This window comes from Hippocampus zosterae, chromosome 12 (assembly GCF_025434085.1).
Source record: "Hippocampus zosterae strain Florida chromosome 12, ASM2543408v3, whole genome shotgun sequence".
Classification (NCBI taxonomy): domain Eukaryota; kingdom Metazoa; phylum Chordata; class Actinopteri; order Syngnathiformes; family Syngnathidae; genus Hippocampus; species Hippocampus zosterae.
In genome coordinates, this window is record NC_067462.1 from 22,808,082 (window position 1) to 22,880,170 (window position 72,089).

Genomic DNA, 72,089 nt, shown 5'->3' on the forward strand with positions numbered 1-72,089 from the left:
GTTTTTTTACTTTGAATGTATCTTCATAGGAAAAAGTTGTGTAGTCAAATTAATGCTCATTTAGGCTTCAGGACGTCAACCTGAACTAAATACATGTTGAAATGTGTGCATAAGTCCTTTGGTTTAGGCGTGACACTCATTTTCAGTTTTTATTGCTTTAAATGCACTTTCAGTCCGAGTTGAGCCCGTTTTTTTACTTTGAATGTATCTCCATAGGAATAAGTTGTGTATGCAAATTAATGGTGATTTATGCTTCAGGAGGTCAACCTGAACTAAATACATGTTGAAATGTGTGCATAAGTCCTTTGGTTTAGGCGTGACACTCATTTTCAGTTTTTATTGCTTTAAATGCACTTTCAGTCCGAGTTGAGTCAGTTTTTTACTTTGAATGTATCTTCATAGGAATAAGTTGTGTAGTCAAATTAATGCTCATTTAGGCTTCAGAATGTCAACCTGAACTAAATACATGTTGAAATGTGTGCATAAGTCCTTTGGTTTAGGCGTGACACTCATTTTGAGTTTTTATTGCTTTAAATGCACTTTCAGGCCTAGTTGAGCACGTTTTGTGACTTTGAATGTACCTTCATAGGAATGAGTTGTGTAGTCAAATTAATGCTCATTTAGGCTTCAGGAGGTCAACCTGAACTAAATACATGTTGAAATGTGTGCATAAGTCCTTTGGTTTAGGCGTGACACTCATTTTCTGTTTTTATTGCTTTAAATGCACTTTCAGGCCTAGTTGAGCACGTTTTGTGACTTTGAATGTACCTTCATAGGAATGAGTTGTGTAGTCAAATTAATGGTGATTTAGGCTTCAGGAGGTCAACCTGAACTAAATACATGTTGGAATGTGTGCATAAGTCCTTTGGTTTAGGCGTGACACTCATTTTCAGTTTTTATTGCTTTAAATGCACTTTCAGTCCGAGTTGAGCCCGTTTTTTTACTTTGAATGTATCTTCATAGGAATAAGTTGTGTAGTCAAATTAATGGTGATTTAGGCTTCAGGAGGTCAACCTGAACTAAATACATGTTGAAATGTGTGCATAAGTCCTTTGGTTTAGGCGTGACACTCATTTTGAGTTTTTATTGCTTTAAATGCACTTTCAGGCCTAGTTGAGCACGTTTTGTGACTTTGAATGTTCCTTCATAGGAATGAGTTGTGTAGTCAAATTAATGCTCATTTAGGCTTCAGGAAGTCAACCTGAACTAAATACATGTTGAAATGTGTGCATAAGTCCTTTGGTTTAGGCGTGACACTCATTTTCAGTTTTTATTGCTTTAAATGTACTTTCAGTCCGAGTTGAGCCAGTTTTTTTACTTTGAATGTTCCTTCATAGGAATGAGTTGTGTAGTCAAATTAATGCTCATTTAGGCTTCAGGAGGTCAACCTGAACTAAATACATGTTGAAATGTGTGCATAAGTCCTTTGGTTTAGGCGTGACACTCATTTTCAGTTTTTATTGCTTTAAATGTACTTTCAGTCCGAGTTGAGCCCGTTTTTTTAACTTTGAATGTTCCTTCATAGGAATGAGTTGTGTAGTCAAATTAATGCTCATTTAGGCTTCAGGAGGTCAACCTGAACTAAATACATGTTGAAATGTGTGCATAAGGCCTTTGGTTTAGGCGTGACACTCATTTTGAGTTTTTATTGCTTTAAATGCATTTTCAGGCCGAGTAGAGCACGTTTTTTTACTTTGAATGTATCTTCATAGGAAAAGGTTGTGTAGTCAAATTAATGCTCATTTAGGCTTCAGGACGTCAACCTGAACTAAATACATGTTGAAATGTGTGCATAAGTCCTTTGGTTTAGGCGTGACACTCATTTTCAGTTTTTATTGCTTTAAATGCACTTTCAGTCCGAGTTGAGCCCGTTTTTTTACTTTGAATGTATCTTCATAGGAATAAGTTGTGTAGTCAAATTAATGGTGATTTAGGCTTCAGGAGGTCAACCTGAACTAAATACATGTTGAAATGTGTGCATAAGTCCTTTGGTTTAGGCGTGACACTCATTTTCGGTTTTTATTGCTTTAAATGCACTTTCAGTCCGAGTTGAGCCCGTTTTTTTACTTTGAATGTATCTTCATAGGAATAAGTTGTGTAGTCAAATTAATGGTGATTTAGGCTTCAGGAGGTCAACCTGAACTACAGTAAATACATGTTGAAATGTGTGCATAAGGCCTTTGGTTTAGGCGTGACACTCATTTTGAGTTTTTATTGCTTTAAATGCATTTTCAGGCCGAGTAGAGCACGTTTTTTTACTTTGAATGTATCTTCATAGGAAAAAGTTGTGTAGTCAAATTAATGCTCATTTAGGCTTCAGGACGTCAACCTGAACTAAATACATGTTGAAATGTGTGCATAAGTCCTTTGGTTTAGGCGTGACACTCATTTTCAGTTTTTATTGCTTTAAATGCACTTTCAGTCCGAGTTGAGCCCGTTTTTTTACTTTGAATGTATCTCCATAGGAATAAGTTGTATATGCAAATTAATGGTGATTTATGCTTCAGGAGGTCAACCTGAACTAAATACATGTTGAAATGTGTGCATAAGTCCTTTGGTTTAGGCGTGACACTCATTTTCAGTTTTTATTGCTTTAAATGCACTTTCAGTCCGAGTTGAGTCAGTTTTTTACTTTGAATGTATCTTCATAGGAATAAGTTGTGTAGTCAAATTAATGCTCATTTAGGCTTCAGAATGTCAACCTGAACTAAATACATGTTGAAATGTGTGCATAAGTCCTTTGGTTTAGGCGTGACACTCATTTTGAGTTTTTATTGCTTTAAATGCACTTTCAGGCCTAGTTGAGCACGTTTTGTGACTTTGAATGTACCTTCATAGGAATGAGTTGTGTAGTCAAATTAATGCTCATTTAGGCTTCAGGAGGTCAACCTGAACTAAATACATGTTGAAATGTGTGCATAAGTCCTTTGGTTTAGGCGTGACACTCATTTTCAGTTTTTATTGCTTTAAATGCACTATCAGTCCGAGTTGAGCCCGTTTTTTTACTTTGAATGTACCTTCATAGGAATGAGTTGTGTAGTCAAATTAATGGTGATTTAGGCTTCAGGAGGTCAACCTGAACTAAATACATGTTGGAATGTGTGCATAAGTCCTTTGGTTTAGGCGTGACACTCATTTTCAGTTTTTATTGCTTTAAATGCACTTTCAGTCCGAGTTGAGCCCGTTTTTTTACTTTGAATGTATCTTCATAGGAATAAGTTGTGTAGTCAAATTAATGGTGATTTAGGCTTCAGGAGGTCAACCTGAACTAAATACATGTTGAAATGTGTGCATAAGTCCTTTGGTTTAGGCGTGACACTCATTTTGAGTTTTTATTGCTTTAAATGCACTTTCAGGCCTAGTTGAGCACGTTTTGTGACTTTGAATGTTCCTTCATAGGAATGAGTTGTGTAGTCAAATTAATGCTCATTTAGGCTTCAGGAGGTCAACCTGAACTAAATACATGTTGAAATGTGTGCATAAGTCCTTTGGTTTAGGCGTGACACTCATTTTCAGTTTTTATTGCTTTAAATGCACTTTCAGTCCGAGTGGAGCCCGTTTTTTTACTTTGAATGTATCTTCATAGGAATAAGTTGTGTAGTCAAATTAATGCTCATTTAGGCTTCAGAATGTCAACCTGAACTAAATACATGTTGAAATGTGTGCATAAGTCCTTTGGTTTAGGCGTGACACTCATTTTGAGTTTTTATTGCTTTAAATGCACTTTCAGGCCTAGTTGAGCACGTTTTGTGACTTTGAATGTACCTTCATAGGAATGAGTTGTGTAGTCAAATTAATGCTCATTTAGGCTTCAGGAGGTCAACCTGAACTAAATACATGTTGAAATGTGTGCATAAGTCCTTTGGTTTAGGCGTGACACTCATTTTCAGTTTTTATTGCTTTAAATGCACTTTCAGTCCGAGTTGAGCCCGTTTTTTTACTTTGAATGTACCTTCATAGGAATGAGTTGTGTAGTCAAATTAATGGTGATTTAGGCTTCAGGAGGTCAACCTGAACTAAATACATGTTGGAATGTGTGCATAAGTCCTTTGGTTTAGGCGTGACACTCATTTTCAGTTTTTATTGCTTTAAATGCACTTTCAGTCCGAGTTGAGCCCGTTTTTTTACTTTGAATGTATCTCCATAGGAATAAGTTGTGTATGCAAATTAATGGTGATTTATGCTTCAGGAGGTCAACCTGAACTAAATACATGTTGAAATGTGTGCATAAGTCCTTTGGTTTAGGCGTGACACTCATTTTCAGTTTTTATTGCTTTAAATGCACTTTCAGTCCGAGTTGAGTCAGTTTTTTACTTTGAATGTATCTTCATAGGAATAAGTTGTGTAGTCAAATTAATGCTCATTTAGGCTTCAGAATGTCAACCTGAACTAAATACATGTTGAAATGTGTGCATAAGTCCTTTGGTTTAGGCGTGACACTCATTTTGAGTTTTTATTGCTTTAAATGCACTTTCAGGCCTAGTTGAGCACGTTTTGTGACTTTGAATGTACCTTCATAGGAATGAGTTGTGTAGTCAAATTAATGCTCATTTAGGCTTCAGGAGGTCAACCTGAACTAAATACATGTTGAAATGTGTGCATAAGTCCTTTGGTTTAGGCGTGACACTCATTTTCTGTTTTTATTGCTTTAAATGCACTATCAGTCCGAGTTGAGCCCGTTTTTTTACTTTGAATGTACCTTCATAGGAATGAGTTGTGTAGTCAAATTAATGGTGATTTAGGCTTCAGGAGGTCAACCTGAACTAAATACATGTTGGAATGTGTGCATAAGTCCTTTGGTTTAGGCGTGACACTCATTTTCAGTTTTTATTGCTTTAAATGCACTTTCAGTCCGAGTTGAGCCCGTTTTTTTACTTTGAATGTATCTTCATAGGAATAAGTTGTGTAGTCAAATTAATGGTGATTTAGGCTTCAGGAGGTCAACCTGAACTAAATACATGTTGAAATGTGTGCATAAGTCCTTTGGTTTAGGCGTGACACTCATTTTGAGTTTTTATTGCTTTAAATGCACTTTCAGGCCTAGTTGAGCACGTTTTGTGACTTTGAATGTTCCTTCATAGGAATGAGTTGTGTAGTCAAATTAATGCTCATTTAGGCTTCAGGAAGTCAACCTGAACTAAATACATGTTGAAATGTGTGCATAAGTCCTTTGGTTTAGGCGTGACACTCATTTTCAGTTTTTATTGCTTTAAATGTACTTTCAGTCCGAGTTGAGCCAGTTTTTTTACTTTGAATGTTCCTTCATAGGAATGAGTTGTGTAGTCAAATTAATGCTCATTTAGGCTTCAGGAGGTCAACCTGAACTAAATACATGTTGAAATGTGTGCATAAGTCCTTTGGTTTAGGCGTGACACTCATTTTCAGTTTTTATTGCTTTAAATGTACTTTCAGTCCGAGTTGAGCCCGTTTTTTTAACTTTGAATGTTCCTTCATAGGAATGAGTTGTGTAGTCAAATTAATGCTCATTTAGGCTTCAGGAGGTCAACCTGAACTAAATACATGTTGAAATGTGTGCATAAGGCCTTTGGTTTAGGCGTGACACTCATTTTGAGTTTTTATTGCTTTAAATGCATTTTCAGGCCGAGTAGAGCACGTTTTTTTACTTTGAATGTATCTTCATAGGAAAAGGTTGTGTAGTCAAATTAATGCTCATTTAGGCTTCAGGACGTCAACCTGAACTAAATACATGTTGAAATGTGTGCATAAGTCCTTTGGTTTAGGCGTGACACTCATTTTCAGTTTTTATTGCTTTAAATGCACTTTCAGTCCGAGTTGAGCCCGTTTTTTTACTTTGAATGTATCTTCATAGGAATAAGTTGTGTAGTCAAATTAATGGTGATTTAGGCTTCAGGAGGTCAACCTGAACTAAATACATGTTGAAATGTGTGCATAAGTCCTTTGGTTTAGGCGTGACACTCATTTTCGGTTTTTATTGCTTTAAATGCACTTTCAGTCCGAGTTGAGCCCGTTTTTTTACTTTGAATGTATCTTCATAGGAATAAGTTGTGTAGTCAAATTAATGGTGATTTAGGCTTCAGGAGGTCAACCTGAACTAAATACATGTTGAAATGTGTGCATAAGTCCTTTGTTTTAGGCGTGACACTCATTTTCAGTTTTTATTGCTTTAAATGCACTTTCAGTCCGAGTTGAGCCCGTTTTTTTACTTTGAATGTATCTTCATAGGAATAAGTTGTGTAGTCAAATTAATGGTGATTTAGGCTTCAGGAGGTCAACCTGAACTAAATACATGTTGAAATGTGTGCATAAGGCCTTTGGTTTAGGCGTGACACTCATTTTGAGTTTTTATTGCTTTAAATGCACTTTCAGGCCTAGTTGAGCACGTTTTGTGACTTTGAATGTACCTTCATAGGAATGAGTTGTGTAGTCAAATTAATGCTCATTTAGGCTTCAGGAGGTCAACCTGAACTAAATACATGTTGAAATGTGTGCATAAGTCCTTTGGTTTAGGCGTGACACTCATTTTCAGTTTTTATTGCTTTAAATGCACTTTCAGTCCGAGTTGAGCCCGTTTTTTTACTTTGAATGTATCTTCATAGGAATAAGTTGTGTAGTCAAATTAATGCTCATTTAGGCTTCAGAATGTCAACCTGAACTAAATACATGTTGAAATGTGTGCATAAGTCCTTTGGTTTAGGCGTGACACTCATTTTGAGTTTTTATTGCTTTAAATGCACTTTCAGGCCTAGTTGAGCACGTTTTGTGACTTTGAATGTACCTTCATAGGAATGAGTTGTGTAGTCAAATTAATGCTCATTTAGGCTTCAGGAGGTCAACCTGAACTAAATACATGTTGAAATGTGTGCATAAGTCCTTTGGTTTAGGCGTGACACTCATTTTCAGTTTTTATTGCTTTAAATGCACTTTCAGTCCGAGTGGAGCCCGTTTTTTTACTTTGAATGTATCTTCATAGGAATAAGTTGTGTAGTCAAATTAATGCTCATTTTGGCTTCAGAATGTCAACCTGAACTAAATACATGTTGAAATGTGTGCATAAGTCCTTTGGTTTAGGCGTGACACTCATTTTGAGTTTTTATTGCTTTAAATGCACTTTCAGGCCTAGTTGAGCACGTTTTGTGACTTTGAATGTACCTTCATAGGAATGAGTTGTGTAGTCAAATTAATGCTCATTTAGGCTTCAGGAGGTCAACCTGAACTAAATACATGTTGAAATGTGTGCATAAGTCCTTTGGTTTAGGCGTGACACTCATTTTCAGTTTTTATTGCTTTAAATGCACTTTCAGTCCGAGTTGAGCCCGTTTTTTTACTTTGAATGTACCTTCATAGGAATGAGTTGTGTAGTCAAATTAATGCTCATTTTGGCTTCAGAATGTCAACCTGAACTAAATACATGTTGAAATGTGTGCATAAGTCCTTTGGTTTAGGCGTGACACTCATTTTGAGTTTTTATTGCTTTAAATGCACTTTCAGGCCTAGTTGAGCACGTTTTGTGACTTTGAATGTACCTTCATAGGAATGAGTTGTGTAGTCAAATTAATGCTCATTTAGGCTTCAGGAGGTCAACCTGAACTAAATACATGTTGAAATGTGTGCATAAGTCCTTTGGTTTAGGCGTGACACTCATTTTCAGTTTTTATTGCTTTAAATGCACTTTCAGTCCGAGTTGAGCCCGTTTTTTTACTTTGAATGTACCTTCATAGGAATGAGTTGTGTAGTCAAATTAATGGTGATTTAGGCTTCAGGAGGTCAACCTGAACTAAATACATGTTGGAATGTGTGCATAAGTCCTTTGGTTTAGGCGTGACACTCATTTTCAGTTTTTATTGCTTTAAATGCACTTTCAGTCCGAGTTGAGCCCGTTTTTTTACTTTGAATGTATCTTCATAGGAATAAGTTGTGTAGTCAAATTAATGGTGATTTAGGGTTCAGGAGGTCAACCTGAACTAAATACATGTTGAAATGTGTGCATAAGTCCTTTGGTTTAGGCGTGACACTCATTTTGAGTTTTTATTGCTTTAAATGCACTTTCAGGACTAGTTGAGCACGTTTTGTGACTTTGAATGTACCTTCATAGGAATGAGTTGTGTAGTCAAATTAATGCTCATTTAGGCTTCAGGAGGTCAACCTGAACTAAATACATGTTGAAATGTGTGCATAAGAACTTTGGTTTAGGCGTGACACTCATTTTCAGTTTTTATTGCTTTAAATGTACTTTCAGTCCGAGTTGAGCCAGTTTTTTTACTTTGAATGTTCCTTCATAGGAATGAGTTGTGTAGTCAAATTAATGCTCATTTAGGCTTCAGGAGGTCAACCTGAACTAAATACATGTTGAAATGTGTGCATAAGTCCTTTGGTTTAGGCGTGACACTCATTTTCAGTTTTTATTGCTTTAAATGCACTTTCAGTCCGAGTTGAGCCCGTTTTTTTACTTTGAATGTATCTTCATAGGAATAAGTTGTGTAGTCAAATTAATGGTGATTTAGGCTTCAGGAGGTCAACCTGAACTAAATACATGTTGAAATGTGTGCATAAGGCCTTTGGTTTAGGCGTGACACTCATTTTGAGTTTTTATTGCTTTAAATGCATTTTCAGGCCGAGTAGAGCACGTTTTTTTACTTTGAATGTATCTTCATAGGAAAAAGTTGTGTAGTCAAATTAATGCTCATTTAGGCTTCAGGACGTCAACCTGAACTAAATACATGTTGAAATGTGTGCATAAGTCCTTTGGTTTAGGCGTGACACTCATTTTGAGTTTTTATTGCTTTAAATGCACTTTCAGGCCTAGTTGAGCACGTTTTGTGACTTTGAATGTACCTTCATAGGAATGAGTTGTGTAGTCAAATTAATGCTCATTTAGGCTTCAGGAGGTCAACCTGAACTAAATACATGTTGAAATGTGTGCATAAGTCCTTTGGTTTAGGCGTGACACTCATTTTCAGTTTTTATTGCTTTAAATGCACTTTCAGTCCGAGTTGAGCCCGTTTTTTTACTTTGAATGTACCTTCATAGGAATGAGTTGTGTAGTCAAATTAATGGTGATTTAGGCTTCAGGAGGTCAACCTGAACTAAATACATGTTGGAATGTGTGCATAAGTCCTTTGGTTTAGGCGTGACACTCATTTTCAGTTTTTATTGCTTTAAATGCACTTTCAGTCCGAGTTGAGCCCGTTTTTTTACTTTGAATGTATCTTCATAGGAATAAGTTGTGTAGTCAAATTAATGGTGATTTAGGCTTCAGGAGGTCAACCTGAACTAAATACATGTTGAAATGTGTGCATAAGTCCTTTGGTTTAGGCGTGACACTCATTTTGAGTTTTTATTGCTTTAAATGCACTTTCAGGCCTAGTTGAGCACGTTTTGTGACTTTGAATGTACCTTCATAGGAATGAGTTGTGTAGTCAAATTAATGCTCATTTAGGCTTCAGGAGGTCAACCTGAACTAAATACATGTTGAAATGTGTGCATAAGTCCTTTGGTTTAGGCGTGACACTCATTTTCAGTTTTTATTGCTTTAAATGTACTTTCAGTCCGAGTTGAGCCAGTTTTTTTACTTTGAATGTTCCTTCATAGGAATGAGTTGTGTAGTCAAATTAATGCTCATTTAGGCTTCAGGAGGTCAACCTGAACTAAATACATGTTGAAATGTGTGCATAAGTCCTTTGGTTTAGGCGTGACACTCATTTTCCGTTTTTATTGCTTTAAATGGACTTTCAGTCCGAGTTTAGCCCGTTTTTTTACTTTGAATGTATCTCCATAGGAATAAGTTGTGTAGTCAAATTAATGGTGATTTAGGCTTCAGGAGGTCAACCTGAACTAAATACATGTTGAAATGTGTGCATAAGTCCTTTGGTTTAGGCGTGACACTCATTTTCAGTTTTTATTGCTTTAAATGCACTTTCAGTCCGAGTTGAGTCCGTTTTTTTACTTTGAATGTATCTTCATAGGAATAAGTTGTGTAGTCAAATTAATGCTCATTTAGGCTTCAGAATGTCAACCTGAACTAAATACATGTTGAAATGTGTGCATAAGTCCTTTGGTTTAGGCGTGACACTCATTTTGAGTTTTTATTGCTTTAAATGCACTTTCAGGCCTAGTTGAGCACGTTTTGTGACTTTGAATGTTCCTTCATAGGAATGAGTTGTGTAGTCAAATTAATGCTCATTTAGGCTTCAGGAGGTCAACCTGAACTAAATACATGTTGAAATGTGTGCATAAGTCCTTTGGTTTAGGCGTGACACTCATTTTCAGTTTTTATTGCTTTAAATGCACTTTCAGTCCGAGTTGAGCCCGTTTTTTTACTTTGAATGTATCTTCATAGGAATAAGTTGTGTAGTCAAATTAATGGTGATTTAGGCTTCAGGAGGTCAACCTGAACTAAATACATGTTGAAATGTGTGCATAAGGCCTTTGGTTTAGGCGTGACACTCATTTTGAGTTTTTATTGCTTTAAATGCATTTTCAGGCCGAGTAGAGCACGTTTTTTTACTTTGAATGTATCTTCATAGGAAAAAGTTGTGTAGTCAAATTAATGCTCATTTAGGCTTCAGGACGTCAACCTGAACTAAATACATGTTGAAATGTGTGCATAAGTCCTTTGGTTTAGGCGTGACACTCATTTTCAGTTTTTATTGCTTTAAATGCACTTTCAGTCCGAGTTGAGCCCGTTTTTTTACTTTGAATGTATCTCCATAGGAATAAGTTGTGTAGTCAAATTAATGGTGATTTATGCTTCAGGAGGTCAACCTGAACTAAATACATGTTGAAATGTGTGCATAAGTCCTTTGGTTTAGGCGTGACACTCATTTTCAGTTTTTATTGCTTTAAATGCACTTTCAGTCCGAGTTGAGTCAGTTTTTTACTTTGAATGTATCTTCATAGGAATAAGTTGTGTAGTCAAATTAATGCTCATTTAGGCTTCAGAATGTCAACCTGAACTAAATACATGTTGAAATGTGTGCATAAGTCCTTTGGTTTAGGCGTGACACTCATTTTGAGTTTTTATTGCTTTAAATGCACTTTCAGGCCTAGTTGAGCACGTTTTGTGACTTTGAATGTACCTTCATAGGAATGAGTTGTGTAGTCAAATTAATGCTCATTTAGGCTTCAGGAGGTCAACCTGAACTAAATACATGTTGAAATGTGTGCATAAGTCCTTTGGTTTAGGCGTGACACTCATTTTCAGTTTTTATTGCTTTAAATGCACTTTCAGTCCGAGTTGAGCCCGTTTTTTTACTTTGAATGTACCTTCATAGGAATGAGTTGTGTAGTCAAATTAATGGTGATTTAGGCTTCAGGAGGTCAACCTGAACTAAATACATGTTGGAATGTGTGCATAAGTCCTTTGGTTTAGGCGTGACACTCATTTTCAGTTTTTATTGCTTTAAATGCACTTTCAGTCCGAGTTGAGCCCGTTTTTTTACTTTGAATGTATCTTCATAGGAATAAGTTGTGTAGTCAAATTAATGGTGATTTAGGCTTCAGGAGGTCAACCTGAACTAAATACATGTTGAAATGTGTGCATAAGTCCTTTGGTTTAGGCGTGACACTCATTTTGAGTTTTTATTGCTTTAAATGCACTTTCAGGCCTAGTTGAGCACGTTTTGTGACTTTGAATGTACCTTCATAGGAATGAGTTGTGTAGTCAAATTAATGCTCATTTAGGCTTCAGGAGGTCAACCTGAACTAAATACATGTTGAAATGTGTGCATAAGTCCTTTGGTTTAGGCGTGACACTCATTTTCAGTTTTTATTGCTTTAAATGTACTTTCAGTCCGAGTTGAGCCAGTTTTTTTACTTTGAATGTTCCTTCATAGGAATGAGTTGTGTAGTCAAATTAATGCTCATTTAGGCTTCAGGAGGTCAACCTGAACTAAATACATGTTGAAATGTGTGCATAAGTCCTTTGGTTTAGGCGTGACACTCATTTTCCGTTTTTATTGCTTTAAATGCACTTTCAGTCCGAGTTGAGCCCGTTTTTTTACTTTGAATGTATCTCCATAGGAATAAGTTGTGTAGTCAAATTAATGGTGATTTAGGCTTCAGGAGGTCAACCTGAACTAAATACATGTTGAAATGTGTGCATAAGTCCTTTGGTTTAGGCGTGACACTCATTTTCAGTTTTTATTGCTTTAAATGCACTTTCAGTCCGAGTTGAGTCCGTTTTTTTACTTTGAATGTATCTTCATAGGAATAAGTTGTGTAGTCAAATTAATGCTCATTTAGGCTTCAGAATGTCAACCTGAACTAAATACATGTTGAAATGTGTGCATAAGTCCTTTGGTTTAGGCGTGACACTCATTTTGAGTTTTTATTGCTTTAAATGCACTTTCAGGCCTAGTTGAGCACGTTTTGTGACTTTGAATGTACCTTCATAGGAAAAAGTTGTGTAGTCAAATTAATGCTCATTTAGGCTTCAGGAGGTCAACCTGAACTAAATACATGTTGAAATGTGTGCATAAGTCCTTTGGTTTAGGCGTGACACTCATTTTGAGTTTTTATTGCTTTAAATGCACTTTCAGGCCTAGTTGAGCACGTTTTGTGACTTTGAATGTACCTTCATAGGAATAAGTTGTGTAGTCAAATTAATGGTGATTTATGCTTCAGGAGGTCAACCTGAACTAAATACATGTTGAAATGTGTGCATAAGTCCTTTGGTTTAGGCGTGACACTCATTTTCAGTTTTTATTGCTTTAAATGCACTTTCAGTCCGAGTTGAGCCCATTTTTTTACTTTGAATGTATCTTCATAGGAATAAGTTGTGTAGTCAAATTAATGGTGATTTAGGCTTCAGGAGGTCAACCTGAACTAAATACATGTTGAAATGTGTGCATAAGTCCTTTGGTTTAGGCGTGACACTCATTTTGAGTTTTTATTGCTTTAAATGCACTTTCAGGCCTAGTTGAGCACGTTTTGTGACTTTGAATGTACCTTCATAGGAATGAGTTGTGTAGTCAAATTAATGGTGATTTAGGCTTCAGGAGGTCAACCTGAACTAAATACATGTTGAAATGTGTGCATAAGTCCTTTGGTTTAGGCGTGACACTCATTTTCAGTTTTTATTGCTTTAAATGCACTTTCAGTCCGAGTTGAGCCCGTTTTTTTACTTTGAATGTATCTTCATAGGAATAAGTTGTGTAGTCAAATTAATGGTGATTTGGGCTTCAGGAGGTCAACCTGAACTAAATACATGTTGAAATGTGTGCATAAGTCCTTTGTTTTAGGCGTGACACTCATTTTCAGTTTTATTGCTTTAAATGCACTTTCAGTCCGAGTTGAGCCCGTTTTTTTACTTTGAATGTATCTTCATAGGAATAAGTTGTGTAGTCAAATTAATGGTGATTTAGGCTTCAGGAGGTCAACCTGAACTACATACATGTTGAAATGTGTGCATAAGGCCTTTGGTTTAGGCGTGACACTCATTTTGAGTTTTTATTGCTTTAAATGCACTTTCAGGCCTAGTTGAGCACGTTTTGTGACTTTGAATGTACCTTCATAGGAATGAGTTGTGTAGTCAAATTAATGCTCATTTAGGCTTCAGGAGGTCAACCTGAACTAAATACATGTTGAAATGTGTGCATAAGTCCTTTGGTTTAGGCGTGACACTCATTTTCAGTTTTTATTGCTTTAAATGCACTTTCAGTCCGAGTTGAGCCCGTTTTTTTACTTTGAATGTATCTTCATAGGAATAAGTTGTGTAGTCAAATTAATGCTCATTTAGGCTTCAGAATGTCAACCTGAACTAAATACATGTTGAAATGTGTGCATAAGTCCTTTGGTTTAGGCGTGACACTCATTTTCAGTTTTTATTGCTTTAAATGTACTTTCAGTCCGAGTTGAGCCCGTTTTTTTACTTTGAATGTTCCTTCATAGGAATGAGTTGTGTAGTCAAATTAATGCTCATTTAGGCTTCAGGAGGTCAACCTGAACTAAATACATGTTGAAATGTGTGCATAAGTCCTTTGGTTTAGGCGTGACACTCATTTTCAGTTTTTATTGCTTTAAATGCACTTTCAGTCCGAGTTGAGCCCGTTTTTTTACTTTGAATGTATCTTCATAGGAATAAGTTGTGTAGTCAAATTAATGCTCATTTAGGTTTCAGAATGTCAACCTGAACTAAATACATGTTGAAATGTGTGCATAAGTCCTTTGGTTTAGGCGTGACACTCATTTTGAGTTTTTATTGCTTTAAATGCACTTTCAGGCCTAGTTGAGCACGTTTTGTGACTTTGAATGTACCTTCATAGGAATGAGTTGTGTAGTCAAATTAATGCTCATTTAGGCTTCAGAATGTCAACCTGAACTAAATACATGTTGAAATGTGTGCATAAGTCCTTTGGTTTAGGCGTGACACTCATTTTCAGTTTTTATTGCTTTAAATGTACTTTCAGTCCGAGTTGAGCCAGTTTTTTTACTTTGAATGTTCCTTCATAGGAATGAGTTGTGTAGTCAAATTAATGCTCATTTAGGCTTCAGGAGGTCAACCTGAACTAAATACATGTTGAAATGTGTGCATAAGTCCTTTGGTTTAGGCGTGACACTCATTTTCAGTTTTTATTGCTTTAAATGCACTTTCAGTCCGAGTTGAGCCCGTTTTTTTACTTTGAATGTATCTTCATAGGAATAAGTTGTGTAGTCAAATTAATGGTGATTTAGGCTTCAGGAGGTCAACCTGAACTAAATACATGTTGAAATGTGTGCATAAGGCCTTTGGTTTAGGCGTGACACTCATTTTGAGTTTTTATTGCTTTAAATGCATTTTCAGGCCGAGTAGAGCACGTTTTTTTACTTTGAATGTATCTTCATAGGAAAAAGTTGTGTAGTCAAATTAATGCTCATTTAGGCTTCAGGACGTCAACCTGAACTAAATACATGTTGAAATGTGTGCATAAGTCCTTTGGTTTAGGCGTGACACTCATTTTCAGTTTTTATTGCTTTAAATGCACTTTCAGTCCGAGTTGAGCCCGTTTTTTTACTTTGAATGTATCTCCATAGGAATAAGTTGTGTAGTCAAATTAATGGTGATTTATGCTTCAGGAGGTCAACCTGAACTAAATACATGTTGAAATGTGTGCATAAGTCCTTTGGTTTAGGCGTGACACTCATTTTCAGTTTTTATTGCTTTAAATGCACTTTCAGTCCGAGTTGAGCCCGTTTTTTTACTTTGAATGTATCTCCATAGGAATAAGTTGTGTAGTCAAATTAATGGTGATTTATGCTTCAGGAGGTCAACCTGAACTAAATACATGTTGAAATGTGTGCATAAGTCCTTTGGTTTAGGCGTGACACTCATTTTCAGTTTTTATTGCTTTAAATGCACTTTCAGTCCGAGTTGAGTCAGTTTTTTACTTTGAATGTATCTTCATAGGAATAAGTTGTGTAGTCAAATTAATGCTCATTTAGGCTTCAGAATGTCAACCTGAACTAAATACATGTTGAAATGTGTGCATAAGTCCTTTGGTTTAGGCGTGACACTCATTTTGAGTTTTTATTGCTTTAAATGCACTTTCAGGCCTAGTTGAGCACGTTTTGTGACTTTGAATGTACCTTCATAGGAATGAGTTGTGTAGTCAAATTAATGCTCATTTAGGCTTCAGGAGGTCAACCTGAACTAAATACATGTTGAAATGTGTGCATAAGTCCTTTGGTTTAGGCGTGACACTCATTTTCAGTTTTTATTGCTTTAAATGCACTTTCAGTCCGAGTTGAGCCCGTTTTTTTACTTTGAATGTATCTTCATAGGAATAAGTTGTGTAGTCAAATTAATGGTGATTTAGGCTTCAGGAGGTCAACCTGAACTAAATACATGTTGAAATGTGTGCATAAGTCCTTTGGTTTAGGCGTGACACTCATTTTGAGTTTTTATTGCTTTAAATGCACTTTCAGGCCTAGTTGAGCACGTTTTGTGACTTTGAATGTACCTTCATAGGAATGAGTTGTGTAGTCAAATTAATGGTGATTTAGGCTTCAGGAGGTCAACCTGAACTAAATACATGTTGAAATGTGTGCATAAGTCCTTTGGTTTAGGCGTGACACTCATTTTCAGTTTTTATTGCTTTAAATGCACTTTCAGTCCGAGTTGAGCCCGTTTTTTTACTTTGAATGTATCTTCATAGGAATAAGTTGTGTAGTCAAATTAATGGTGATTTGGGCTTCAGGAGGTCAACCTGAACTAAATACATGTTGAAATGTGTGCATAAGTCCTTTGTTTTAGGCGTGACACTCATTTTCAGTTTTATTGCTTTAAATGCACTTTCAGTCCGAGTTGAGCCCGTTTTTTTACTTTGAATGTATCTTCATAGGAATAAGTTGTGTAGTCAAATTAATGGTGATTTAGGCTTCAGGAGGTCAACCTGAACTACATACATGTTGAAATGTGTGCATAAGGCCTTTGGTTTAGGCGTGACACTCATTTTGAGTTTTTATTGCTTTAAATGCACTTTCAGGCCTAGTTGAGCACGTTTTGTGACTTTGAATGTACCTTCATAGGAATGAGTTGTGTAGTCAAATTAATGCTCATTTAGGCTTCAGGAGGTCAACCTGAACTAAATACATGTTGAAATGTGTGCATAAGTCCTTTGGTTTAGGCGTGACACTCATTTTCAGTTTTTATTGCTTTAAATGCACTTTCAGTCCGAGTGGAGCCCGTTTTTTTACTTTGAATGTATCTTCATAGGAATAAGTTGTGTAGTCAAATTAATGCTCATTTAGGCTTCAGAATGTCAACCTGAACTAAATACATGTTGAAATGTGTGCATAAGTCCTTTGGTTTAGGCGTGACACTCATTTTGAGTTTTTATTGCTTTAAATGCACTTTCAGGCCTAGTTGAGCACGTTTTGTGACTTTGAATGTACCTTCATAGGAATGAGTTGTGTAGTCAAATTAATGCTCATTTAGGCTTCAGGAGGTCAACCTGAACTAAATACATGTTGAAATGTGTGCATAAGTCCTTTGGTTTAGGCGTGACACTCATTTTCAGTTTTTATTGCTTTAAATGCACTTTCAGTCCGAGTTGAGCCCGTTTTTTTACTTTGAATGTACCTTCATAGGAATGAGTTGTGTAGTCAAATTAATGGTGATTTAGGCTTCAGGAGGTCAACCTGAACTAAATACATGTTGGAATGTGTGCATAAGTCCTTTGGTTTAGGCGTGACACTCATTTTCAGTTTTTATTGCTTTAAATGCACTTTCAGTCCGAGTTGAGCCCGTTTTTTTACTTTGAATGTATCTTCATAGGAATAAGTTGTGTAGTCAAATTAATGGTGATTTAGGCTTCAGGAGGTCAACCTGAACTAAATACATGTTGAAATGTGTGCATAAGTCCTTTGGTTTAGGCGTGACACTCATTTTGAGTTTTTATTGCTTTAAATGCACTTTCAGGCCTAGTTGAGCACGTTTTGTGACTTTGAATGTACCTTCATAGGAATGAGTTGTGTAGTCAAATTAATGCTCATTTAGGCTTCAGGAGGTCAACCTGAACTAAATACATGTTGAAATGTGTGCATAAGAACTTTGGTTTAGGCGTGACACTCATTTTCAGTTTTTATTGCTTTAAATGTACTTTCAGTCCGAGTTGAGCCAGTTTTTTTACTTTGAATGTTCCTTCATAGGAATGAGTTGTGTAGTCAAATTAATGCTCATTTAGGCTTCAGGAGGTCAACCTGAACTAAATACATGTTGAAATGTGTGCATAAGTCCTTTGGTTTAGGCGTGACACTCATTTTCAGTTTTTATTGCTTTAAATGCACTTTCAGTCCGAGTTGAGCCCGTTTTTTTACTTTGAATGTATCTTCATAGGAATAAGTTGTGTAGTCAAATTAATGGTGATTTAGGCTTCAGGAGGTCAACCTGAACTAAATACATGTTGAAATGTGTGCATAAGGCCTTTGGTTTAGGCGTGACACTCATTTTGAGTTTTTATTGCTTTAAATGCATTTTCAGGCCGAGTAGAGCACGTTTTTTTACTTTGAATGTATCTTCATAGGAAAAAGTTGTGTAGTCAAATTAATGCTCATTTAGGCTTCAGGACGTCAACCTGAACTAAATACATGTTGAAATGTGTGCATAAGTCCTTTGGTTTAGGCGTGACACTCATTTTCAGTTTTTATTGCTTTAAATGCACTTTCAGTCCGAGTTGAGCCCGTTTTTTTACTTTGAATGTATCTCCATAGGAATAAGTTGTGTAGTCAAATTAATGGTGATTTATGCTTCAGGAGGTCAACCTGAACTAAATACATGTTGAAATGTGTGCATAAGTCCTTTGGTTTAGGCGTGACACTCATTTTCAGTTTTTATTGCTTTAAATGCACTTTCAGTCCGAGTTGAGCCCGTTTTTTTACTTTGAATGTATCTCCATAGGAATAAGTTGTGTAGTCAAATTAATGGTGATTTATGCTTCAGGAGGTCAACCTGAACTAAATACATGTTGAAATGTGTGCATAAGTCCTTTGGTTTAGGCGTGACACTCATTTTCAGTTTTTATTGCTTTAAATGCACTTTCAGTCCGAGTTGAGTCAGTTTTTTACTTTGAATGTATCTTCATAGGAATAAGTTGTGTAGTCAAATTAATGCTCATTTAGGCTTCAGAATGTCAACCTGAACTAAATACATGTTGAAATGTGTGCATAAGTCCTTTGGTTTAGGCGTGACACTCATTTTGAGTTTTTATTGCTTTAAATGCACTTTCAGGCCTAGTTGAGCACGTTTTGTGACTTTGAATGTACCTTCATAGGAATGAGTTGTGTAGTCAAATTAATGCTCATTTAGGCTTCAGGAGGTCAACCTGAACTAAATACATGTTGAAATGTGTGCATAAGAACTTTGGTTTAGGCGTGACACTCATTTTCAGTTTTTATTGCTTTAAATGCACTTTCAGTCCGAGTTGAGCCCGTTTTTTTACTTTGAATGTATCTTCATAGGAATAAGTTGTGTAGTCAAATTAATGGTGATTTAGGCTTCAGGAGGTCAACCTGAACTAAATACATGTTGAAATGTGTGCATAAGTCCTTTGGTTTAGGCGTGACACTCATTTTCAGTTTTTATTGCTTTAAATGCACTTTCAGTCCGAGTTGAGCCCGTTTTTTTACTTTGAATGTATCTTCATAGGAATAAGTTGTGTAGTCAAATTAATGGTGATTTAGGCTTCAGGAGGTCAACCTGAACTAAATACATGTTGAAATGTGTGCATAAGGCCTTTGGTTTAGGCGTGACACTCATTTTGAGTTTTTATTGCTTTAAATGCATTTTCAGGCCGAGTAGAGCACGTTTTTTTACTTTGAATGTATCTTCATAGGAAAAAGTTGTGTAGTCAAATTAATGCTCATTTAGGCTTCAGGACGTCAACCTGAACTAAATACATGTTGAAATGTGTGCATAAGTCCTTTGGTTTAGGCGTGACACTCATTTTCAGTTTTTATTGCTTTAAATGCACTTTCAGTCCGAGTTGAGCCCGTTTTTTTACTTTGAATGTATCTCCATAGGAATAAGTTGTGTAGTCAAATTAATGGTGATTTATGCTTCAGGAGGTCAACCTGAACTAAATACATGTTGAAATGTGTGCATAAGTCCTTTGGTTTAGGCGTGACACTCATTTTCAGTTTTTATTGCTTTAAATGCACTTTCAGTCCGAGTTGAGCCCGTTTTTTTACTTTGAATGTATCTCCATAGGAATAAGTTGTGTAGTCAAATTAATGGTGATTTATGCTTCAGGAGGTCAACCTGAACTAAATACATGTTGAAATGTGTGCATAAGTCCTTTGGTTTAGGCGTGACACTCATTTTCAGTTTTTATTGCTTTAAATGCACTTTCAGTCCGAGTTGAGTCAGTTTTTTACTTTGAATGTATCTTCATAGGAATAAGTTGTGTAGTCAAATTAATGCTCATTTAGGCTTCAGAATGTCAACCTGAACTAAATACATGTTGAAATGTGTGCATAAGTCCTTTGGTTTAGGCGTGACACTCATTTTGAGTTTTTATTGCTTTAAATGCACTTTCAGGCCTAGTTGAGCACGTTTTGTGACTTTGAATGTACCTTCATAGGAATGAGTTGTGTAGTCAAATTAATGCTCATTTAGGCTTCAGGAGGTCAACCTGAACTAAATACATGTTGAAATGTGTGCATAAGAACTTTGGTTTAGGCGTGACACTCATTTTCAGTTTTTATTGCTTTAAATGTACTTTCAGTCCGAGTTGAGCCAGTTTTTTTACTTTGAATGTTCCTTCATAGGAATGAGTTGTGTAGTCAAATTAATGCTCATTTAGGCTTCAGGAGGTCAACCTGAACTAAATACATGTTGAAATGTGTGCATAAGTCCTTTGGTTTAGGCGTGACACTCATTTTCAGTTTTTATTGCTTTAAATGCACTTTCAGTCCGAGTTGAGCCCGTTTTTTTACTTTGAATGTATCTTCATAGGAATAAGTTGTGTAGTCAAATTAATGGTGATTTAGGCTTCAGGAGGTCAACCTGAACTAAATACATGTTGAAATGTGTGCATAAGGCCTTTGGTTTAGGCGTGACACTCATTTTGAGTTTTTATTGCTTTAAATGCATTTTCAGGCCGAGTAGAGCACGTTTTTTTACTTTGAATGTATCTTCATAGGAAAAAGTTGTGTAGTCAAATTAATGCTCATTTAGGCTTCAGGACGTCAACCTGAACTAAATACATGTTGAAATGTGTGCATAAGTCCTTTGGTTTAGGCGTGACACTCATTTTCAGTTTTTATTGCTTTAAATGCACTTTCAGTCCGAGTTGAGCCCGTTTTTTTACTTTGAATGTATCTCCATAGGAATAAGTTGTGTAGTCAAATTAATGGTGATTTATGCTTCAGGAGGTCAACCTGAACTAAATACATGCTGAAATGTGTGCATAAGTCCTTTGGTTTAGGCGTGACACTCATTTTCAGTTTTTATTGCTTTAAATGCACTTTCAGTCCGAGTTGAGCCCGTTTTTTTACTTTGAATGTATCTCCATAGGAATAAGTTGTGTAGTCAAATTAATGGTGATTTATGCTTCAGGAGGTCAACCTGAACTAAATACATGTTGAAATGTGTGCATAAGTCCTTTGGTTTAGGCGTGACACTCATTTTCAGTTTTTATTGCTTTAAATGCACTTTCAGTCCGAGTTGAGTCAGTTTTTTACTTTGAATGTATCTTCATAGGAATAAGTTGTGTAGTCAAATTAATGCTCATTTAGGCTTCAGAATGTCAACCTGAACTAAATACATGTTGAAATGTGTGCATAAGTCCTTTGGTTTAGGCGTGACACTCATTTTGAGTTTTTATTGCTTTAAATGCACTTTCAGGCCTAGTTTAGCACGTTTTGTGACTTTGAATGTACCTTCATAGGAATGAGTTGTGTAGTCAAATTAATGCTCATTTAGGCTTCAGGAGGTCAACCTGAACTAAATACATGTTGAAATGTGTGCATAAGTCCTTTGGTTTAGGCGTGACACTCATTTTCAGTTTTTATTGCTTTAAATGCACTTTCAGTCCGAGTGGAGCCCGTTTTTTTACTTTGAATGTATCTTCATAGGAATAAGTTGTGTAGTCAAATTAATGGTGATTTAGGCTTCAGGAGGTCAACCTGAACTAAATACATGTTGAAATGTGTGCATAAGTCCTTTGGTTTAGGCGTGACACTCATTTTGAGTTTTTATTGCTTTAAATGCACTTTCAGGCCTAGTTGAGCACGTTTTGTGACTTTGAATGTACCTTCATAGGAATGAGTTGTGTAGTCAAATTAATGCTCATTTAGGCTTCAGGAGGTCAACCTGAACTAAATACATGTTGAAATGTGTGCATAAGTCCTTTGGTTTAGGCGTGACACTCATTTTCAGTTTTTATTGCTTTAAATGCACTTTCAGTCCGAGTTGAGCCCGTTTTTTTACTTTGAATGTACCTTCATAGGAATGAGTTGTGTAGTCAAATTAATGGTGATTTAGGCTTCAGGAGGTCAACCTGAACTAAATACATGTTGGAATGTGTGCATAAGTCCTTTGGTTTAGGCGTGACACTCATTTTCCGTTTTTATTGCTTTAAATGCACTTTCAGTCCGAGTTGAGCCCGTTTATTATTCCTATGGAGATACATTCAAAGTAAAAAAACGGGCTCAACTCGGACTGAAAGTGCATTTAAAGCAATAAAAACTGAAAATGAGTGTCACGCCTAAACCAAAGGACTTATGCACACATTTCAACATGTATTTAGTTCAGGTTGACCTCCTGAAGCCTAAATGAGCATTAATTTGACTACACAACTCATTCCTATGAAGATACATTCAAAGTCACAAAACGGGCTCAACTCGGACTGAAAGTGCATTTAAAGCAATAAAAACTGAAAATGAGTGTCACGCCTAAACCAAAGGACTTATGCACACATTCCAACATGTATTTAGTTCAGGTTGACCTCCTGAAGCCTAAATGAGCATTAATTTGACTACACAACTCATTCCTATGAAGGAACATTCAAAGTAAAAAAACTGGCTCAACTCGGACTGAAAGTACATTTAAAGCAATAAAAACTGAAAATGAGTGTCACGCCTAAACCAAAGGACTTATGCACACATTTCAACATGTATTTAGTTCAGGTTGACCTCCTGAAGCCTAAATGAGCATTAATTTGACTACACAACTCATTCCTATGAAGGTACATTCAAAGTCACAAAACGTGCTCAACTAGGCCTGAAAGTGCATTTAAAGCAATAAAAACTCAAAATGAGTGTCACGCCTAAACCAAAGGACTTATGCACACATTTCAACATGTATTGAGTTCAGGTTGACCTCCTGAAGCCTAAATCACCATTAATTTGACTACACAACTTATTCCTATGAAGATACATTCAAAGTAAAAAAACGGGCTCAACTCGGACTGAAAGTGCATTTAAAGCAATAAAAACTGAAAATGAGTGTCACGCCTAAACCAAAGGACTTATGCACACATTTCAACATGTATTTAGTTCAGGTTGACCTCCTGAAGCATAAATCACCATTAATTTGACTACACAACTTATTCCTATGGAGATACATTCAAAGTAAAAAAACGGGCTCAACTCGGACTGAAAGTGCATTTAAAGCAATAAAAACTGAAAATGAGTGTCACGCCTAAACCAAAGGACTTATGCACACATTTCAACATGTATTTAGTTCAGGTTGACGTCCTGAAGCCTAAATGAGCATTAATTTGACTACACAACTTTTTCCTATGAAGATACATTCAAAGTAAAAAAACGTGCTCTACACGGCCTGAAAATGCATTTAAAGCAATAAAAACTCAAAATGAGTGTCACGCCTAAACCAAAGGCCTTATGCACACATTTCAACATGTATTTAGTTCAGGTTGACCTCCTGAAGCCTAAATCACCATTAATTTGACTACACAACTTATTCCTATGAAGATACATTCAAAGTAAAAAAACGGGCTCAACTCGGACTGAAAGTGCATTTAAAGCAATAAAAACTGAAAATGAGTGTCACGCCTAAACCAAAGGACTTATGCACACATTTCAACATGTATTTAGTTCAGGTTGACCTCCTGAAGCCTAAATGAGCATTAATTTGACTACACAACTCATTCCTATGAAGGAACATTCAAAGTAAAAAAACTGGCTCAACTCGGACTGAAAGTACATTTAAAGCAATAAAAACTGAAAATGAGTGTCACGCCTAAACCAAAGTTCTTATGCACACATTTCAACATGTATTTAGTTCAGGTTGACCTCCTGAAGCCTAAATGAGCATTAATTTGACTACACAACTCATTCCTATGAAGGTACATTCAAAGTCACAAAACGTGCTCAACTAGGCCTGAAAGTGCATTTAAAGCAATAAAAACTCAAAATGAGTGTCACGCCTAAACCAAAGGACTTATGCACACATTTCAACATGTATTTAGTTAAGGTTGACCTCCTGAAGCCTAAATCACCATTAATTTGACTACACAACTTATTCCTATGAAGATACATTCAAAGTAAAAAAACGGGCTCAACTCGGACTGAAAGTGCATTTAAAGCAATAAAAACTGAAAATGAGTGTCACGCCTAAACCAAAGGACTTATGCACACATTCCAACATGTATTTAGTTCAGGTTGACCTCCTGAAGCCTAAATCACCATTAATTTGACTACACAACTCATTCCTATGAAGGTACATTCAAAGTAAAAAAACGGGCTCAACTCGGACTGAAAGTGCATTTAAAGCAATAAAAACTGAAAATGAGTGTCACGCCTAAACCAAAGGACTTATGCACACATTTCAACATGTATTTAGTTCAGGTTGACCTCCTGAAGCCTAAATGAGCATTAATTTGACTACACAACTCATTCCTATGAAGGTACATTCAAAGTCACAAAACGTGCTCAACTAGGCCTGAAAGTGCATTTAAAGCAATAAAAACTCAAAATGAGTGTCACGCCTAAACCAAAGTTCTTATGCACACATTTCAACATGTATTTAGTTCAGGTTGACCTCCTGAAGCCTAAATCACCATTAATTTGACTACACAACTTATTCCTATGAAGATACATTCAAAGTAAAAAAACGGGCTCAACTCGGACTGAAAGTGCATTTAAAGCAATAAAAACTGAAAATGAGTGTCACGCCTAAACCAAAGGACTTATGCACACATTTCAACATGTATTTAGTTCAGGTTGACCTCCTGAAGCCTAAATCACCATTAATTTGACTACACAACTTATTCCTATGAAGATACATTCAAAGTAAAAAAACGGGCTCAACTCGGACTGAAAGTGCATTTAAAGCAATAAAAACTGAAAATGAGTGTCACGCCTAAACCAAAGGACTTATGCACACATTTCAACATGTATTTAGTTCAGGTTGACCTCCTGAAGCCTAAATGAGCATTAATTTGACTACACAACTTATTCCTATGAAGATACATTCAAAGTAAAAAAACGGGCTCAACTCGGACTGAAAGTGCATTTAAAGCAATAAAACTGAAAATGAGTGTCACGCCTAAAACAAAGGACTTATGCACACATTTCAACATGTATTTAGTTCAGGTTGACCTCCTGAAGCCCAAATCACCATTAATTTGACTACACAACTTATTCCTATGAAGATACATTCAAAGTAAAAAAACGGGCTCCACTCGGACTGAAAGTGCATTTAAAGCAATAAAAACTGAAAATGAGTGTCACGCCTAAACCAAAGGACTTATGCACACATTTCAACATGTATTTAGTTCAGGTTGACCTCCTGAAGCCTAAATGAGCATTAATTTGACTACACAACTCATTCCTATGAAGGTACATTCAAAGTCACAAAACGTGCTCAACTAGGCCTGAAAGTGCATTTAAAGCAATAAAAACTCAAAATGATTTTCACGCCTAAACCAAAGGACTTATGCACACATTTCAACATGTATTTAGTTCAGGTTGACATTCTGAAGCCTAAATGAGCATTAATTTGACTACACAACTTATTCCTATGAAGATACATTCAAAGTAAAAAAACGGGCTCAACTCGGACTGAAAGTGCATTTAAAGCAATAAAAACTGAAAATGAGTGTCACGCCTAAACCAAAGGACTTATGCACACATTTCAACATGTATTTAGTTCAGGTTGACCTCCTGAAGCCTAAATGAGCATTAATTTGACTACACAACTCATTCCTATGAAGGTACATTCAAAGTCACAAAACGTGCTCAACTAGGCCTGAAAGTGCATTTAAAGCAATAAAAACTCAAAATGAGTGTCACGCCTAAACCAAAGGCCTTATGCACACATTTCAACATGTATGTAGTTCAGGTTGACCTCCTGAAATCTAAATCACCATTAATTTGACTACACAACTTATTCCTATGAAGATACATTCAAAGTAAAAAAACGGGCTCAACTCGGACTGAAAGTGCATTTAAAGCAATAAAAACTGAAAATGAGTGTCACGCCTAAAACAAAGGACTTATGCACACATTTCAACATGTATTTAGTTCAGGTTGACCTCCTGAAGCCCAAATCACCATTAATTTGACTACACAACTTATTCCTATGAAGAAACATTCAAAGTAAAAAAACTGGCTCAACTCGGACTGAAAGTGCATTTAAAGCAATAAAAACTGAAAATGAGTGTCACGCCTAAACCAAAGGACTTATGCACACATTTCAACATGTATTTAGTTCAGGTTGACCTCCTGAAGCCTAAATCACCATTAATTTGACTACACAACTCATTCCTATGAAGGTACATTCAAAGTCACAAAACGTGCTCAACTAGGCCTGAAAGTGCATTTAAAGCAATAAAAACTCAAAATGAGTGTCACGCCTAAACCAAAGGACTTATGCACACATTTCAACATGTATTTAGTTCAGGTTGACCTCCTGAAGCCTAAATCACCATTAATTTGACTACACAACTTATTCCTATGAAGATACATTCAAAGTAAAAAAACGGGCTCAACTCGGACTGAAAGTGCATTTAAAGCAATAAAAACTGAAAATGAGTGTCACGCCTAAACCAAAGGACTTATGCACACATTTCAACATGTATTTAGTTCAGGTTGACCTCCTGAAGCATAAATCACCATTAATTTGACTACACAACTTATTCCTATGAAGGTACATTCAAAGTCACAAAACGTGCTCAACTAGGCCTGAAAGTGCATTTAAAGCAATAAAAACTCAAAATGAGTGTCACGCCTAAACCAAAGGACTTATGCACACATTTCAACATGTATTTAGTTCAGGTTGACCTCCTGAAGCCTAAATGAGCATTAATTTGACTACACAACTCATTCCTATGAAGGTACATTCAAAGTCACAAAACGTGCTCAACTAGGCCTGAAAGTGCATTTAAAGCAATAAAAACTCAAAATGAGTGTCACGCCTAAACCAAAGGACTTATGCACACATTTCAACATGTATTTAGTTCAGGTTGACATTCTGAAGCCTAAATGAGCATTAATTTGACTACACAACTTATTCCTATGGAGATACATTCAAAGTAAAAAAACGGGCTCAACTCGGACTGAAAGTGCATTTAAAGCAATAAAAACTGAAAATGAGTGTCACGCCTAAACCAAAGGACTTATGCACACATTTCAACATGTATTTAGTTCAGGTTGACGTCCTGAAGCCTAAATGAGCATTAATTTGACTACACAACTTTTTCCTATGAAGATACATTCAAAGTAATGTATCTCTTTGAATTATCACTTTCAGTCCGAGTTGAGTCCGTTTTTTTACTTTGAATGTACCTTCATAGGAATAAGTTGTGTAGTCAAATTAATGGTGATTTATGCTTCAGGAGGTCAACCTGAACTAAATACATGTTGAAATGTGTGCATAAGTCCTTTGGTTTAGGCGTGACACTCATTTTCAGTTTTTATTGCTTTAAATGCACTTTCAGTCCGAGTTGAGTCAGTTTTTTACTTTGAATGTATCTTCATAGGAATAAGTTGTGTAGTCAAATTAATGCTCATTTAGGCTTCAGAATGTCAACCTGAACTAAATACATGTTGAAATGTGTGCATAAGTCCTTTGGTTTAGGCGTGACACTCATTTTGAGTTTTTATTGCTTTAAATGCACTTTCAGGCCTAGTTGAGCACGTTTTGTGACTTTGAATGTACCTTCATAGGAATGAGTTGTGTAGTCAAATTAATGCTCATTTAGGCTTCAGGAGGTCAACCTGAACTAAATACATGTTGAAATGTGTGCATAAGTCCTTTGGTTTAGGCGTGACACTCATTTTCAGTTTTTATTGCTTTAAATGCACTTTCAGTCCGAGTTGAGCCCGTTTTTTTACTTTGAATGTACCTTCATAGGAATGAGTTGTGTAGTCAAATTAATGGTGATTTAGGCTTCAGGAGGTCAACCTGAACTAAATACATGTTGGAATGTGTGCATAAGTCCTTTGGTTTAGGCGTGACACTCATTTTCAGTTTTTATTGCTTTAAATGCACTTTCAGTCCGAGTTGAGCCCGTTTTTTTACTTTGAATGTATCTTCATAGGAATAAGTTGTGTAGTCAAATTAATGGTGATTTTGGCTTCAGGAGGTCAACCTGAACTAAATACATGTTGAAATGTGTGCATAAGTCCTTTGGTTTAGGCGTGACACTCATTTTGAGTTTTTATTGCTTTAAATGCACTTTCAGGCCTAGTTGAGCACGTTTTGTGACTTTGAATGTACCTTCATAGGAATGAGTTGTGTAGTCACATTAATGCTCATTTAGGCTTCAGGAGGTCAACCTGAACTAAATACATGTTGAAATGTGTGCATAAGTCCTTTGGTTTAGGCGTGACACTCATTTTCAGTTTTTATTGCTTTAAATGTACTTTCAGTCCGAGTTGAGCCAGTTTTTTTACTTTGAATGTTCCTTCATAGGAATGAGTTGTGTAGTCAAATTAATGCTCATTTAGGCTTCAGGAGGTCAACCTGAACTAAATACATGTTGAAATGTGTGCATAAGTCCTTTGGTTTAGGCGTGACACTCATTTTCAGTTTTTATTGCTTTAAATGTACTTTCAGTCCGAGTTGAGCCCGTTTTTTTACTTTGAATGTTTCTTCATAGGAATGAGTTGTGTAGTCAAATTAATGCTCATTTAGGCTTCAGGAGGTCAACCTGAACTAAATACATGTTGAAATGTGTGCATAAGGCCTTTGGTTTAGGCGTGACACTCATTTTGAGTTTTTATTGCTTTAAATGCATTTTCAGGCCGAGTAGAGCACGTTTTTTTACTTTGAATGTATCTTCATAGGAAAAGGTTGTGTAGTCAAATTAATGCTCATTTAGGCTTCAGGACGTCAACCTGAACTAAATACATGTTGAAATGTGTGCATAAGTCCTTTGGTTTAGGCGTGACACTCATTTTCAGTTTTTATTGCTTTAAATGCACTTTCAGTCCGAGTTGAGCCCGTTTTTTTACTTTGAATGTATCTTCATAGGAATAAGTTGTGTAGTCAAATTAATGGTGATTTAGGCTTCAGGAGGTCAACCTGAACTAAATACATGTTGAAATGTGTGCATAAGTCCTTTGGTTTAGGCGTGACACTCATTTTCAGTTTTTATTGCTTTAAATGCACTTTCAGGCCTAGTTGAGCACGTTTTGTGACTTTGAATGTACCTTCATAGGAATGAGTTGTGTAGTCAAATTAATGCTCATTTAGGCTTCAGGAGGTCAACCTGAACTAAATACATGTTGAAATGTGTGCATAAGACCTTTGGTTTAGGCGTGACACTCATTTTCAGTTTTTATTGCTTTAAATGCACTTTCAGTCCGAGTTGAGCCCGTTTTTTTACTTTGAATGTATCTTCATAGGAATAAGTTGCGTAGTCAAATTAATGGTGATTTAGGCTGCAGGAGGTCAACCTGAACTAAATACATGTTGAAATGTGTGCATAAGTCCTTTGGTTTAGGCGTGACACTCATTTTCAGTTTTTATTGCTTTAAATGCACTTTCAGTCCGAGTGGAGCCCGTTTTTTTACTTTGAATGTATCTTCATAGGAATAAGTTGTGTAGTCAAATTAATGCTCATTTAGGCTTCAGAATGTCAACCTGAACTAAATACATGTTGAAATGTGTGCATAAGGCCTTTGGTTTAGGCGTGACACTCATTTTGAGTTTTTATTGCTTTAAATGCATTTTCAGGCCGAGTAGAGCACGTTTTTTTACTTTGAATGTATCTTCATAGGAAAAAGTTGTGTAGTCAAATTAATGCTCATTTAGGCTTCAGGACGTCAACCTGAACTAAATACATGTTGAAATGTGTGCATAAGTCCTTTGGTTTAGGCGTGACACTCATTTTCAGTTTTTATTGCTTTAAATGCACTTTCAGTCCGAGTTGAGCCCGTTTTTTTACTTTGAATGTATCTCCATAGGAATAAGTTGTGTAGTCAAATTAATGCTCATTTAGGCTTCAGGACGTCAACCTGAACTAAATACATGTTGAAATGTGTGCATAAGTCCTTTGGTTTAGGCGTGACACTCATTTTCAGTTTTTATTGCTTTAAATGCACTTTCAGTCCGAGTTGAGCCCGTTTTTTTACTTTGAATGTATCTCCATAGGAATAAGTTGTGTAGTCAAATTAATGGTGATTTAGGCTTCAGGAGGTCAACCTGAACTAAATACATGTTGAAATGTGTGCATAAGTCCTTTGGTTTAGGCGTGACACTCATTTTCAGTTTTTATTGCTTTAAATGCACTTTCAGTCCGAGTTGAGCCCGTTTTTTTACTTTGAATGTATCTCCATAGGAATAAGTTGTGTAGTCAAATTAATGCTCATTTAGGCTTCAGGACGTCAACCTGAACTAAATACATGTTGAAATGTGTGCATAAGTCCTTTGGTTTAGGCGTGACACTCATTTTCAGTTTTTATTGCTTTAAATGCACTTTCAGTCCGAGTTGAGCCCGTTTTTTTACTTTGAATGTATCTCCATAGGAATAAGTTGTGTAGTCAAATTAATGGTGATTTAGGCTTCAGGAGGTCAACCTGAACTAAATACATGTTGAAATGTGTGCATAAGTCCTTTGGTTTAGGCGTGACACTCATTTTCAGTTTTTATTGCTTTAAATGCACTTTCAGTCCGAGTTGAGTCCGTTTTTTTACTTTGAATGTATCTTCATAGGAATAAGTTGTGTAGTCAAATTAATGCTCATTTAGGCTTCAGAATGTCAACCTGAACTAAATACATGTTGAAATGTGTGCATAAGTCCTTTGGTTTAGGCGTGACACTCATTTTCAGTTTTTATTGCTTTAAATGCACTTTCAGTCCGAGTTGAGTCCGTTTTTTTACTTTGAATGTATCTTCATAGGAATAAGTTGTGTAGTCAAATTAATGCTCATTTAGGCTTCAGAATGTCAACCTGAACTAAATACATGTTGAAATGTGTGCATAAGTCCTTTGGTTTAGGCGTGACACTCATTTTGAGTTTTTATTGCTTTAAATGCACTTTCAGGCCTAGTTGAGCACGTTTTGTGACTTTGAATGTACCTTCATAGGAATGAGTTGTGTAGTCAAATTAATGCTCATTTAGGCTTCAGGAGGTCAACCTGAACTAAATACATGTTGAAATGTGTGCATAAGTCCTTTGGTTTAGGCGTGACACTCATTTTCAGTTTTTATTGCTTTAAATGCACTTTCAGTCCGAGTGGAGCCCGTTTTTTTACTTTGAATGTATCTTCATAGGAATAAGTTGTGTAGTCAAATTAATGCTCATTTAGGCTTCAGAATGTCAACCTGAACTAAATACATGTTGAAATGTGTGCATAAGTCCTTTGGTTTAGGCGTGACACTCATTTTGAGTTTTTATTGCTTTAAATGCACTTTCAGGCCTAGTTGAGCACGTTTTGTGACTTTGAATGTACCTTCATAGGAATGAGTTGTGTAGTCAAATTAATGCTCATTTAGGCTTCAGGACGTCAACCTGAACTAAATACATGTTGAAATGTGTGCATAAGTCCTTTGGTTTAGGCGTGACACTCATTTTCAGTTTTTATTGCTTTAAATGCACTTTCAGTCCGAGTTGAGCCCGTTTTTTTACTTTGAATGTATCTCCATAGGAATAAGTTGTGTAGTCAAATTAATGGTGATTTAGGCTTCAGGAGGTCAACCTGAACTAAATACATGTTGAAATGTGTGCATAAGGCCTTTGGTTTAGGCGTGACACTCATTTTGAGTTTTTATTGCTTTAAATGCATTTTCAGGCCGAGTAGAGCACGTTTTTTTACTTTGAATGTATCTTCATAGGAAAAAGTTGTGTAGTCAAATTAATGCTCATTTAGGCTTCAGGACGTCAACCTGAACTAAATACATGTTGAAATGTGTGCATAAGTCCTTTGGTTTAGGCGTGACACTCATTTTCAGTTTTTATTGCTTTAAATGCACTTTCAGTCCGAGTTGAGCCCGTTTTTTTACTTTGAATGTATCTCCATAGGAATAAGTTGTATATGCAAATTAATGGTGATTTATGCTTCAGGAGGTCAACCTGAACTAAATACATGTTGAAATGTGTGCATAAGTCCTTTGGTTTAGGCGTGACACTCATTTTCAGTTTTTATTGCTTTAAATGCACTTTCAGTCCGAGTTGAGTCAGTTTTTTACTTTGAATGTATCTTCATAGGAATAAGTTGTGTAGTCAAATTAATGCTCATTTAGGCTTCAGAATGTCAACCTGAACTAAATACATGTTGAAATGTGTGCATAAGTCCTTTGGTTTAGGCGTGACACTCATTTTGAGTTTTTATTGCTTTAAATGCACTTTCAGGCCTAGTTGAGCACGTTTTGTGACTTTGAATGTACCTTCATAGGAATGAGTTGTGTAGTCAAATTAATGCTCATTTAGGCTTCAGGAGGTCAACCTGAACTAAATACATGTTGAAATGTGTGCATAAGTCCTTTGGTTTAGGCGTGACACTCATTTTCAGTTTTTATTGCTTTAAATGCACTATCAGTCCGAGTTGAGCCCGTTTTTTTACTTTGAATGTACCTTCATAGGAATGAGTTGTGTAGTCAAATTAATGGTGATTTAGGCTTCAGGAGGTCAACCTGAACTACAGTAAATACATGTTGGAATGTGTGCATAAGTCCTTTGGTTTAGGCGTGACACTCATTTTCAGTTTTTATTGCTTTAAATGCACTTTCAGTCCGAGTTGAGCCCGTTTTTTTACTTTGAATGTATCTTCATAGGAATAAGTTGTGTAGTCAAATTAATGGTGATTTAGGCTTCAGGAGGTCAACCTGAACTAAATACATGTTGAAATGTGTGCATAAGTCCTTTGGTTTAGGCGTGACACTCATTTTGAGTTTTTATTGCTTTAAATGCACTTTCAGGCCTAGTTGAGCACGTTTTGTGACTTTGAATGTTCCTTCATAGGAATGAGTTGTGTAGTCAAATTAATGCTCATTTAGGCTTCAGGAGGTCAACCTGAACTAAATACATGTTGAAATGTGTGCATAAGTCCTTTGGTTTAGGCGTGACACTCATTTTCAGTTTTTATTGCTTTAAATGCACTTTCAGTCCGAGTGGAGCCCGTTTTTTTACTTTGAATGTATCTTCATAGGAATAAGTTGTGTAGTCAAATTAATGCTCATTTAGGCTTCAGAATGTCAACCTGAACTAAATACATGTTGAAATGTGTGCATAAGTCCTTTGGTTTAGGCGTGACACTCATTTTGAGTTTTTATTGCTTTAAATGCACTTTCAGGCCTAGTTGAGCACGTTTTGTGACTTTGAATGTACCTTCATAGGAATGAGTTGTGTAGTCAAATTAATGCTCATTTAGGCTTCAGGAGGTCAACCTGAACTAAATACATGTTGAAATGTGTGCATAAGAACTTTGGTTTAGGCGTGACACTCATTTTCAGTTTTTATTGCTTTAAATGCACTTTCAGTCCGAGTTGAGCCCGTTTTTTTACTTTGAATGTATCTTCATAGGAATAAGTTGTGTAGTCAAATTAATGGTGATTTAGGCTTCAGGAGGTCAACCTGAACTAAATACATGTTGAAATGTGTGCATAAGTCCTTTGGTTTAGGCGTGACACTCATTTTCAGTTTTTATTGCTTTAAATGCACTTTCAGTCCGAGTTGAGCCCGTTTTTTTACTTTGAATGTATCTTCATAGGAATAAGTTGTGTAGTCAAATTAATGGTGATTTAGGCTTCAGGAGGTCAACCTGAACTAAATACATGTTGAAATGTGTGCATAAGGCCTTTGGTTTAGGCGTGACACTCATTTTGAGTTTTTATTGCTTTAAATGCATTTTCAGGCCGAGTAGAGCACGTTTTTTTACTTTGAATGTATCTTCATAGGAAAAAGTTGTGTAGTCAAATTAATGCTCATTTAGGCTTCAGGACGTCAACCTGAACTAAATACATGTTGAAATGTGTGCATAAGTCCTTTGGTTTAGGCGTGACACTCATTTTCAGTTTTTATTGCTTTAAATGCACTTTCAGTCCGAGTTGAGCCCGTTTTTTTACTTTGAATGTATCTCCATAGGAATAAGTTGTGTAGTCAAATTAATGGTGATTTATGCTTCAGGAGGTCAACCTGAACTAAATACATGTTGAAATGTGTGCATAAGTCCTTTGGTTTAGGCGTGACACTCATTTTCAGTTTTTATTGCTTTAAATGCACTTTCAGTCCGAGTTGAGCCCGTTTTTTTACTTTGAATGTATCTCCATAGGAATAAGTTGTGTAGTCAAATTAATGGTGATTTATGCTTCAGGAGGTCAACCTGAACTAAATACATGTTGAAATGTGTGCATAAGTCCTTTGGTTTAGGCGTGACACTCATTTTCAGTTTTTATTGCTTTAAATGCACTTTCAGTCCGAGTTGAGTCAGTTTTTTACTTTGAATGTATCTTCATAGGAATAAGTTGTGTAGTCAAATTAATGCTCATTTAGGCTTCAGAATGTCAACCTGAACTAAATACATGTTGAAATGTGTGCATAAGTCCTTTGGTTTAGGCGTGACACTCATTTTGAGTTTTTATTGCTTTAAATGCACTTTCAGGCCTAGTTGAGCACGTTTTGTGACTTTGAATGTACCTTCATAGGAATGAGTTGTGTAGTCAAATTAATGCTCATTTAGGCTTCAGGAGGTCAACCTGAACTAAATACATGTTGAAATGTGTGCATAAGGCCTTTGGTTTAGGCGTGACACTCATTTTGAGTTTTTATTGCTTTAAATGCATTTTCAGGCCGAGTAGAGCACGTTTTTTTACTTTGAATGTATCTTCATAGGAAAAAGTTGTGTAGTCAAATTAATGCTCATTTAGGCTTCAGGACGTCAACCTGAACTAAATACATGTTGAAATGTGTGCATAAGTCCTTTGGTTTAGGCGTGACACTCATTTTCAGTTTTTATTGCTTTAAATGCACTTTCAGTCCGAGTTGAGCCCGTTTTTTTACTTTGAATGTATCTCCATAGGAATAAGTTGTGTAGTCAAATTAATGGTGATTTATGCTTCAGGAGGTCAACCTGAACTAAATACATGTTGAAATGTGTGCATAAGTCCTTTGGTTTAGGCGTGACACTCATTTTCAGTTTTTATTGCTTTAAATGCACTTTCAGTCCGAGTTGAGCCCGTTTTTTTACTTTGAATGTATCTCCATAGGAATAAGTTGTGTAGTCAAATTAATGGTGATTTATGCTTCAGGAGGTCAACCTGAACTAAATACATGTTGAAATGTGTGCATAAGTCCTTTGGTTTAGGCGTGACACTCATTTTCAGTTTTTATTGCTTTAAATGCACTTTCAGTCCGAGTTGAGTCAGTTTTTTACTTTGAATGTATCTTCATAGGAATAAGTTGTGTAGTCAAATTAATGGTGATTTAGGCTTCAGGAGGTCAACCTGAACTAAATACATGTTGAAATGTGTGCATAAGTCCTTTGGTTTAGGCGTGACACTCATTTTGAGTTTTTATTGCTTTAAATGCACTTTGAGGCCTAGTTGAGCACGTTTTGTGACTTTGAATGTACCTTCATAGGAATGAGTTGTGTAGTCAAATTAATGCTCATTTAGGCTTCAGGAGGTCAACCTGAACTAAATACATGTTGAAATGTGTGCATAAGTCCTTTGGTTTAGGCGTGACACTCATTTTCAGTTTTTATTGCTTTAAATGCACTTTCAGTCCGAGTTGAGCCCGTTTTTTTACTTTGAATGTACCTTCATAGGAATGAGTTGTGTAGTCAAATTAATGGTGATTTAGGCTTCAGGAGGTCAACCTGAACTAAATACATGTTGGAATGTGTGCATAAGTCCTTTGGTTTAGGCGTGACACTCATTTTCCGTTTTTATTGCTTTAAATGCACTTTCAGTCCGAGTGGAGCCCGTTTTTTTACTTTGAATGTATCTTCATAGGAATAAGTTGTGTAGTCAAATTAATGCTCATTTAGGCTTCAGAATGTCAACCTGAACTAAATACATGTTGAAATGTGTGCATAAGGCCTTTGGTTTAGGCGTGACACTCATTTTGAGTTTTTATTGCTTTAAATGCATTTTCAGGCCGAGTAGAGCACGTTTTTTTACTTTGAATGTATCTTCATAGGAAAAAGTTGTGTAGTCAAATTAATGCTCATTTAGGCTTCAGGACGTCAACCTGAACTAAATACATGTTGAAATGTGTGCATAAGTCCTTTGGTTTAGGCGTGACACTCATTTTCAGTTTTTATTGCTTTAAATGCACTTTCAGTCCGAGTTGAGCCCGTTTTTTTACTTTGAATGTATCTCCATAGGAATAAGTTGTGTAGTCAAATTAATGCTCATTTAGGCTTCAGGACGTCAACCTGAACTAAATACATGTTGAAATGTGTGCATAAGTCCTTTGGTTTAGGCGTGACACTCATTTTCAGTTTTTATTGCTTTAAATGCACTTTCAGTCCGAGTTGAGCCCGTTTTTTTACTTTGAATGTATCTCCATAGGAATAAGTTGTGTAGTCAAATTAATGGTGATTTAGGCTTCAGGAGGTCAACCTGAACTAAATACATGTTGAAATGTGTGCATAAGTCCTTTGGTTTAGGCGTGACACTCATTTTCAGTTTTTATTGCTTTAAATGCACTTTCAGTCCGAGTTGAGCCCGTTTTTTTACTTTGAATGTATCTCCATAGGAATAAGTTGTGTAGTCAAATTAATGCTCATTTAGGCTTCAGGACGTCAACCTGAACTAAATACATGTTGAAATGTGTGCATAAGTCCTTTGGTTTAGGCGTGACACTCATTTTCAGTTTTTATTGCTTTAAATGCACTTTCAGTCCGAGTTGAGCCCGTTTTTTTACTTTGAATGTATCTCCATAGGAATAAGTTGTGTAGTCAAATTAATGGTGATTTAGGCTTCAGGAGGTCAACCTGAACTAAATACATGTTGAAATGTGTGCATAAGTCCTTTGGTTTAGGCGTGACACTCATTTTCAGTTTTTATTGCTTTAAATGCACTTTCAGTCCGAGTTGAGTCCGTTTTTTTACTTTGAATGTATCTTCATAGGAATAAGTTGTGTAGTCAAATTAATGCTCATTTAGGCTTCAGAATGTCAACCTGAACTAAATACATGTTGAAATGTGTGCATAAGTCCTTTGGTTTAGGCGTGACACTCATTTTCAGTTTTTATTGCTTTAAATGCACTTTCAGTCCGAGTTGAGTCCGTTTTTTTACTTTGAATGTATCTTCATAGGAATAAGTTGTGTAGTCAAATTAATGCTCATTTAGGCTTCAGAATGTCAACCTGAACTAAATACATGTTGAAATGTGTGCATAAGTCCTTTGGTTTAGGCGTGACACTCATTTTGAGTTTTTATTGCTTTAAATGCACTTTCAGGCCTAGTTGAGCACGTTTTGTGACTTTGAATGTACCTTCATAGGAATGAGTTGTGTAGTCAAATTAATGCTCATTTAGGCTTCAGGAGGTCAACCTGAACTAAATACATGTTGAAATGTGTGCATAAGTCCTTTGGTTTAGGCGTGACACTCATTTTCAGTTTTTATTGCTTTAAATGCACTTTCAGTCCGAGTGGAGCCCGTTTTTTTACTTTGAATGTATCTTCATAGGAATAAGTTGTGTAGTCAAATTAATGCTCATTTAGGCTTCAGAATGTCAACCTGAACTAAATACATGTTGAAATGTGTGCATAAGTCCTTTGGTTTAGGCGTGACACTCATTTTGAGTTTTTATTGCTTTAAATGCACTTTCAGGCCTAGTTGAGCACGTTTTGTGACTTTGAATGTACCTTCATAGGAATGAGTTGTGTAGTCAAATTAATGCTCATTTAGGCTTCAGGACGTCAACCTGAACTAAATACATGTTGAAATGTGTGCATAAGTCCTTTGGTTTAGGCGTGACACTCATTTTCAGTTTTTATTGCTTTAAATGCACTTTCAGTCCGAGTTGAGCCCGTTTTTTTACTTTGAATGTATCTCCATAGGAATAAGTTGTGTAGTCAAATTAATGGTGATTTAGGCTTCAGGAGGTCAACCTGAACTAAATACATGTTGAAATGTGTGCATAAGGCCTTTGGTTTAGGCGTGACACTCATTTTGAGTTTTTATTGCTTTAAATGCATTTTCAGGCCGAGTAGAGCACGTTTTTTTACTTTGAATGTATCTTCATAGGAAAAAGTTGTGTAGTCAAATTAATGCTCATTTAGGCTTCAGGACGTCAACCTGAACTAAATACATGTTGAAATGTGTGCATAAGTCCTTTGGTTTAGGCGTGACACTCATTTTCAGTTTTTATTGCTTTAAATGCACTTTCAGTCCGAGTTGAGCCCGTTTTTTTACTTTGAATGTATCTCCATAGGAATAAGTTGTATATGCAAATTAATGGTGATTTATGCTTCAGGAGGTCAACCTGAACTAAATACATGTTGAAATGTGTGCATAAGTCCTTTGGTTTAGGCGTGACACTCATTTTCAGTTTTTATTGCTTTAAATGCACTTTCAGTCCGAGTTGAGTCAGTTTTTTACTTTGAATGTATCTTCATAGGAATAAGTTGTGTAGTCAAATTAATGCTCATTTAGGCTTCAGAATGTCAACCTGAACTAAATACATGTTGAAATGTGTGCATAAGTCCTTTGGTTTAGGCGTGACACTCATTTTGAGTTTTTATTGCTTTAAATGCACTTTCAGGCCTAGTTGAGCACGTTTTGTGACTTTGAATGTACCTTCATAGGAATGAGTTGTGTAGTCAAATTAATGCTCATTTAGGCTTCAGGAGGTCAACCTGAACTAAATACATGTTGAAATGTGTGCATAAGTCCTTTGGTTTAGGCGTGACACTCATTTTCAGTTTTTATTGCTTTAAATGCACTTTCAGTCCGAGTTGAGCCCGTTTTTTTACTTTGAATGTACCTTCATAGGAATGAGTTGTGTAGTCAAATTAATGGTGATTTAGGCTTCAGGAGGTCAACCTGAACTAAATACATGTTGGAATGTGTGCATAAGTCCTTTGGTTTAGGCGTGACACTCATTTTCAGTTTTTATTGCTTTAAATGCACTTTCAGTCCGAGTTGAGCCCGTTTTTTTACTTTGAATGTATCTTCATAGGAATAAGTTGTGTAGTCAAATTAATGGTGATTTAGGCTTCAGGAGGTCAACCTTAACTAAATACATGTTGAAATGTGTGCATAAGTCCTTTGGTTTAGGCGTGACACTCATTTTGAGTTTTTATTGCTTTAAATGCACTTTCAGGCCTAGTTGAGCACGTTTTGTGACTTTGAATGTACCTTCATAGGAATGAGTTGTGTAGTCAAATTAATGCTCATTTAGGCTTCAGGAGGTCAACCTGAACTAAATACATGTTGAAATGTGTGCATAAGAACTTTGGTTTAGGCGTGACACTCATTTTCAGTTTTTATTGCTTTAAATGTACTTTCAGTCCGAGTTGAGCCAGTTTTTTTACTTTGAATGTTCCTTCATAGGAATGAGTTGTGTAGTCAAATTAATGCTCATTTAGGCTTCAGGAGGTCAACCTGAACTAAATACATGTTGAAATGTGTGCATAAGTCCTTTGGTTTAGGCGTGACACTCATTTTCAGTTTTTATTGCTTTAAATGCACTTTCAGTCCGAGTTGAGCCCGTTTTTTTACTTTGAATGTATCTTCATAGGAATAAGTTGTGTAGTCAAATTAATGGTGATTTAGGCTTCAGGAGGTCAACCTGAACTAAATACATGTTGAAATGTGTGCATAAGGCCTTTGGTTTAGGCGTGACACTCATTTTGAGTTTTTATTGCTTTAAATGCATTTTCAGGCCGAGTAGAGCACGTTTTTTTACTTTGAATGTATCTTCATAGGAAAAAGTTGTGTAGTCAAATTAATGCTCATTTAGGCTTCAGGACGTCAACCTGAACTAAATACATGTTGAAATGTGTGCATAAGTCCTTTGGTTTAGGCGTGACACTCATTTTCCGTTTTTATTGCTTTAAATGCACTTTCAGTCCGAGTTGAGCCCGTTTTTTTACTTTGAATGTATCTCCATAGGAATAAGTTGTGTAGTCAAATTAATGGTGATTTAGGCTTCAGGAGGTCAACCTGAACTAAATACATGTTGAAATGTGTGCATAAGTCCTTTGGTTTAGGCGTGACACTCATTTTCAGTTTTTATTGCTTTAAATGCACTTTCAGTCCGAGTTGAGTCCGTTTTTTTACTTTGAATGTATCTTCATAGGAATAAGTTGTGTAGTCAAATTAATGCTCATTTAGGCTTCAGAATGTCAACCTGAACTAAATACATGTTGAAATGTGTGCATAAGTCCTTTGGTTTAGGCGTGACACTCATTTTGAGTTTTTATTGCTTTAAATGCACTTTCAGGCCTAGTTGAGCACGTTTTGTGACTTTGAATGTACCTTCATAGGAAAAAGTTGTGTAGTCAAATTAATGCTCATTTAGGCTTCAGGAGGTCAACCTGAACTAAATACATGTTGAAATGTGTGCATAAGTCCTTTGGTTTAGGCGTGACACTCATTTTGAGTTTTTATTGCTTTAAATGCACTTTCAGGCCTAGTTGAGCACGTTTTGTGACTTTGAATGTACCTTCATAGGAATAAGTTGTGTAGTCAAATTAATGGTGATTTAGGCTTCAGGAGGTCAACCTGAACTAAATACATGTTGAAATGTGTGCATAAGTCCTTTGGTTTAGGCGTGACACTCATTTTCAGTTTTTATTGCTTTAAATGCACTTTCAGTCCGAGTTGAGCCCGTTTTTTTACTTTGAATGTATCTTCATAGGAATAAGTTGTGTAGTCAAATTAATGGTGATTTGGGCTTCAGGAGGTCAACCTGAACTAAATACATGTTGAAATGTGTGCATAAGTCCTTTGTTTTAGGCGTGACACTCATTTTCAGTTTTTATTGCTTTAAATGCACTTTCAGTCCGAGTTGAGCCCGTTTTTTTACTTTGAATGTATCTTCATAGGAATAAGTTGTGTAGTCAAATTAATGGTGATTTAGGCTTCAGGAGGTCAACCTGAACTAAATACATGTTGAAATGTGTGCATAAGGCCTTTGGTTTAGGCGTGACACTCATTTTGAGTTTTTATTGCTTTAAATGCACTTTCAGGCCTAGTTGAGCACGTTTTGTGACTTTGAATGTACCTTCATAGGAATGAGTTGTGTAGTCAAATTAATGCTCATTTAGGCTTCAGGAGGTCAACCTGAACTAAATACATGTTGAAATGTGTGCATAAGTCCTTTGGTTTAGGCGTGACACTCATTTTCAGTTTTTATTGCTTTAAATGCACTTTCAGTCCGAGTTGAGCCCGTTTTTTTACTTTGAATGTATCTTCATAGGAATAAGTTGTGTAGTCAAATTAATGCTCATTTAGGCTTCAGAATGTCAACCTGAACTAAATACATGTTGAAATGTGTGCATAAGTCCTTTGGTTTAGGCGTGACACTCATTTTCAGTTTTTATTGCTTTAAATGCACTTTCAGTCCGAGTTGAGCCCGTTTTTTTACTTTGAATGTATCTTCATAGGAATAAGTTGTGTAGTCAAATTAATGCTCATTTAGGCTTCAGAATGTCAACCTGAACTAAATACATGTTGAAATGTGTGCATAAGTCCTTTGGTTTAGGCGTGACACTCATTTTCAGTTTTTATTGCTTTAAATGCACTTTCAGTCCGAGTTGAGCCCGTTTTTTTACTTTGAATGTATCTTCATAGGAATAAGTTGTGTAGTCAAATTAATGGTGATTTAGGCTTCAGGAGGTCAACCTGAACTAAATACATGTTGAAATGTGTGCATAAGTCCTTTGGTTTAGGCGTGACACTCATTTTGAGTTTTTATTGCTTTAAATGCACTTTCAGGCCTAGTTGAGCACGTTTTGTGACTTTGAATGTACCTTCATAGGAATGAGTTGTGTAGTCAAATTAATGGTGATTTAGGCTTCAGGAGGTCAACCTGAACTAAATACATGTTGAAATGTGTGCATAAGTCCTTTGGTTTAGGCGTGACACTCATTTTCAGTTTTTATTGCTTTAAATGCACTTTCAGTCCGAGTTGAGCCCGTTTTTTTACTTTGAATGTATCTTCATAGGAATAAGTTGTGTAGTCAAATTAATGGTGATTTGGGCTTCAGGAGGTCAACCTGAACTAAATACATGTTGAAATGTGTGCATAAGTCCTTTGTTTTAGGCGTGACACTCATTTTCAGTTTTTATTGCTTTAAATGCACTTTCAGTCCGAGTTGAGCCCGTTTTTTTACTTTGAATGTATCTTCATAGGAATAAGTTGTGTAGTCAAATTAATGGTGATTTAGGCTTCAGGAGGTCAACCTGAACTAAATACATGTTGAAATGTGTGCATAAGGCCTTTGGTTTAGGCGTGACACTCATTTTGAGTTTTTATTGCTTTAAATGCACTTTCAGGCCTAGTTGAGCACGTTTTGTGACTTTGAATGTACCTTCATAGGAATGAGTTGTGTAGTCAAATTAATGCTCATTTAGGCTTCAGGAGGTCAACCTGAACTAAATACATGTTGAAATGTGTGCATAAGTCCTTTGGTTTAGGCGTGACACTCATTTTCAGTTTTTATTGCTTTAAATGCACTTTCAGTCCGAGTTGAGCCCGTTTTTTTACTTTGAATGTATCTTCATAGGAATAAGTTGTGTAGTCAAATTAATGCTCATTTAGGCTTCAGAATGTCAACCTGAACTAAATACATGTTGAAATGTGTGCATAAGTCCTTTGGTTTAGGCGTGACACTCATTTTGAGTTTTTATTGCTTTAAATGCACTTTCAGGCCTAGTTGAGCACGTTTTGTGACTTTGAATGTACCTTCATAGGAATGAGTTGTGTAGTCAAATTAATGCTCATTTAGGCTTCAGGAGGTCAACCTGAACTAAATACATGTTGAAATGTGTGCATAAGTCCTTTGGTTTAGGCGTGACACTCATTTTCAGTTTTTATTGCTTTAAATGCACTTTCAGTCCGAGTTGAGCCCGTTTTTTTACTTTGAATGTATCTTCATAGGAATAAGTTGTGTAGTCAAATTAATGCTCATTTAGGCTTCAGAATGTCAACCTGAACTAAATACATGTTGAAATGTGTGCATAAGTCCTTTGGTTTAGGCGTGACACTCATTTTCAGTTTTTATTGCTTTAAATGCACTTTCAGTCCGAGTTGAGCCCGTTTTGTGACTTTGAATGTACCTTCATAGGAATGAGTTGTGTAGTCAAATTAATGCTCATTTAGGCTTCAGGAGGTCAACCTGAACTAAATACATGTTGAAATGTGTGCATAAGTCCTTTGGTTTAGGCGTGACACTCATTTTCAGTTTTTATTGCTTTAAATGCACTTTCAGTCCGAGTTGAGCCCGTTTTTTTACTTTGAATGTACCTTCATAGGAATGAGTTGTGTAGTCAAATTAATGGTGATTTAGGCTTCAGGAGGTCAACCTGAACTAAATACATGTTGGAATGTGTGCATAAGTCCTTTGGTTTAGGCGTGACACTCATTTTCAGTTTTTATTGCTTTAAATGCACTTTCAGTCCGAGTTGAGCCCGTTTTTTTACTTTGAATGTATCTTCATAGGAATAAGTTGTGTAGTCAAATTAATGGTGATTTAGGCTTCAGGAGGTCAACCTGAACTAAATACATGTTGAAATGTGTGCATAAGTCCTTTGGTTTAGGCGTGACACTCATTTTGAGTTTTTATTGCTTTAAATGCACTTTCAGGCCTAGTTGAGCACGTTTTGTGACTTTGAATGTACCTTCATAGGAATGAGTTGTGTAGTCAAATTAATGCTCATTTAGGCTTCAGGAGGTCAACCTGAACTAAATACATGTTGAAATGTGTGCATAAGAACTTTGGTTTAGGCGTGACACTCATTTTCAGTTTTTATTGCTTTAAATGTACTTTCAGTCCGAGTTGAGCCAGTTTTTTTACTTTGAATGTTCCTTCATAGGAATGAGTTGTGTAGTCAAATTAATGCTCATTTAGGCTTCAGGAGGTCAACCTGAACTAAATGTTGAAATGTGTGCATAAGTCCTTTGGTTTAGGCGTGACACTCATTTTCAGTTTTTATTGCTTTAAATGCACTTTCAGTCCGAGTTGAGCCCGTTTTTTTACTTTGAATGTATCTTCATAGGAATAAGGTGTGTAGTCAAATTAATGGTGATTTAGGCTTCAGGAGGTCAACCTGAACTAAATACATGTTGAAATGTGTGCATAAGGCCTTTGGTTTAGGCGTGACACTCATTTTGAGTTTTTATTGCTTTAAATGCATTTTCAGGCCGAGTAGAGCACGTTTTTTTACTTTGAATGTATCTTCATAGGAAAAAGTTGTGTAGTCAAATTAATGCTCATTTAGGCTTCAGGACGTCAACCTGAACTAAATACATGTTGAAATGTGTGCATAAGTCCTTTGGTTTAGGCGTGACACTCATTTTCAGTTTTTATTGCTTTAAATGCACTTTCAGTCCGAGTTGAGCCCGTTTTTTTACTTTGAATGTATCTCCATAGGAATAAGTTGTGTAGTCAAATTAATGGTGATTTATGCTTCAGGAGGTCAACCTGAACTAAATACATGTTGAAATGTGTGCATAAGTCCTTTGGTTTAGGCGTGACACTCATTTTCAGTTTTTATTGCTTTAAATGCACTTTCAGTCCGAGTTGAGCCCGTTTTTTTACTTTGAATGTATCTTCATAGGAATAAGTTGTGTAGTCAAATTAATGGTGATTTAGGCTTCAGGAGGTCAACCTGAACTAAATACATGTTGAAATGTGTGCATAAGTCCTTTGGTTTAGGCGTGACACTCATTTTGAGTTTTTATTGCTTTAAATGCACTTTCAGGCCTAGTTGAGCACGTTTTGTGACTTTGAATGTACCTTCATAGGAATGAGTTGTGTAGTCAAATTAATGCTCATTTAGGCTTCAGGAGGTCAACCTGAACTAAATACATGTTGAAATGTGTGCATAAGTCCTTTGGTTTAGGCGTGACACTCATTTTCAGTTTTTATTGCTTTAAATGTACTTTCAGTCCGAGTTGAGCCAGTTTTTTTACTTTGAATGTTCCTTCATAGGAATGAGTTGTGTAGTCAAATTAATGCTCATTTAGGCTTCAGGAGGTCAACCTGAACTAAATACATGTTGAAATGTGTGCATAAGTCCTTTGGTTTAGGCGTGACACTCATTTTCCGTTTTTATTGCTTTAAATGCACTTTCAGTCCGAGTTGAGCCCGTTTTTTTACTTTGAATGTATCTCCATAGGAATAAGTTGTGTAGTCAAATTAATGGTGATTTAGGCTTCAGGAGGTCAACCTGAACTAAATACATGTTGAAATGTGTGCATAAGTCCTTTGGTTTAGGCGTGACACTCATTTTCAGTTTTTATTGCTTTAAATGCACTTTCAGTCCGAGTTGAGTCCGTTTTTTTACTTTGAATGTATCTTCATAGGAATAAGTTGTGTAGTCAAATTAATGCTCATTTAGGCTTCAGAATGTCAACCTGAACTAAATACATGTTGAAATGTGTGCATAAGTCCTTTGGTTTAGGCGTGACACTCATTTTGAGTTTTTATTGCTTTAAATGCACTTTCAGGCCTAGTTGAGCACGTTTTGTGACTTTGAATGTACCTTCATAGGAAAAAGTTGTGTAGTCAAATTAATGCTCATTTAGGCTTCAGGAGGTCAACCTGAACTAAATACATGTTGAAATGTGTGCATAAGTCCTTTGGTTTAGGCGTGACACTCATTTTGAGTTTTTATTGCTTTAAATGCACTTTCAGGCCTAGTTGAGCACGTTTTGTGACTTTGAATGTACCTTCATAGGAATAAGTTGTGTAGTCAAATTAATGGTGATTTAGGCTTCAGGAGGTCAACCTGAACTAAATACATGTTGAAATGTGTGCATAAGTCCTTTGGTTTAGGCGTGACACTCATTTTCAGTTTTTATTGCTTTAAATGCACTTTCAGTCCGAGTTGAGCCCGTTTTTTTACTTTGAATGTATCTTCATAGGAATAAGTTGTGTAGTCAAATTAATGGTGATTTAGGCTTCAGGAGGTCAACCTGAACTAAATACATGTTGAAATGTGTGCATAAGTCCTTTGGTTTAGGCGTGACACTCATTTTGAGTTTTTATTGCTTTAAATGCACTTTCAGGCCTAGTTGAGCACGTTTTGTGACTTTGAATGTACCTTCATAGGAATGAGTTGTGTAGTCAAATTAATGGTGATTTAGGCTTCAGGAGGTCAACCTGAACTAAATACATGTTGAAATGTGTGCATAAGTCCTTTGGTTTAGGCGTGACACTCATTTTCAGTTTTTATTGCTTTAAATGCACTTTCAGTCCGAGTTGAGCCCGTTTTTTTACTTTGAATGTATCTTCATAGGAATAAGTTGTGTAGTCAAATTAATGGTGATTTGGGCTTCAGGAGGTCAACCTGAACTAAATACATGTTGAAATGTGTGCATAAGTCCTTTGTTTTAGGCGTGACACTCATTTTCAGTTTTTATTGCTTTAAATGCACTTTCAGTCCGAGTTGAGCCCGTTTTTTTACTTTGAATGTATCTTCATAGGAATAAGTTGTGTAGTCAAATTAATGGTGATTTAGGCTTCAGGAGGTCAACCTGAACTAAATACATGTTGAAATGTGTGCATAAGGCCTTTGGTTTAGGCGTGACACTCATTTTGAGTTTTTATTGCTTTAAATGCACTTTCAGGCCTAGTTGAGCACGTTTTGTGACTTTGAATGTACCTTCATAGGAATGAGTTGTGTAGTCAAATTAATGCTCATTTAGGCTTCAGGAGGTCAACCTGAACTAAATACATGTTGAAATGTGTGCATAAGTCCTTTGGTTTAGGCGTGACACTCATTTTCAGTTTTTATTGCTTTAAATGCACTTTCAGTCCGAGTTGAGCCCGTTTTTTTACTTTGAATGTATCTTCATAGGAATAAGTTGTGTAGTCAAATTAATGCTCATTTAGGCTTCAGAATGTCAACCTGAACTAAATACATGTTGAAATGTGTGCATAAGTCCTTTGGTTTAGGCGTGACACTCATTTTCAGTTTTTATTGCTTTAAATGCACTTTCAGTCCGAGTTGAGCCCGTTTTTTTACTTTGAATGTATCTTCATAGGAATGAGTTGTGTAGTCAAATTAATGGTGATTTAGGCTTCAGGAGGTCACCCTGAACTAAATACATGTTGAAATGTGTGCATAAGTCCTTTGGTTTAGGCGTGACACTCATTTTGAGTTTTTATTGCTTTAAATGCACTTTCAGGCCTAGTTGAGCACGTTTTGTGACTTTGAATGTACCTTCATAGGAATGAGTTGTGTAGTCAAATTAATGGTGATTTAGGCTTCAGGAGGTCAACCTGAACTAAATACATGTTGAAATGTGTGCATAAGTCCTTTGGTTTAGGCGTGACACTCATTTTCAGTTTTTATTGCTTTAAATGCACTTTCAGTCCGAGTTGAGCCCGTTTTTTTACTTTGAATGTATCTTCATAGGAATAAGTTGTGTAGTCAAATTAATGGTGATTTGGGCTTCAGGAGGTCAACCTGAACTAAATACATGTTGAAATGTGTGCATAAGTCCTTTGTTTTAGGCGTGACACTCATTTTCAGTTTTTATTGCTTTAAATGCACTTTCAGTCCGAGTTGAGCCCGTTTTTTTACTTTGAATGTATCTTCATAGGAATAAGTTGTGTAGTCAAATTAATGGTGATTTAGGCTTCAGGAGGTCAACCTGAACTAAATACATGTTGAAATGTGTGCATAAGGCCTTTGGTTTAGGCGTGACACTCATTTTGAGTTTTTATTGCTTTAAATGCACTTTCAGGCCTAGTTGAGCACGTTTTGTGACTTTGAATGTACCTTCATAGGAATGAGTTGTGTAGTCAAATTAATGCTCATTTAGGCTTCAGGAGGTCAACCTGAACTAAATACATGTTGAAATGTGTGCATAAGTCCTTTGGTTTAGGCGTGACACTCATTTTCAGTTTTTATTGCTTTAAATGCACTTTCAGTCCGAGTTGAGCCCGTTTTTTTACTTTGAATGTATCTTCATAGGAATAAGTTGTGTAGTCAAATTAATGCTCATTTAGGCTTCAGAATGTCAACCTGAACTAAATACATGTTGAAATGTGTGCATAAGTCCTTTGGTTTAGGCGTGACACTCATTTTGAGTTTTTATTGCTTTAAATGCACTTTCAGGCCTAGTTGAGCACGTTTTGTGACTTTGAATGTACCTTCATAGGAATGAGTTGTGTAGTCAAATTAATGCTCATTTAGGCTTCAGGAGGTCAACCTGAACTAAATACATGTTGAAATGTGTGCATAAGTCCTTTGGTTTAGGCGTGACACTCATTTTCAGTTTTTATTGCTTTAAATGCACTTTCAGTCCGAGTTGAGCCCGTTTTTTTACTTTGAATGTATCTTCATAGGAATAAGTTGTGTAGTCAAATTAATGCTCATTTAGGCTTCAGAATGTCAACCTGAACTAAATACATGTTGAAATGTGTGCATAAGTCCTTTGGTTTAGGCGTGACACTCATTTTCAGTTTTTATTGCTTTAAATGCACTTTCAGTCCGAGTTGAGCCCGTTTTGTGACTTTGAATGTACCTTCATAGGAATGAGTTGTGTAGTCAAATTGATGCTCATTTAGGCTTCAGGAGGTCAACCTGAACTAAATACATGTTGAAATGTGTGCATAAGTCCTTTGGTTTAGGCGTGACACTCATTTTCAGTTTTTATTGCTTTAAATGCACTTTCAGTCCGAGTTGAGCCCGTTTTTTTACTTTGAATGTACCTTCATAGGAATGAGTTGTGTAGTCAAATTAATGGTGATTTAGGCTTCAGGAGGTCAACCTGAACTAAATACATGTTGAAATGTGTGCATAAGTCCTTTGGTTTAGGCGTGACACTCATTTTGAGTTTTTATTGCTTTAAATGCACTTTCAGGCCTAGTTGAGCACGTTTTGTGACTTTGAATGTACCTTCATAGGAATGAGTTGTGTAGTCAAATTAATGCTCATTTAGGCTTCAGGAGGTCAACCTGAACTAAATACATGTTGAAATGTGTGCATAAGAACTTTGGTTTAGGCGTGACACTCATTTTCAGTTTTTATTGCTTTAAATGTACTTTCAGTCCGAGTTGAGCCAGTTTTTTTACTTTGAATGTTCCTTCATAGGAATGAGTTGTGTAGTCAAATTAATGCTCATTTAGGCTTCAGGAGGTCAACCTGAACTAAATACATGTTGAAATGTGTGCATAAGTCCTTTGGTTTAGGCGTGACACTCATTTTCAGTTTTTATTGCTTTAAATGCACTTTCAGTCCGAGTTGAGCCCGTTTTTTTACTTTGAATGTATCTTCATAGGAATAAGGTGTGTAGTCAAATTAATGGTGATTTAGGCTTCAGGAGGTCAACCTGAACTAAATACATGTTGAAATGTGTGCATAAGGCCTTTGGTTTAGGCGTGACACTCATTTTGAGTTTTTATTGCTTTAAATGCATTTTCAGGCCGAGTAGAGCACGTTTTTTTACTTTGAATGTATCTTCATAGGAAAAAGTTGTGTAGTCAAATTAATGCTCATTTAGGCTTCAGGACGTCAACCTGAACTAAATACATGTTGAAATGTGTGCATAAGTCCTTTGGTTTAGGCGTGACACTCATTTTCAGTTTTTATTGCTTTAAATGCACTTTCAGTCCGAGTTGAGCCCGTTTTTTTACTTTGAATGTATCTCCATAGGAATAAGTTGTGTAGTCAAATTAATGGTGATTTATGCTTCAGGAGGTCAACCTGAACTAAATACATGTTGAAATGTGTGCATAAGTCCTTTGGTTTAGGCGTGACACTCATTTTCAGTTTTTATTGCTTTAAATGCACTTTCAGTCCGAGTTGAGTCAGTTTTTTACTTTGAATGTATCTTCATAGGAATAAGTTGTGTAGTCAAATTAATGCTCATTTAGGCTTCAGAATGTCAACCTGAACTAAATACATGTTGAAATGTGTGCATAAGTCCTTTGGTTTAGGCGTGACACTCATTTTCAGTTTTTATTGCTTTAAATGCACTTTCAGTCCGAGTTGAGCCCGTTTTTTTACTTTGAATGTACCTTCATAGGAATGAGTTGTGTAGTCAAATTAATGGTGATTTAGGCTTCAGGAGGTCAACCTGCACTAAATACATGTTGGAATGTGTGCATAAGTCCTTTGGTTTAGGCGTGACACTCATTTTCAGTTTTTATTGCTTTAAATGCACTTTCAGTCCGAGTTGAGCCCGTTTTTTTACTTTGAATGTATCTTCATAGGAATAAGTTGTGTAGTCAAATTAATGGTGATTTAGGCTTCAGGAGGTCAACCTGACCTAAATACATGTTGAAATGTGTGCATAAGTCCTTTGGTTTAGGCGTGACACTCATTTTGAGTTTTTATTGCTTTAAATGCACTTTCAGGCCTAGTTGAGCACGTTTTGTGACTTTGAATGTACCTTCATAGGAATGAGTTGTGTAGTCAAATTAATGCTCATTTAGGCTTCAGGAGGTCAACCTGAACTAAATACATGTTGAAATGTGTGCATAAGTCCTTTGGTTTAGGCGTGACACTCATTTTCAGTTTTTATTGCTTTAAATGCACTTTCAGTCCGAGTGGAGCCCGTTTTTTTACTTTGAATGTATCTTCATAGGAATAAGTTGTGTAGTCAAATTAATGCTCATTTAGGCTTCAGGAGGTCAACCTGAACTAAGTACATGTTGAAATGTGTGCATAAGTCCTTTGGTTTAGGCGTGACACTCATTTTCAGTTTTTATTGCTTTAAATGCACTTTCAGTCCGAGTTGAGCCCGTTTTTTTACTTTGAATGTATCTTCATAGGAATAAGGTGTGTAGTCAAATTAATGGTGATTTAGGCTTCAGGAGGTCAACCTGAACTAAATACATGTTGAAATGTGTGCATAAGGCCTTTGGTTTAGGCGTGACACTCATTTTGAGTTTTTATTGCTTTAAATGCATTTTCAGGCCGAGTAGAGCACGTTTTTTTACTTTGAATGTATCTTCATAGGAAAAAGTTGTGTAGTCAAATTAATGCTCATTTAGGCTTCAGGACGTCAACCTGAACTAAATACATGTTGAAATGTGTGCATAAGTCCTTTGGTTTAGGCGTGACACTCATTTTCAGTTTTTATTGCTTTAAATGCACTTTCAGTCCGAGTTGAGCCCGTTTTTTTACTTTGAATGTATCTCCATAGGAATAAGTTGTGTAGTCAAATTAATGGTGATTTATGCTTCAGGAGGTCAACCTGAACTAAATACATGTTGAAATGTGTGCATAAGTCCTTTGGTTTAGGCGTGACACTCATTTTCAGTTTTTATTGCTTTAAATGCACTTTCAGTCCGAGTTGAGTCAGTTTTTTACTTTGAATGTATCTTCATAGGAATAAGTTGTGTAGTCAAATTAATGCTCATTTAGGCTTCAGAATGTCAACCTGAACTAAATACATGTTGAAATGTGTGCATAAGTCCTTTGGTTTAGGCGTGACACTCATTTTGAGTTTTTATTGCTTTAAATGCACTTTCAGGCCTAGTTGAGCACGTTTTGTGACTTTGAATGTACCTTCATAGGAAAAAGTTGTGTAGTCAAATTAATGCTCATTTAGGCTTCAGGAGGTCAACCTGAACTAAATACATGTTGAAATGTGTGCATAAGTCCTTTGGTTTAGGCGTGACACTCATTTTGAGTTTTTATTGCTTTAAATGCACTTTCAGGCCTAGTTGAGCACGTTTTGTGACTTTGAATGTACCTTCATAGGAATAAGTTGTGTAGTCAAATTAATGGTGATTTAGGCTTCAGGAGGTCAACCTGAACTAAATACATGTTGAAATGTGTGCATAAGTCCTTTGGTTTAGGCGTGACACTCATTTTCAGTTTTTATTGCTTTAAATGCACTTTCAGTCCGAGTTGAGCCCGTTTTTTTACTTTGAATGTATCTTCATAGGAATAAGTTGTGTAGTCAAATTAATGGTGATTTAGGCTTCAGGAGGTCAACCTGAACTAAATACATGTTGAAATGTGTGCATAAGTCCTTTGGTTTAGGCGTGACACTCATTTTGAGTTTTTATTGCTTTAAATGCACTTTCAGGCCTAGTTGAGCACGTTTTGTGACTTTGAATGTACCTTCATAGGAATGAGTTGTGTAGTCAAATTAATGGTGATTTAGGCTTCAGGAGGTCAACCTGAACTAAATACATGTTGAAATGTGTGCATAAGTCCTTTGGTTTAGGCGTGACACTCATTTTCAGTTTTTATTGCTTTAAATGCACTTTCAGTCCGAGTTGAGCCCGTTTTTTTACTTTGAATGTATCTTCATAGGAATAAGTTGTGTAGTCAAATTAATGGTGATTTGGGCTTCAGGAGGTCAACCTGAACTAAATACATGTTGAAATGTGTGCATAAGTCCTTTGTTTTAGGCGTGACACTCATTTTCAGTTTTTATTGCTTTAAATGCACTTTCAGTCCGAGTTGAGCCCGTTTTTTTACTTTGAATGTATCTTCATAGGAATAAGTTGTGTAGTCAAATTAATGGTGATTTAGGCTTCAGGAGGTCAACCTGAACTAAATACATGTTGAAATGTGTGCATAAGGCCTTTGGTTTAGGCGTGACACTCATTTTGAGTTTTTATTGCTTTAAATGCACTTTCAGGCCTAGTTGAGCACGTTTTGTGACTTTGAATGTACCTTCATAGGAATGAGTTGTGTAGTCAAATTAATGCTCATTTAGGCTTCAGGAGGTCAACCTGAACTAAATACATGTTGAAATGTGTGCATAAGTCCTTTGGTTTAGGCGTGACACTCATTTTCAGTTTTTATTGCTTTAAATGCACTTTCAGTCCGAGTTGAGCCCGTTTTTTTACTTTGAATGTATCTTCATAGGAATAAGTTGTGTAGTCAAATTAATGCTCATTTAGGCTTCAGAATGTCAACCTGAACTAAATACATGTTGAAATGTGTGCATAAGTCCTTTGGTTTAGGCGTGACACTCATTTTCAGTTTTTATTGCTTTAAATGCACTTTCAGTCCGAGTTGAGCCCGTTTTTTTACTTTGAATGTATCTTCATAGGAATGAGTTGTGTAGTCAAATTAATGGTGATTTAGGCTTCAGGAGGTCACCCTGAACTAAATACATGTTGAAATGTGTGCATAAGTCCTTTGGTTTAGGCGTGACACTCATTTTGAGTTTTTATTGCTTTAAATGCACTTTCAGGCCTAGTTGAGCACGTTTTGTGACTTTGAATGTACCTTCATAGGAATGAGTTGTGTAGTCAAATTAATGGTGATTTAGGCTTCAGGAGGTCAACCTGAACTAAATACATGTTGAAATGTGTGCATAAGTCCTTTGGTTTAGGCGTGACACTCATTTTCAGTTTTTATTGCTTTAAATGCACTTTCAGTCCGAGTTGAGCCCGTTTTTTTACTTTGAATGTATCTTCATAGGAATAAGTTGTGTAGTCAAATTAATGGTGATTTGGGCTTCAGGAGGTCAACCTGAACTAAATACATGTTGAAATGTGTGCATAAGTCCTTTGTTTTAGGCGTGACACTCATTTTCAGTTTTTATTGCTTTAAATGCACTTTCAGTCCGAGTTGAGCCCGTTTTTTTACTTTGAATGTATCTTCATAGGAATAAGTTGTGTAGTCAAATTAATGGTGATTTAGGCTTCAGGAGGTCAACCTGAACTAAATACATGTTGAAATGTGTGCATAAGGCCTTTGGTTTAGGCGTGACACTCATTTTGAGTTTTTATTGCTTTAAATGCACTTTCAGGCCTAGTTGAGCACGTTTTGTGACTTTGAATGTACCTTCATAGGAATGAGTTGTGTAGTCAAATTAATGCTCATTTAGGCTTCAGGAGGTCAACCTGAACTAAATACATGTTGAAATGTGTGCATAAGTCCTTTGGTTTAGGCGTGACACTCATTTTCAGTTTTTATTGCTTTAAATGCACTTTCAGTCCGAGTTGAGCCCGTTTTTTTACTTTGAATGTATCTTCATAGGAATAAGTTGTGTAGTCAAATTAATGCTCATTTAGGCTTCAGAATGTCAACCTGAACTAAATACATGTTGAAATGTGTGCATAAGTCCTTTGGTTTAGGCGTGACACTCATTTTGAGTTTTTATTGCTTTAAATGCACTTTCAGGCCTAGTTGAGCACGTTTTGTGACTTTGAATGTACCTTCATAGGAATGAGTTGTGTAGTCAAATTAATGCTCATTTAGGCTTCAGGAGGTCAACCTGAACTAAATACATGTTGAAATGTGTGCATAAGTCCTTTGGTTTAGGCGTGACACTCATTTTCAGTTTTTATTGCTTTAAATGCACTTTCAGTCCGAGTTGAGCCCGTTTTTTTACTTTGAATGTATCTTCATAGGAATAAGTTGTGTAGTCAAATTAATGCTCATTTAGGCTTCAGAATGTCAACCTGAACTAAATACATGTTGAAATGTGTGCATAAGTCCTTTGGTTTAGGCGTGACACTCATTTTCAGTTTTTATTGCTTTAAATGCACTTTCAGTCCGAGTTGAGCCCGTTTTGTGACTTTGAATGTACCTTCATAGGAATGAGTTGTGTAGTCAAATTAATGCTCATTTAGGCTTCAGGAGGTCAACCTGAACTAAATACATGTTGAAATGTGTGCATAAGTCCTTTGGTTTAGGCGTGACACTCATTTTCAGTTTTTATTGCTTTAAATGCACTTTCAGTCCGAGTTGAGCCCGTTTTTTTACTTTGAATGTACCTTCATAGGAATGAGTTGTGTAGTCAAATTAATGGTGATTTAGGCTTCAGGAGGTCAACCTGAACTAAATACATGTTGAAATGTGTGCATAAGTCCTTTGGTTTAGGCGTGACACTCATTTTGAGTTTTTATTGCTTTAAATGCACTTTCAGGCCTAGTTGAGCACGTTTTGTGACTTTGAATGTACCTTCATAGGAATGAGTTGTGTAGTCAAATTAATGCTCATTTAGGCTTCAGGAGGTCAACCTGAACTAAATACATGTTGAAATGTGTGCATAAGAACTTTGGTTTAGGCGTGACACTCATTTTCAGTTTTTATTGCTTTAAATGTACTTTCAGTCCGAGTTGAGCCAGTTTTTTTACTTTGAATGTTCCTTCATAGGAATGAGTTGTGTAGTCAAATTAATGCTCATTTAGGCTTCAGGAGGTCAACCTGAACTAAATACATGTTGAAATGTGTGCATAAGTCCTTTGGTTTAGGCGTGACACTCATTTTCAGTTTTTATTGCTTTAAATGCACTTTCAGTCCGAGTTGAGCCCGTTTTTTTACTTTGAATGTATCTTCATAGGAATAAGGTGTGTAGTCAAATTAATGGTGATTTAGGCTTCAGGAGGTCAACCTGAACTAAATACATGTTGAAATGTGTGCATAAGGCCTTTGGTTTAGGCGTGACACTCATTTTGAGTTTTTATTGCTTTAAATGCATTTTCAGGCCGAGTAGAGCACGTTTTTTTACTTTGAATGTATCTTAATAGGAAAAAGTTGTGTAGTCAAATTAATGCTCATTTAGGCTTCAGGACGTCAACCTGAACTAAATACATGTTGAAATGTGTGCATAAGTCCTTTGGTTTAGGCGTGACACTCATTTTCAGTTTTTATTGCTTTAAATGCACTTTCAGTCCGAGTTGAGCCCGTTTTTTTACTTTGAATGTATCTCCATAGGAATAAGTTGTGTAGTCAAATTAATGGTGATTTATGCTTCAGGAGGTCAACCTGAACTAAATACATGTTGAAATGTGTGCATAAGTCCTTTGGTTTAGGCGTGACACTCATTTTCAGTTTTTATTGCTTTAAATGCACTTTCAGTCCGAGTTGAGTCAGTTTTTTACTTTGAATGTATCTTCATAGGAATAAGTTGTGTAGTCAAATTAATGCTCATTTAGGCTTCAGAATGTCAACCTGAACTAAATACATGTTGAAATGTGTGCATAAGTCCTTTGGTTTAGGCGTGACACTCATTTTCAGTTTTTATTGCTTTAAATGCACTTTCAGTCCGAGTTGAGCCCGTTTTTTTACTTTGAATGTACCTTCATAGGAATGAGTTGTGTAGTCAAATTAATGGTGATTTAGGCTTCAGGAGGTCAACCTGCACTAAATACATGTTGGAATGTGTGCATAAGTCCTTTGGTTTAGGCGTGACACTCATTTTCAGTTTTTATTGCTTTAAATGCACTTTCAGTCCGAGTTGAGCCCGTTTTTTTACTTTGAATGTATCTTCATAGGAATAAGTTGTGTAGTCAAATTAATGGTGATTTAGGCTTCAGGAGGTCAACCTGAACTAAATACATGTTGAAATGTGTGCATAAGTCCTTTGGTTTAGGCGTGACACTCATTTTGAGTTTTTATTGCTTTAAATGCACTTTCAGGCCTAGTTGAGCACGTTTTGTGACTTTGAATGTACCTTCATAGGAATGAGTTGTGTAGTCAAATTAATGCTCATTTAGGCTTCAGGAGGTCAACCTGAACTAAATACATGTTGAAATGTGTGCATAAGTCCTTTGGTTTAGGCGTGACACTCATTTTCAGTTTTTATTGCTTTAAATGTACTTTCAGTCCGAGTTGAGCCAGTTTTTTTACTTTGAATGTTCCTTCATAGGAATGAGTTGTGTAGTCAAATTAATGCTCATTTAGGCTTCAGGAGGTCAACCTGAACTAAATACATGTTGAAATGTGTGCATAAGTCCTTTGGTTTAGGCGTGACACTCATTTTCCGTTTTTATTTCTTTAAATGCACTTTCAGTCCGAGTTGAGCCCGTTTTTTTACTTTGAATGTATCTCCATAGGAATAAGTTGTGTAGTCAAATTAATGGTGATTTAGGCTTCAGGAGGTCAACCTGAACTAAATACATGTTGAAATGTGTGCATAAGTCCTTTGGTTTAGGCGTGACACTCATTTTCAGTTTTTATTGCTTTAAATGCACTTTCAGTCCGAGTTGAGTCCGTTTTTTTACTTTGAATGTATCTTCATAGGAATAAGTTGTGTAGTCAAATTAATGCTCATTTAGGCTTCAGAATGTCAACCTGAACTAAACACATGTTGAAATGTGTGCATAAGTCCTTTGGTTTAGGCGTGACACTCATTTTCAGTTTTTATTGCTTTAAATGCACTTTCAGTCCGAGTTGAGCCCGTTTTTTTACTTTGAATGTATCTTCATAGGAATAAGTTGTGTAGTCAAATTAATGGTGATTTAGGCTTCAGGAGGTCAACCTGAACTAAATACATGTTGAAATGTGTGCATAAGTCCTTTGGTTTAGGCGTGACACTCATTTTGAGTTTTTATTGCTTTAAATGCACTTTCAGGCCTAGTTGAGCACGTTTTGTGACTTTGAATGTACCTTCATAGGAATGAGTTGTGTAGTCAAATTAATGGTGATTTAGGCTTCAGGAGGTCAACCTGAACTAAATACATGTTGAAATGTGTGCATAAGTCCTTTGGTTTAGGCGTGACACTCATTTTCAGTTTTTATTGCTTTAAATGCACTTTCAGTCCGAGTTGAGCCCGTTTTTTTACTTTGAATGTATCTTCATAGGAATAAGTTGTGTAGTCAAATTAATGGTGATTTGGGCTTCAGGAGGTCAACCTGAACTAAATACATGTTGAAATGTGTGCATAAGTCCTTTGTTTTAGGCGTGACACTCATTTTCAGTTTTTATTGCTTTAAATGCACTTTCAGTCCGAGTTGAGCCCGTTTTTTTACTTTGAATGTATCTTCATAGGAATAAGTTGTGTAGTCAAATTAATGGTGATTTAGGCTTCAGGAGGTCAACCTGAACTACATACATGTTGAAATGTGTGCATAAGGCCTTTGGTTTAGGCGTGACACTCATTTTGAGTTTTTATTGCTTTAAATGCACTTTCAGGCCTAGTTGAGCACGTTTTGTGACTTTGAATGTACCTTCATAGGAATGAGTTGTGTAGTCAAATTAATGCTCATTTAGGCTTCAGGAGGTCAACCTGAACTAAATACATGTTGAAATGTGTGCATAAGTCCTTTGGTTTAGGCGTGACACTCATTTTCAGTTTTTATTGCTTTAAATGCACTTTCAGTCCGAGTTGAGCCCGTTTTTTTACTTTGAATTTATCTTCATAGGAATAAGTTGTGTAGTCAAATTAATGCTCATTTAGGCTTCAGAATGTCAACCTGAACTAAATACATGTTGAAATGTGTGCATAAGTCCTTTGGTTTAGGCGTGACACTCATTTTGAGTTTTTATTGCTTTAAATGCACTTTCAGGCCTAGTTGAGCACGTTTTGTGACTTTGAATGTACCTTCATAGGAATGAGTTGTGTAGTCAAATTAATGCTCATTTAGGCTTCAGGAGGTCAACCTGAACTAAATACATGTTGAAATGTGTGCATAAGTCCTTTGGTTTAGGCGTGACACTCATTTTCAGTTTTTATTGCTTTAAATGCACTTTCAGTCCGAGTGGAGCCCGTTTTTTTACTTTGAATGTATCTTCATAGGAATAAGTTGTGTAGTCAAATTAATGCTCATTTAGGCTTCAGAATGTCAACCTGAACTAAATACATGTTGAAATGTGTGCATAAGTCCTTTGGTTTAGGCGTGACACTCATTTTGAGTTTTTATTGCTTTAAATGCACTTTCAGGCCTAGTTGAGCACGTTTTGTGACTTTGAATGTACCTTCATAGGAATGAGTTGTGTAGTCAAATTAATGCTCATTTAGGCTTCAGGAGGTCAACCTGAACTAAATACATGTTGAAATGTGTGCATAAGTCCTTTGGTTTAGGCGTGACACTCATTTTCAGTTTTTATTGCTTTAAATGCACTTTCAGTCCGAGTTGAGCCCGTTTTTTTACTTTGAATGTACCTTCATAGGAATGAGTTGTGTAGTCAAATTAATGGTGATTTAGGCTTCAGGAGGTCAACCTGAACTAAATACATGTTGGAATGTGTGCATAAGTCCTTTGGTTTAGGCGTGACACTCATTTTCAGTTTTTATTGCTTTAAATGCACTTTCAGTCCGAGTTGAGCCCGTTTTTTTACTTTGAATGTATCTTCATAGGAATAAGTTGTGTAGTCAAATTAATGGTGATTTAGGCTTCAGGAGGTCAACCTGAACTAAATACATGTTGAAATGTGTGCATAAGTCCTTTGGTTTAGGCGTGACACTCATTTTGAGTTTTTATTGCTTTAAATGCACTTTCAGGCCTAGTTGAGCACGTTTTGTGACTTTGAATGTACCTTCATAGGAATGAGTTGTGTAGTCAAATTAATGCTCATTTAGGCTTCAGGAGGTCAACCTGAACTAAATACATGTTGAAATGTGTGCATAAGAACTTTGGTTTAGGCGTGACACTCATTTTCAGTTTTTATTGCTTTAAATGTACTTTCAGTCCGAGTTGAGCCAGTTTTTTTACTTTGAATGTTCCTTCATAGGAATGAGTTGTGTAGTCAAATTAATGCTCATTTAGGCTTCAGGAGGTCAACCTGAACTAAATACATGTTGAAATGTGTGCATAAGTCCTTTGGTTTAGGCGTGACACTCATTTTCAGTTTTTATTGCTTTAAATGCACTTTCAGTCCGAGTTGAGCCCGTTTTTTTACTTTGAATGTATCTTCATAGGAATAAGTTGTGTAGTCAAATTAATGGTGATTTAGGCTTCAGGAGGTCAACCTGAACTAAATACATGTTGAAATGTGTGCATAAGGCCTTTGGTTTAGGCGTGACACTCATTTTGAGTTTTTATTGCTTTAAATGCATTTTCAGGCCGAGTAGAGCACGTTTTTTTACTTTGAATGTATCTTCATAGGAAAAAGTTGTGTAGTCAAATTAATGCTCATTTAGGCTTCAGGACGTCAACCTGAACTAAATACATGTTGAAATGTGTGCATAAGTCCTTTGGTTTAGGCGTGACACTCATTTTCAGTTTTTATTGCTTTAAATGCACTTTCAGTCCGAGTTGAGCCCGTTTTTTTACTTTGAATGTATCTCCATAGGAATAAGTTGTGTAGTCAAATTAATGGTGATTTATGCTTCAGGAGGTCAACCTGAACTAAATACATGTTGAAATGTGTGCATAAGTCCTTTGGTTTAGGCGTGACACTCATTTTCAGTTTTTATTGCTTTAAATGCACTTTCAGTCCGAGTTGAGTCAGTTTTTTACTTTGAATGTATCTTCATAGGAATAAGTTGTGTAGTCAAATTAATGCTCATTTAGGCTTCAGAATGTCAACCTGAACTAAATACATGTTGAAATGTGTGCATAAGTCCTTTGGTTTAGGCGTGACACTCATTTTGAGTTTTTATTGCTTTAAATGCACTTTCAGGCCTAGTTGAGCACGTTTTGTGACTTTGAATGTACCTTCATAGGAATGAGTTGTGTAGTCAAATTAATGCTCATTTAGGCTTCAGGAGGTCAACCTGAACTAAATACATGTTGAAATGTGTGCATAAGTCCTTTGGTTTAGGCGTGACACTCATTTTCAGTTTTTATTGCTTTAAATGCACTTTCAGTCCGAGTTGAGCCCGTTTTTTTACTTTGAATGTACCTTCATAGGAATGAGTTGTGTAGTCAAATTAATGGTGATTTAGGCTTCAGGAGGTCAACCTGAACTAAATACATGTTGGAATGTGTGCATAAGTCCTTTGGTTTAGGCGTGACACTCATTTTCAGTTTTTATTGCTTTAAATGCACTTTCAGTCCGAGTTGAGCCCGTTTTTTTACTTTGAATGTACCTTCATAGGAATGAGTTGTGTAGTCAAATTAATGGTGATTTAGGCTTCAGGAGGTCAACCTGAACTAAATACATGTTGGAATGTGTGCATAAGTCCTTTGGTTTAGGCGTGACACTCATTTTCAGTTTTTATTGCTTTAAATGTACTTTCAGTCCGAGTTGAGCCAGTTTTTTTACTTTGAATGTTCCTTCATAGGAATGAGTTGTGTAGTCAAATCAATGCTCATTTAGGCTTCAGGAGGTCAACCTGAACTAAATACATGTTGAAATGTGTGCATAAGTCCTTTGGTTTAGGCGTGACACTCATTTTCAGTTTTTATTGCTTTAAATGCACTTTCAGTCCGAGTTGAGCCCGTTTTTTTACTTTGAATGTATCTTCATAGGAATAAGTTGTGTAGTCAAATTAATGGTGATTTAGGCTTCAGGAGGTCAACCTGAACTAAATACATGTTGAAATGTGTGCATAAGGCCTTTGGTTTAGGCGTGACACTCATTTTGAGTTTTTATTGCTTTAAATGCATTTTCAGGCCGAGTAGAGCACGTTTTTTTACTTTGAATGTATCTTCATAGGAAAAAGTTGTGTAGTCAAATTAATGCTCATTTAGGCTTCAGGACGTCAACCTGAACTAAATACATGTTGAAATGTGTGCATAAGTCCTTTGGTTTAGGCGTGACACTCATTTTCAGTTTTTATTGCTTTAAATGCACTTTCAGTCCGAGTTGAGCCCGTTTTTTTACTTTGAATGTATCTCCATAGGAATAAGTTGTGTAGTCAAATTAATGGTGATTTATGCTTCAGGAGGTCAACCTGAACTAAATACATGTTGAAATGTGTGCATAAGTCCTTTGGTTTAGGCGTGACACTCATTTTCAGTTTTTATTGCTTTAAATGCACTTTCAGTCCGAGTTGAGTCAGTTTTTTACTTTGAATGTATCTTCATAGGAATAAGTTGTGTAGTCAAATTAATGCTCATTTAGGCTTCAGAATGTCAACCTGAACTAAATACATGTTGAAATGTGTGCATAAGTCCTTTGGTTTAGGCGTGACACTCATTTTGAGTTTTTATTGCTTTAAATGCACTTTCAGGCCTAGTTGAGCACGTTTTGTGACTTTGAATGTACCTTCATAGGAATGAGTTGTGTAGTCAAATTAATGCTCATTTAGGCTTCAGGAGGTCAACCTGAACTAAATACATGTTGAAATGTGTGCATAAGTCCTTTGGTTTAGGCGTGACACTCATTTTCAGTTTTTATTGCTTTAAATGTACTTTCAGTCCGAGTTGAGCCAGTTTTTTTACTTTGAATGTTCCTTCATAGGAATGAGTTGTGTAGTCAAATTAATGCTCATTTAGGCTTCAGGAGGTCAACCTGAACTAAATACATGTTGAAATGTGTGCATAAGTCCTTTGGTTTAGGCGTGACACTCATTTTCCGTTTTTATTGCTTTAAATGCACTTTCAGTCCGAGTTGAGCCCGTTTTTTTACTTTGAATGTATCTCCATAGGAATAAGTTGTGTAGTCAAATTAATGGTGATTTAGGCTTCAGGAGGTCAACCTGAACTAAATACATGTTGAAATGTGTGCATAAGTCCTTTGGTTTAGGCGTGACACTCATTTTCAGTTTTTATTGCTTTAAATGCACTTTCAGTCCGAGTTGAGTCCGTTTTTTTACTTTGAATGTATCTTCATAGGAATAAGTTGTGTAGTCAAATTAATGCTCATTTAGGCTTCAGAATGTCAACCTGAACTAAATACATGTTGAAATGTGTGCATAAGTCCTTTGGTTTAGGCGTGACACTCATTTTGAGTTTTTATTGCTTTAAATGCACTTTCAGACCTAGTTGAGCACGTTTTGTGACTTTGAATGTACCTTCATAGGAAAAAGTTGTGTAGTCAAATTCATGCTCATTTAGGCTTCAGGAGGTCAACCTGAACTAAATACATGTTGAAATGTGTGCATAAGTCCTTTGGTTTAGGCGTGACACTCATTTTGAGTTTTTATTGCTTTAAATGCACTTTCAGGCCTAGTTGAGCACGTTTTGTGACTTTGAATGTACCTTCATAGGAATAAGTTGTGTAGTCAAATTAATGGTGATTTAGGCTTCAGGAGGTCAACCTGAACTAAATACATGTTGAAATGTGTGCATAAGTCCTTTGGTTTAGGCGTGACACTCATTTTGAGTTTTTATTGCTTTAAATGCACTTTCAGGCCTAGTTGAGCCCGTTTTTTTACTTTGAATGTATCTCCATAGGAATAAGTTGTGTAGTCAAATTAATGGTGATTTAGGCTTCAGGAGGTCAACCTGAACTAAATACATGTTGAAATGTGTGCATAAGTCCTTTGGTTTAGGCGTGACACTCATTTTCAGTTTTTATTGCTTTAAATGCACTTTCAGTCCGAGTTGAGTCCGTTTTTTTACTTTGAATGTATCTTCATAGGAATAAGTTGTGTAGTCAAATTAATGCTCATTTAGGCTTCAGAATGTCAACCTGAACTAAATACATGTTGAAATGTGTGCATAAGGCCTTTGGTTTAGGCGTGACACTCATTTTGAGTTTTTATTGCTTTAAATGCATTTTCAGGCCGAGTAGAGCACGTTTTTTTACTTTGAATGTATCTTCATAGGAAAAAGTTGTGTAGTCAAATTAATGCTCATTTAGGCTTCAGGACGTCAACCTGAACTAAATACATGTTGAAATGTGTGCATAAGTCCTTTGGTTTAGGCGTGACACTCATTTTCAGTTTTTATTGCTTTAAATGCACTTTCAGTCCGAGTTGAGCCCGTTTTTTTACTTTGAATGTATCTCCATAGGAATAAGTTGTGTAGTCAAATTAATGGTGATTTATGCTTCAGGAGGTCAACCTGAACTAAATACATGTTGAAATGTGTGCATAAGTCCTTTGGTTTAGGCGTGACACTCATTTTCAGTTTTTATTGCTTTAAATGCACTTTCAGTCCGAGTTGAGTCAGTTTTTTACTTTGAATGTATCTTCATAGGAATAAGTTGTGTAGTCAAATTAATGCTCATTTAGGCTTCAGAATGTCAACCTGAACTAAATACATGTTGAAATGTGTGCATAAGTCCTTTGGTTTAGGCGTGACACTCATTTTGAGTTTTTATTGCTTTAAATGCACTTTCAGGCCTAGTTGAGCACGTTTTGTGACTTTGAATGTACCTTCATAGGAATGAGTTGTGTAGTCAAATTAATGCTCATTTAGGCTTCAGGAGGTCAACCTGAACTAAATACATGTTGAAATGTGTGCATAAGTCCTTTGGTTTAGGCGTGACACTCATTTTCAGTTTTTATTGCTTTAAATGTACTTTCAGTCCGAGTTGAGCCAGTTTTTTTACTTTGAATGTTCCTTCATAGGAATGAGTTGTGTAGTCAAATTAATGCTCATTTAGGCTTCAGGAGGTCAACCTGAACTAAATACATGTTGAAATGTGTGCATAAGTCCTTTGGTTTAGGCGTGACACTCATTTTCCGTTTTTATTGCTTTAAATGCACTTTCAGTCCGAGTTGAGCCCGTTTTTTTACTTTGAATGTATCTCCATAGGAATAAGTTGTGTAGTCAAATTAATGGTGATTTAGGCTTCAGGAGGTCAACCTGAACTAAATACATGTTGAAATGTGTGCATAAGTCCTTTGGTTTAGGCGTGACACTCATTTTCAGTTTTTATTGCTTTAAATGCACTTTCAGTCCGAGTTGAGCCCGTTTTTTTACTTTGAATGTATCTCCATAGGAATAAGTTGTGTAGTCAAATTAATGGTGATTTATGCTTCAGGAGGTCAACCTGAACTAAATACATGTTGAAATGTGTGCATAAGTCCTTTGGTTTAGGCGTGACACTCATTTTCAGTTTTTATTGCTTTAAATGCACTTTCAGTCCGAGTTGAGTCCGTTTTTTTACTTTGAATGTATCTTCATAGGAATAAGTTGTGTAGTCAAATTAATGCTCATTTAGGCTTCAGAATGTCAACCTGAACTAAATACATGTTGAAATGTGTGCATAAGTCCTTTGGTTTAGGCGTGACACTCATTTTGAGTTTTTATTGCTTTAAATGCACTTTCAGACCTAGTTGAGCACGTTTTGTGACTTTGAATGTACCTTCATAGGAAAAAGTTGTGTAGTCAAATTAATGCTCATTTAGGCTTCAGGAGGTCAACCTGAACTAAATACATGTTGAAATGTGTGCATAAGTCCTTTGGTTTAGGCGTGACACTCATTTTGAGTTTTTATTGCTTTAAATGCACTTTCAGGCCTAGTTGAGCACGTTTTGTGACTTTGAATGTACCTTCATAGGAATAAGTTGTGTAGTCAAATTAATGGTGATTTAGGCTTCAGGAGGTCAACCTGAACTAAATACATGTTGAAATGTGTGCATAAGTCCTTTGGTTTAGGCGTGACACTCATTTTGAGTTTTTATTGCTTTAAATGCACTTTCAGGCCTAGTTGAGCACGTTTTGTGACTTTGAATGTAACTTCATTGGAATGAGTTGTGTAGTCAAATTAATGGTGATTTAGGCTTCAGGAGGTCAACCTGAACTAAATACATGTTGAAATGTGTGCATAAGTCCTTTGGTTTAGGCGTGACACTCATTTTCAGTTTTTATTGCTTTAAATGCACTTTCAGTCCGAGTTGAGCCCGTTTTTTTACTTTGAATGTATCTTCATAGGAATAAGTTGTGTAGTCAAATTAATGGTGATTTAGGCTTCAGGAGGTCAACCTGAACTAAATACATGTTGAAATGTGTGCATAAGTCCTTTGGTTTAGGCGTGACACTCATTTTCAGTTTTTATTGCTTTAAATGCACTTTCAGGCCTAGTTGAGCACGTTTTGTGACTTTGAATGTACCTTCATAGGAATGAGTTGTGTAGTCAAATTAATGCTCATTTAGGCTTCAGGAGGTCAACCTGAACTAAATACATGTTGAAATGTGTGCATAAGTCCTTTGGTTTAGGCGTGACACTCATTTTCAGTTTTTATTGCTTTAAATGCACTTTCAGTCCGAGTTGAGCCCGTTTTTTTACTTTGAATGTATCTTCATAGGAATAAGTTGTGTAGTCAAATTAATGCTCATTTAGGCTTCAGGAGGTCAACCTGAACTAAATACATGTTGAAATGTGTGCATAAGTCCTTTGGTTTAGGCGTGACACTCATTTTCAGTTTTTATTGCTTTAAATGTACTTTCAGTCCGAGTTGAGCCAGTTTTTTTACTTTGAATGTTCCTTCATAGGAATGAGTTGTGTAGTCAAATTAATGCTCATTTAGGCTTCAGGAGGTCAACCTGAACTAAATACATGTTGAAATGTGTGCATAAGTCCTTTGGTTTAGGCGTGACACTCATTTTCAGTTTTTATTGCTTTAAATGTACTTTCAGTCCGAGTTGAGCCCGTTTTTTTACTTTGAATGTTCCTTCATAGGAATGAGTTGTGTAGTCAAATTAATGCTCATTTAGGCTTCAGGAGGTCAACCTGAACTAAATACATGTTGAAATGTGTGCATAAGGCCTTTGGTTTAGGCGTGACACTCATTTTGAGTTTTTATTGCTTTAAATGCATTTTCAGGCCGAGTAGAGCAGGTTTTTTTACTTTGAATGTATCTTCATAGGAAAAGGTTGTGTAGTCAAATTAATGCTCATTTAGGCTTCAGGACGTCAACCTGAACTAAATACATGTTGAAATGTGTGCATAAGTCCTTTGGTTTAGGCGTGACACTCATTTTCAGTTTTTATTGCTTTAAATGCACTTTCAGTCCGAGTTGAGCCCGTTTTTTTACTTTGAATGTATCTTCATAGGAATAAGTTGTGAAGTCAAATTAATGCTCATTTAGGCTTCAGGAGGTCAACCTGAACTAAATACATGTTGAAATGTGTGCATAAGTCCTTTGGTTTAGGCGTGACACTCATTTTCAGTTTTTATTGCTTTAAATGCACTTTCAGGCCTAGTTGAGCACGTTTTGTGACTTTGAATGTACCTTCATAGGAATGAGTTGTGTAGTCAAATTAATGCTCATTTAGGCTTCAGGAGGTCAACCTGAACTAAATACATGTTGAAATGTGTGCATAAGTCCTTTGGTTTAGGCGTGACACTCATTTTCAGTTTTTATTGCTTTAAATGCACTTTCAGTCCGAGTTGAGCCCGTTTTTTTACTTTGAATGTATCTTCATAGGAATAAGTTGCGTAGTCAAATTAATGGTGATTTAGGCTGCAGGAGGTCAACCTGAACTAAATACATGTTGAAATGTGTGCATAAGTCCTTTGGTTTAGGCGTGACACTCATTTTCAGTTTTTATTGCTTTAAATGCACTTTCAGTCCGAGTGGAGCCCGTTTTTTTACTTTGAATGTATCTTCATAGGAATAAGTTGTGTAGTCAAATTAATGCTCATTTAGGCTTCAGAATGTCAACCTGAACTAAATACATGTTGAAATGTGTGCATAAGTCCTTTGGTTTAGGCGTGACACTCATTTTGAGTTTTTATTGCTTTAAATGCACTTTCAGGCCTAGTTGAGCACGTTTTGTGACTTTGAATGTACCTTCATAGGAAAAAGTTGTGTAGTCAAATTAATGGTGATTTAGGCTTCAGGAGGTCAACCTGAACTAAATACATGTTGAAATGTGTGCATAAGTCCTTTGGTTTAGGCGTGACACTCATTTTGAGTTTTTATTGCTTTAAATGCGTTTTCAGGCCGAGTAGAGCACGTTTTTTTACTTTGAATGTATCTTCATAGGAATAAGTTGTGTAGTCAAATTAATGCTCATTTAGGCTTCAGGAGGTAAACCTGAACTAAATACATGTTGAAATGTGTGCATAAGTCCTTTGGTTTAGGCGTGACACTCATTTTCAGTTTTTATTGCTTTAAATGTACTTTCAGTCCGAGTTGAGCCCGTTTTTTTACTTTGAATGTTCCTTCATAGGAATGAGTTGTGTAGTCAAATTAATGCTCATTTAGGCTTCAGGAGGTCAACCTGAACTAAATACATGTTGAAATGTGTGCATAAGGCCTTTGGTTTAGGCGTGACACTCATTTTGAGTTTTTATTGCTTTAAATGCATTTTCAGGCCGAGTAGAGCACGTTTTTTTACTTTGAATGTATCTTCATAGGAAAAGGTTGTGTAGTCAAATTAATGCTCATTTAGGCTTCAGGACGTCAACCTGAACTAAATACATGTTGAAATGTGTGCATAAGTCCTTTGGTTTAGGCGTGACACTCATTTTCAGTTTTTATTGCTTTAAATGCACTTTCAGTCCGAGTTGAGCCCGTTTTTTTACTTTGAATGTATCTTCATAGGAATAAGTTGTGTAGTCAAATTAATGGTGATTTAGGCTTCAGGAGGTCAACCTGAACTAAATACATGTTGAAATGTGTGCATAAGTCCTTTGGTTTAGGCGTGACACTCATTTTCAGTTTTTATTGCTTTAAATGCACTTTCAGGCCTAGTTGAGCACGTTTTGTGACTTTGAATGTACCTTCATAGGAATGAGTTGTGTAGTCAAATTAATGCTCATTTAGGCTTCAGGAGGTCAACCTGAACTAAATACATGTTGAAATGTGTGCATAAGTCCTTTGGTTTAGGCGTGACACTCATTTTCAGTTTTTATTGCTTTAAATGCACTTTCAGTCCGAGTTGAGCCCGTTTTTTTACTTTGAATGTATCTTCATAGGAATAAGTTGCGTAGTCAAATTAATGGTGATTTAGGCTGCAGGAGGTCAACCTGAACTAAATACATGTTGAAATGTGTGCATAAGTCCTTTGGTTTAGGCGTGACACTCATTTTCAGTTTTTATTGCTTTAAATGCACTTTCAGTCCGAGTGGAGCCCGTTTTTTTACTTTGAATGTATCTTCATAGGAATAAGTTGTGTAGTCAAATTAATGCTCATTTAGGCTTCAGAATGTCAACCTGAACTAAATACATGTTGAAATGTGTGCATAAGGCCTTTGGTTTAGGCGTGACACTCATTTTGAGTTTTTATTGCTTTAAATGCATTTTCAGGCCGAGTAGAGCACGTTTTTTTACTTTGAATGTATCTTCATAGGAAAAAGTTGTGTAGTCAAATTAATGCTCATTTAGGCTTCAGGACGTCAACCTGAACTAAATACATGTTGAAATGTGTGCATAAGTCCTTTGGTTTAGGCGTGACACTCATTTTCAGTTTTTATTGCTTTAAATGCACTTTCAGTCCGAGTTGAGCCCGTTTTTTTACTTTGAATGTATCTCCATAGGAATAAGTTGTGTAGTCAAATTAATGGTGATTTAGGCTTCAGGAGGTCAACCTGAACTAAATACATGTTGAAATGTGTGCATAAGTCCTTTGGTTTAGGCGTGACACTCATTTTCAGTTTTTACTGCTTTAAATGCACTTTCAGTCCGAGTTGAGCCCGTTTTTTTACTTTGAATGTATCTTCATAGGAATAAGTTGCGTAGTCAAATTAATGGTGATTTAGGCTGCAGGAGGTCAACCTGAACTAAATACATGTTGAAATGTGTGCATAAGTCCTTTGGTTTAGGCGTGACACTCATTTTCAGTTTTTATTGCTTTAAATGCACTTTCAGTCCGAGTGGAGCCCGTTTTTTTACTTTGAATGTATCTTCATAGGAATAAGTTGTGTAGTCAAATTAATGCTCATTTAGGCTTCAGAATGTCAACCTGAACTAAATACATGTTGAAATGTGTGCATAAGGCCTTTGGTTTAGGCGTGACACTCATTTTGAGTTTTTATTGCTTTAAATGCATTTTCAGGCCGAGTAGAGCACGTTTTTTTACTTTGAATGTATCTTCATAGGAAAAAGTTGTGTAGTCAAATTAATGCTCATTTAGGCTTCAGGACGTCAACCTGAACTAAATACATGTTGAAATGTGTGCATAAGTCCTTTGGTTTAGGCGTGACACTCATTTTCAGTTTTTATTGCTTTAAATGCACTTTCAGTCCGAGTTGAGCCCGTTTTTTTACTTTGAATGTATCTCCATAGGAATAAGTTGTGTAGTCAAATTAATGGTGATTTAGGCTTCAGGAGGTCAACCTGAACTAAATACATGTTGAAATGTGTGCATAAGTCCTTTGATTTAGGCGTGACACTCATTTTCAGTTTTTATTGCTTTAAATGCACTTTCAGTCCGAGTTGAGTCCGTTTTTTTACTTTGAATGTATCTTCATAGGAATAAGTTGTGTAGTCAAATTAATGCTCATTTAGGCTTCAGAATGTCAACCTGAACTAAATACATGTTGAAATGTGTGCATAAGTCCTTTGGTTTAGGCGTGACACTCATTTTGAGTTTTTATTGCTTTAAATGCACTTTCAGGCCTAGTTGAGCACGTTTTGTGACTTTGAATGTACCTTCATAGGAAAAAGTTGTGTAGTCAAATTAATGGTGATTTAGGCTTCAGGAGGTCAACCTGAACTAAATACATGTTGAAATGTGTGCATAAGTCCTTTGGTTTAGGCGTGACACTCATTTTGAGTTTTTATTGCTTTAAATGCACTTTCAGGCCTAGTTGAGCACGTTTTGTGACTTTGAATGTACCTTCATAGGAATGAGTTGTGTAGTCAAATTAATGCTCATTTAGGCTTCAGGAAGTCAACCTGAACTAAATACATGTTGAAATGTGTGCATAAGTCCTTTGGTTTAGGCGTGACACTCATTTTCAGTTTTTATTGCTTTAAATGCACTTTCAGTCCGAGTGGAGCCCGTTTTTTTACTTTGAATGTATCTTCATAGGAATAAGTTGTGTAGTCAAATTAATGCTCATTTAGGCTTCAGAATGTCAACCTGAACTAAATACATGTTGAAATGTGTGCATAAGTCCTTTGGTTTAGGCGTGACACTCATTTTGAGTTTTTATTGCTTTAAATGCACTTTCAGGCCTAGTTGAGCACGTTTTGTGACTTTGAATGTACCTTCATAGGAATGAGTTGTGTAGTCAAATTAATGCTCATTTAGGCTTCAGGACGTCAACCTGAACTAAATACATGTTGAAATGTGTGCATAAGTCCTTTGGTTTAGGCGTGACACTCATTTTCAGTTTTTATTGCTTTAAATGCACTTTCAGTCCGAGTTGAGCCCGTTTTTTTACTTTGAATGTATCTCCATAGGAATAAGTTGTGTAGTCAAATTAATGGTGATTTAGGCTTCAGGAGGTCAACCTGAACTAAATACATGTTGAAATGTGTGCATAAGGCCTTTGGTTTAGGCGTGACACTCATTTTGAGTTTTTATTGCTTTAAATGCATTTTCAGGCCGAGTAGAGCACGTTTTTTTACTTTGAATGTATCTTCATAGGAAAAAGTTGTGTAGTCAAATTAATGCTCATTTAGGCTTCAGGACGTCAACCTGAACTAAATACATGTTGAAATGTGTGCATAAGTCCTTTGGTTTAGGCGTGACACTCATTTTCAGTTTTTATTGCTTTAAATGCACTTTCAGTCCGAGTTGAGCCCGTTTTTTTACTTTGAATGTATCTCCATAGGAATAAGTTGTGTAGTCAAATTAATGGTGATTTATGCTTCAGGAGGTCAACCTGAACTAAATACATGTTGAAATGTGTGCATAAGTCCTTTGGTTTAGGCGTGACACTCATTTTCAGTTTTTATTGCTTTAAATGCACTTTCAGTCCGAGTTGAGTCAGTTTTTTACTTTGAATGTATCTTCATAGGAATAAGTTGTGTAGTCAAATTAATGCTCATTTAGGCTTCAGAATGTCAACCTGAACTAAATACATGTTGAAATGTGTGCATAAGTCCTTTGGTTTAGGCGTGACACTCATTTTGAGTTTTTATTGCTTTAAATGCACTTTCAGGCCTAGTTGAGCACGTTTTGTGACTTTGAATGTACCTTCATAGGAATGAGTTGTGTAGTCAAATTAATGCTCATTTAGGCTTCAGGAGGTCAACCTGAACTAAATACATGTTGAAATGTGTGCATAAGTCCTTTGGTTTAGGCGTGACACTCATTTTCAGTTTTTATTGCTTTAAATGCACTTTCAGTCCGAGTTGAGCCCGTTTTTTTACTTTGAATGTACCTTCATAGGAATGAGTTGTGTAGTCAAATTAATGGTGATTTAGGCTTCAGGAGGTCAACCTGAACTAAATACATGTTGGAATGTGTGCATAAGTCCTTTGGTTTAGGCGTGACACTCATTTTCAGTTTTTATTGCTTTAAATGCACTTTCAGTCCGAGTTGAGCCCGTTTTTTTACTTTGAATGTATCTTCATAGGAATAAGTTGTGTAGTCAAATTAATGGTGATTTAGGCTTCAGGAGGTCAACCTGAACTAAATACATGTTGAAATGTGTGCATAAGTCCTTTGGTTTAGGCGTGACACTCATTTTGAGTTTTTATTGCTTTAAATGCACTTTCAGGCCTAGTTGAGCACGTTTTGTGACTTTGAATGTACCTTCATAGGAATG